This window comes from Plectropomus leopardus, chromosome 5 (genome assembly GCF_026936395.1).
Source record: "Plectropomus leopardus strain MGB_pleo_1.0 chromosome 5, ASM2693639v1, whole genome shotgun sequence".
NCBI classification, from domain to species: domain Eukaryota; kingdom Metazoa; phylum Chordata; class Actinopteri; order Perciformes; family Serranidae; genus Plectropomus; species Plectropomus leopardus.
The window spans coordinates 37356261-37428349 of record NC_142180.1 but is presented as its reverse complement, the minus strand read 5'-3'; the positions used below and the strand labels follow the sequence as shown (position 1 = coordinate 37428349).

At 38.8% G+C, this 72089-nt stretch overlaps 2 protein-coding genes across 2 annotated transcripts; both read left to right on the top strand.

Annotated features, from left to right (window-relative positions):
• The first annotated feature begins 46786 nt into the window (after nt 1-46786).
• LOC121941428 (claudin-18-like) lies at nt 46787-53142 on the top strand. The gene is made up of 5 exons (XM_042484233.2): nt 46787-47099; nt 49705-49869; nt 49949-50087; nt 50165-50278; nt 51759-53142. Exons 1-5 carry the CDS (start codon nt 46880-46882, stop codon nt 51898-51900), a joined length of 780 nt encoding a protein of 259 aa, XP_042340167.1. The 5' UTR covers nt 46787-46879; the 3' UTR covers nt 51901-53142.
• Nucleotides 53143-57026: 3884 nt separating this feature from the next.
• Nucleotides 57027-66996, top strand: hs2st1b (heparan sulfate 2-O-sulfotransferase 1b). Its single transcript, XM_042514292.2, has 7 exons — nt 57027-57551; nt 58902-59140; nt 62324-62409; nt 63284-63422; nt 63506-63603; nt 64372-64529; nt 65352-66996. Exons 1-7 carry the CDS (start codon nt 57428-57430, stop codon nt 65576-65578), a joined length of 1071 nt encoding a protein of 356 aa, XP_042370226.1. The 5' UTR covers nt 57027-57427; the 3' UTR covers nt 65579-66996.
• Nucleotides 66997-72089: the final 5093 nt, after the last annotated feature.

Below are 72089 nucleotides of genomic sequence, written 5' to 3'. Positions count from 1 at the left end.
ATTTGATATCCACTTAAAATTTGGCGAATTTCTCCTTTCAAAGAAAATAAATGCAGCCACCTTTAACTTCCTGTTATTTTTTGGGCATTTTAGCCCAAATTCTGTCTGTGCATCATAATACAGCTTGTGATAAACAAGTTTAAGCCGCGAGCTGAGCCGGTTTGTAACCATGGATGGTCATCCGAGGACGCCGGCTATGAAAGCCACCTGATAGCTCGCCCCCGGAGCCCTTCCTCTTCCGTTTACCCGCTCCCCTAATCCGCCGCTAATGGTTAGCAATGGAGGCCCAGAGGAAGATTCAACCGTTGGTGTGTGGAAATCCCTGCTGGAGTGGGAGTGTCGCGCTTGAGGAAGTGCTCAGCGAAGCGCGCCGGAGACAGCGGCGGGACCCCTCATGCCATGTGCACCAAAATGCTCAAGGTGACCCGGCAACACACGCCACACACTCAGGCGGAGGAGACACACACTCTGATTGCGATCGCTGTGCTGTTAAAGGAGGGATCTTCCTCTCCGAAAACGTTCCAAACCTGGCACATTGTCGAGGATGAATTTGTTGCGTTTTCGTGTATTCTGAAAGGAGGATATCTGAGAGGAGGATCGACTTTAGACCCAGACAGAAACAAAAAAGACCTGAAAGAAACGTTGGGTATCAAACCAAACGGCCCGAGGCGTTTGGGGCGATTGTGGAGAAGTGGTGGCGGAGATGTGATATAGCATGATAGAACATAAACTGCTAATTAAATGTTTCAGGGTTGCAGCCGTGTAATTTCCTCCATCAGCTGATAAGAGACTTAAAGGTTTGTTCTCACCGTCTCCCTCGCAGTGCTTTGGCCTCGGCTTTGTTAGCCGCTGATGGATGCTTTCATGCTTTTATTTCAGAGGGTAACATTATTGTCAGTGTGTGTGTGTGTGTGTGTGTGTGTGTGTGTGTGTGTGTGTGTGTGAGGAGCCTGGCGGACGCTGCGTTGTTCCACCTCGTCGTCTCAGCCTCGGGGTCCGGGGTCACGTTTAGGTGCTGTTTGTTTAAGTGTTTGAGGCGTGAACTTTGACCCCGCTAATGTCTGAGTGGGATGCTGGTGTCAGCGGGGAACAATGACGGAGTGACGGGACATGATGTTGTGGTGCTGTGACGGGACGTTGCCACAGGCCTGGACGTCCGTCCAGGAGACGTCTTTTACTTCACACTTTCATTTTAACCCATTCAGAACCCGGACTATGTTTCAAACACACACACATATATTGTAATGATTGACTTCTACTCTACATGCAGCCATAAATCAGGATACTTAATTCTGTTTTTATTTTCTGTTCCAAAGGACAAAAAATCTGAACACGGATTCACAACAGTGAAAATGACAATAAATGGTCTTAAAGAAGGACACTCGGTTTACTTTGATTGGGGCCACTATTTCAAAATGACAGTGTTTCTAGGATTGTAGGACATTTGTAGGATTTTAGGACGTGTTTAGGATTTTTGGATATATCTAAGAATTAAGGATGATTCCAGGATTTTGGCATGTTTCTGGGTTTTAAGGACATTTCCAGGATTTTAGGATGTTTATAAGATTTTCGGACATTAGGGTCTTAGCTAGGACCTCTGTTGGGGGGTGTGGGGGACTTTTTTTGATCAGCGAGCTCTATTTTGATGCTGTTTCATGCACTCTGAAACCTTATGGATACTAAAAGTACAAAATCAATTTCCAGTGTGAATCACTTTATTTTTATTGTGAATTAGAAAATAGTTGGGGGGCCACATGGCATCCTATCGGGGACCAAATTTGCCTGAAAAAATATGTTATGATTTTTTGACATCTGTAAGAAATGTAAACATGTCATGTTCACTTTTATCTCAATTTAAACACAAATTATGTCCTTTAGCAACATGATTTATAGATTAAAACGCCGCGCTTCCTCCTGTCCTCGCGGTCGGCCATGCTTGTTAAAAAGGGGCGTTGCTCTGATGCCGTCACCTTTAGATGATGTGGAACGCTGTGATTGGCTCACAGACATCCCAGTCTAACAAGTCTGTGTATTTGTGTGGAGTCAGATGTGAGTAATCGTAGATCTAGACGTCCGAGAAAAGTAGTGTCCATCGGAGTGGATGAGGGATCTGAATGGGTTAACTGTTTGGGGCTTCAATTTTCAGCAAAGCTTTTGTTCAGTCGAGCATTTATATTTCCCGACATAATAAACTCTGTCAGCTGAGCGCTACAAGACGTGATGCTGGAAAAGTGCCAGACGTTGGTGTGCTGGTGTGTATGACTGCGCAGCTGATTTGAAATGCATATGTGAGCTTAACTGCTCACAAAAATACCAATTTAGGATTTTATTCTTCTACAGCAAAAGTGTGTTTCACGGTGTTCTCCTTAGACCAGAATGAGTGTCAGAATGGGGGGAAAAGAGAGGTGCTAATCTCAATGAAGAGAAGGGTAAAGAGAAGATTGATATTAATATCAAATCAGGGCATGTGTGGGAGAGGCAGCGTAGCGCGAAATGCTCAATCTAAACCACGGGGACATCTGTCGAGGAAGCACTAAATGTGGACTGACCTCCTTAACCCGTCCACCAGGATCCTTTTTGCTGTAATAAATAATAGAGGATCGGTCGGGTCAAGCAGAGCACCGCCGGGCGCCCTCTCCTCGCACGCAGAGGGTCCGTTTGCCGATCACCCCCGAAGACACAACGCACAATGTGTCCCAGAAGCCTCAATCAATTATTGATGCTTGATGAGAGAAGAGCCAAGACAATCTCTTAACTTCTAACTTCTCTGCGATATGAGAGTGAGATTGAATGGTCCTCGAGCACGCGGCACACCCTCCAGGTTAATTGTGGTTAAGCATCATTTGTGTGCGCGCAGTGTGATTGCTGCCCAGCACAGCTGAGATGAGACTGACCCCGAAATGGGCGCTTTGAAATTGGTTCTGAGCGCAGATTTTGTCTGGAGTCCTATTAAATTGTGAATTTATTTGAGTGTGCATGCTAAAATATTTCAGCTACTTCTCTCACCGTCCTTTTTTTTCCCACTCTACAGCCACCGTGATCACTTCCTCATCCCAAAACCTGCTCATTGGCGTCATTAGGCCTAAACATCTGAGGCTCCAGCCCCAAATGTTTTATAAAAGCCTGTTTCAAAAATAAGAGTAGGGCCAAGGGACTGTTCTTTATTCTTTAATTTATTTTATTTTATTTTATTTATTTATTTACTCTTAGTTTTATTATTTTTTTTATTACACTCCCAAAACTACAGATATTTTCCCCTTGAGCCTCCCTGAGTGACTCTGGATACATGAAGTGTTCGTCCTCACATGATGTGTTCAAGGAACATTTGAAATTTAAAAATCCAATGATAATTTCTGTTTTACGGTTTCTGGCTGTGATAAATTATGTATTTTGGCAACTTATATTTTGGCAGTATGGCAGGTTTGGAAGGAATGTTTATTTTTTTAAAAAAACACCAAAAATTTTACATGAAAAAAAATCACGAAAAAAAAATCAAGAAAAAAATTCCAAAAGAAAAATTCCAAAAATGTTTAAAGAAAAAGAAAAATGTAAATATTTTTACGATCACAAGAAAAAAATCACCCATAAAAATGTTTTAAAGAAAAAAAAATAGTATTTTTGTATCACGAAAAATTTTAAAGGACCAAAAAAAATTAACATTTAAAGGAAAAAAAAGAAACAAAAAACTTAAAAAGAATAAAAAGGCAATTTTTTAAAAAGAAAGTGTCATCAGTAGTTTTTAAAAATCACTAAAAAATAGAAAAAGGGGTGAGAATTGCCCACCTGTGTATAAAAAAAAAAATCACCAAATTTTTCAAAGAAAACATGCCTTCCAAACACATGGGCCCACGGGTTGGAAGGCATATTTTCTTTAAAAATGGGCAGTCCTCATTTTTGTACCACCCCCTTCCCCTTCATAAATAACAAACAGTCCCTAACATTGATTAAAAGCCCTGGATCTAATAATCTGTCATTATATCCTGACTTGTACTTGACTAAATCTATTTAGTTGTGATCAGTTTTTCATTGTTTTTTTGTGGCAGGATACACGTATATATCCCATGCTTTGGGTTTACGATTAAATCAATAGTAAACAGATCAATAAGCATTTTCATATCATGATTCAGCCGCTTTTAACACAAGCGCAAACTGTTTTTCAAACTTAAGTCAAAAATGTTCAATGATAGCAGCTGCAAAGTATTCTGTTTCTGCTCAATACTATTTTATAACTACAAATATTTATAGTATCACAGTTCATAATTAGAGTTTTGTTTTTTATGTTTTTCAGGGTAAATAAGGTACCAGAGTGTATAAAAAAGCATCAAATTAGAGCTTGTTCTTTAAAAAGGACGACCCCCCCCCCGGCCTGAGCCACCGACGTCCTGAAATCCTAGAAACGCCCCTGAACCCGCTTGACACAGACGCTGAACAAACAGATCAAAAACAACTCCCACGCAGTCTCACATTTCAGCCTAAATGCATGTAGTGTCCTAAACAGAGATTATCTGGGCCGCTGATCTTGATTGTCTTCCCCTTTCCGCTCCCAGGTGGCAGCGCGGCGGCCGCGTGTTTGCACAGGCACAGCAGCAGTCCCTTGGGGGCACTGCAGCTAAACTCTCTGATGCTTCTGATCGCACATCACTCTGTGTGTTTATCTTTCTGCGCGTACGACACACGGACACACACTGAAGGTACAGTTGATATCGCTCCCACAAAAAGATGGAGATAGCACCTGGTTGGCACGATGCTAATCTCCTTCGTGGAAAATGCAGTTTTACCTGAAACTCGCCAGATAATCAAACGTGAGGCTTCTTAATCTGGCTGCGTGATATAAACGATATAATATTATGATAAAGTAACGAACAATAAAATTGCATTAGTGGCTTTGTGCTGTGAAAGCTGACTGATTTGCCATCACTTGGATCCATGACAGTTGTTTATTGATGCCTTGGGGCCAGACGACAAAATGATGAATAGAGAGGAAGTAATCAGAAGCACTCTTGAGATGCACCACAGATACGCTGCCTCCACAGGGTCTGCTACACTGCCATATAACAATTAGACTGCCGGATGATTTTATTCATAGCAGACTTCAGACATATTTTTACTAATAAATTTCCACGACTATGGGGCAAATTTTAAAGACCATACATTCTCTGAAATGACCATCGATACTCCTTATCGTTTCTTTTTCTTTGCTATATAATATCTTTTTTAAATGTATAATATTTGAAAAAAATAATGAGTATTAGAACAAAATATTTTAATATATTTTATGGACTTTTTGTATATGTGAGAGGGGAAGGGATTGGTGCAAAACAGAGGGAGGCAAGTCAAAGTATTTTTTTTAAAAACTGGGGAAGGACTTAGGATATTTATTTTGGATTTGGGGGAGGAGCATACAACTATAAATGGTTGTATTTTGTCTTTATTTTTCTGCCTTTTTTTTAAAGAAAAAAATTAGCAATGTTTTCTACATAAGTGTTTTTGGCAATTTTTATTTTTCTTTAAAAAATTTGGGTGATTTTTAAAGAAAACATCTTTATTTGTTTTCTTAAAAAAGGCAGTTTTTCCAAGATTTTTTTTGTATTTTTTTTTTTTCCATTGTACATTTTTTTGCTAATTTTTTAATGGAAAAATGTTGAATTATTCTTCTTTAAAAATATTGCCTTTTTTTTCTTTAAAATCTGTGGTGCTTTGTTTTCTTTATATTTTGTGATCAAAGATTTGTTTGCAATTTATTTTCTTTTTTTAGTTTTTACTTTTTTTCAAATTTATTTTTATTTATTTTTTACTAAAACATTTTTCTTTAGATTTTTTTTTTGGTGACACCTTTTATCACAGCCAGAAACTGTAAAAACAGAAATTATCCTTGAATTTTCAAATTTCCTATGGTACTTAAACACATCATGCGTTATTATACAGGTTTGTGAAACACAATTCCATGACTTTAACAAAACTTTTCCAGGCCTGGAAATCTTTTTTTTTTTTTCAAATTCCATGACTTTTCCAAGTTTTGATGACCATGTGAATCCTGTAATACTATTATTTCTGTTAAAATGCATCCAGTCAGTGAAAAAAATCATTTTGTGCTAAAATTTCATGCTTTAATGTTTCAATCAAATTCAAAATCAATACATTTTGTAAAACAATGCAGAAAAAATAGTTTATTTCTCACTTTGTAAATGACTATTTGTGCTATTTTTTCCGTGGTTTATCCTGAGGTCTCACAGTCGTGGTTTATGTGGGGATATTGGTGCCCAAGGTTAAACACATTACGTTCAGCCAGCAGTTTGCTCGGCTTCACACAATTAAAAAGAATTAAAGTCTGTTTTTTTTTCTTTCTCCAAACATAATTACAGCGTACAGAGTGAGTCATAGCCGAGTGTTAGCGTCTCAACAATGGTGGAGGAAAAACTTGTTCATCCGATTGTGACTGCCAGAACATTGCCCCGTGGAGACGGCAGGGAAACAAACACACACACGCAGCGACAAAAAAAATAAATCCAAATTCATCTCCTTATTCTTTCATTCTTTTATTTGAACACAGATGTATTCACTCCTGTGTCTGTCAGTCTTTTTAAAAACGCTCGCCTTGACTTTTTTACAGTAAAGCTGTATTTGGGGGGTGGGGGGGGGGGTGAATGCCAAAGATTTATTGTGACAAATTTCCTGCTGCTCGGAGACAAACTTTCTACCCCCCAAACTCCTTCTTTCTCGGGTAAATAGAAACACAAGGACACAAAGCGTGAGAGGGGGGAGCAGCGAGAGGTTGCGCGCCCTGTGGGAGGATTTGCCCGTGAAAATATTTTGCAATCAGGAATGAATCAAATAGATAATAAGTGTTTAAGAATCTGCAAACCCTATGGAGCGTGTTCCCTTCCCTTTTATCTGATGCAACTATCGGCTGTCTTGTCTTTATCAGCTTACAGTATGGGATGCCACACAGCAGCAGCAGCACATGTCGGAGGGGAAAATGCTTGGCTGCAGTGCTCTCTTGTGGCGGCTGCAGGCATTTGGGTTGTGGAAACTTGAGGAGAAGTCCTCAAAGAGAGCGTGGTCATGCCTCAAGCTGTGCAGAGCCACCATAACCCTTTAAAGTTTTCACTGAGACACATTTTCCTTGCATTTTGTATTCCCCTGGGGCCATAATACCAAAAATCAGTGTTTATTTTTAAACAAACCCCATAGTTTGTTTCATATAGGACTCTACCAAACGATTAAGATGACTGTTCATCATATTAAACAGAAGGAAAAATCAAAATTACAAATTATTTACTGTTAAAATGTAAAATTGTAATATGTCAGTATACCAACTTATATCAATTTGTTACCATAGAATTAGTAGTATTACCAGTGCTAGTGTCACTTCCACGCATGTATTCGAGATATTTACAATTATAGTACTTAGTACTAAAACATCTCATAAATGGTGAAAAGTCATACTTATATCGTCATTTTCATCAAATATATAATGAAATAGCATTAAATATATGGTATTGAGACCCTAGATTAAAACCACTTTTCTTTTGCTGCATTCAGACACCTTTCACATGTATTTAAACCTTTAAACTCAGAGAAAATTGGTGCGATTTCTCTCAGAAACATGGGAAAAAAGGCAATGAGCAACTTGGTAAAACATTTGAATAATGAGAAGAAATTAGTAGATTTAGAAAACTGCTTTTTTTAAAAAGCTAGGGAAACAGCAGTGCCTTCTTTCAGTGCGTTTGAAAGAAATCCCGCCAATTCACTCAGTTTCCAAAAGGCTAACAACAACATTTATTAATCCTTTAAAATAAAAAAAAATCTTACAAGATATAAATGTATCGCCTTTGCATCACTACTTTAACCATAAAAGGCCAAGAAAGCCATTTGGTAGAGCAAAGCTTTAGACAGTAAAAAAAATCAAACTTAGAAAATTATTTCACAATATATATATGTTGTATACCATTAAATTAAATATTTAATAGAATATTTTTTATTTCTTAGAAAATAATTAGTTTTAATGACATTAGTTTCGCTTCCCTATCTTTCCCCTAAAAGGATAAATGGACTGTTATGTATGTTTTTAATATTTGACCTTTATTAGATTCTTTTTCTATATAAAGTTACATAAATCTGTTTGGTAAGATCTCTGATGTAGAATAAACATGCATACCTTTGAAAATCTCATCACACAGAGCCCTCCGACACGTTCTCATCCCGCGTCCTCACGAAGTCAGTGGACTCTTACGTCAACATATTGCACTCGTAGGCTTTTGGCGTCGCCATCTTATGCCGAGATCACTGACAAATTGACGGTATTTGACGACTTATGAGAAGACGAACAGGCTGGAACTGAAAAGGCGGACTATTTTGAAGAAACAGCGACATCGAGTGGATGTTCTTTGCATAACAGACCTAAACTGAATGGAACAGGTAGCTCAGTCAGATGGCTCAAAAATCAGCACATTTTCATTGACATAAAGTGACTCAAAATGTCCTTAAACGGTTGAGCAGGATGTTAAAGAGATAAAAATGTTATTCTCTTTTGTGCATCACTTCTGGGATATTTTAATAGAGATTCACTGTGAGCGTGCAGGAAGAAGCACCACCGAGAGTCTGCCTGGTGCTCTGGTCAAGTTTAAAGCGTCTCTCTGTGCCAAAACCTTCGTTTGGCTTCTTTTGTCCGCCGCCTGCCCAAATGAGCCCCTCTGCCTGCTTCGGGGATGAGAGGACAGGAGATAGGATTATGCGATGACTTGTGTTGGGCGATGATGAACAAGCCCTCGTTAGCGAGCGCTTTAATGTGCGGACAGATAGCGCGCTCATTAGCTCTAGTAATGACCACTTCACAGTGTATTGCTGCTCTAATTGCATGTTTTGTTCTCGGCGAGGCTGCGGCGCCGCCGAGTGGAGCACATCTCCCCCCCTTTTTTCCAAGAAGTGCTATCGCTGCCTAACTTCCTGCCTTCTCCTCTGCCTCCGCCTCCGCCATCTATCACAGTTTGAGGACGCAGCATATTTGTGGTCACCGTTCTGTCGGCAGATTAGAAGCTTCCCAAAAAATGGTAAAAAAAAGGGAGCAGATGAGTGGATGGTTTTGTCCCTGTTAGCTGGGGCAGCGGAGGTTCCAACTCAATTGTACTTGTGTCGATTAATTCAGTTATGCAGCAGTAATAATTTTTGAAGATATTGAACGGAGAAATATGAAAAACTTAAGATCTCACCTTTTGATGCAGAGCGGGAAAAAAAGCTTCCGGCATCAAAAGCCCTAATCACATCATATTTTCAGAACATAAAAGGCTCTCCGCTTTCCCCATTTTATTTCCTCTGCTGTGCGGATATGTCATGTCAATCGTTATATTATGCACAAGTGCTGTCTTTTTTATTGTGAATTCCAGATCGGGTGGGACATTTGATATGGAGGCTCAGAGGATTCTGATGCCCTTCTATTTTCCTTGATTTCGTTACCAGTGGGACATTTTTGCCTCCATATTCTTTCATGTCCCTCCCTTCTCTGAAAGTAAGTTGTTTATTCTCCGTGATGACTATCTCCGGCTCAAAAAAATATCTTCTGAAAAGACTTCTGAGCAAATCTGTCCAGGCTTGGTCCCTTTTTTAAATCTAAGGCTTGGGTAGAAGCCTACAATGGCTTAGAGTCCTTGGAGGAGGCAGCTTTCTTTTACTCTCTTTCTCCATTCCCCGTCATCTTTGTGATACTTGTGAACACACAGCTTTATGACAAGGAGCTAACTTAAATCAATTTAAAACAGCTTTTGAAATGCCTTTCGATATGCCATTGTGTTTACTTGAAAAAGAATGAAAGGAAAATCTGAATTGTAACATCTGTCATATTGGTTGCCCCCCCCCTCCTCTCCCTTGCAGCTTTCGTCACACGCACAATGAGGTATTGATCGATTCAAGTCCATTTAGCTTTTTTTTTTTTTGAAATAAATATAAAAAAATATAATCTATCCGGGCTAGAAAGCAGAGAAAGCGGGAAGAAAGAATCGGAGGGCCTGCAGGCAAACAAACGCATTAAAGACATCCAGAGCACAGAGGCAGCCAAGCTATGCTAAGCCAGCGGGATGATTCATTTAAGCACATCTCTCGTCTCTGTAAGCGCCACACTCATTGTTGCTCGGCTGTGTACGCGCAGCAGCTTTAAGTGGAGGAGAACTGCGGTGGTCATTCTTTGGAACAGCGGTAAAAACTATCAAAGTTTGCTCCATAAAGAGACGCTCGCTCCGTTAAACGTGCTGTATTTCAGACCGAGTGCTTCTGCTGCCCGGGCGGATCAAGTGCCACTCGAAAATCAGAGGAGGTACTGACCATGAAAAAGACCTTATGTTCCACATTATATCTCGCAGACCATCAGCCTGTGCGCACAATACGACTCAAGACCCTTCAAGTGACATCTTAGTGCGAGGAGAGCGGGAGAATCGCGCCGAAATACCTCTTTGCAGAACCTGAGCTACAAGCAAATCCTTTTAATCCAGTACAGTATACTTAAGGACTGACCATTGGTAAACCCCGGAGAAGAGAGAAGTATTAATAAGCTGTCACAAGGCTTACTCATTCTGTGATTTCCACAGACACTTAACTGCCATGGTGAGAGGCAGGGGAGGGCTCGGGGATGAGTGCTCACCCCTGATCTTTACCCCTCTTAAAGCAGTAGGGAAAAATGGAGGCAGGCAGGGGATTATGGAGTGCAGTAATTGTGGAGAGGTGTTGGAGTCAGGATGCAGCGTTTCTGCTGGATTAAGACAAGAAGACAGGCTAATCTTGGATTGGGAGAGGAGACACAAGGGTCGGAGTTGTTCTGGAGCCCTGAGGCCGTTTGGAAAGCTTAAGTGGCAAAAAAAAGGACTGTTTATCCATACCTCTCTTGTGCTGCGAGACGGCCCTCTTCAAAATCATCTTTTAGCATATTAAACGCTCCCATATGTTGTCATTTAGTGCGATAGAAGCAGACACTGAATTTTCTTGCTTCTCAATGCAAAGGATGAGATCATTAGGCCTGGCTGTCCCAGTGTTTTACAGATAGTCCCCCAATAAAACGTGTCCCCCAATATAAACGTGTGTGTGTGTGTATATATATATATTACTCTTTTTAAAAAAAGAGTAGAGGGACTGTTCGTTATTTGTCTGTCAACGCTCCTCAAAGCTACAACTATACAGTTACAGGCTGTGCCAAATAGTGCACTTTTTGCAATCTTAATTTGTGGCAGGTCCACAGGTTTGGAAGGCATGTTTTCATTAAAAGTCACCAAAAATTTCAAAAGAGAGAAAACAAAAATGTTTAAAGAAAAAGAATTTATAAAAAAAGAAAAAATCCTCAAAGTAAAAACATACCAAAATTTGTTAGAAAAAAAAAACTTTTTTTAAAACAAATCACCAATTTCTTATTAGATTGTTATATTATTATTTTTTATTCAAAATATTTTTAAAATAAAAAAGACATTATTTTTTTAGACAAAAAACCCCCAGAACAAAGTAACAAACAAGTTACTAAAGTAGCTATTTTGTTCTTATTTCTCCAAAAATGTTTAAAGAAAAAAATCACAAAAAGGTCCCTCCCCAGTACTAAGGAATTAAGAAAAAAACTGTCATTCTGTCCAAATGTGTTCTTGACTAAATGGACTTAGTTGGATTCAGACACTTCTAACAAAAAATACCAACAACTTTTCAAACTCTAGTCAGTACATTTTTAATGATAACAGCTGTTGGGTTTTCTGTTTCTGCTCAGTACTAATTACTAACAACTACTAATAAATCCAACACAACAATTCATGAGTAATTTTTTAAGTGGTTTTCAGGGTAAGAGTGCATAAAAAAAATCTCCAAAATAAAGCTTGTTCATAAAAAAAAAAAAAAAAAAGGATCATCCTGGACCCCCCTTAAGGAGGTCTGGGCTGAGCCCCCAGCGTCCTCGGAAATGCTAGAAACGGCCCTGAATGAGAAAACGGCCACTGACATTCAGCAGCCCTTGATGCTTATTAGCAATAATAATAATGACGGAAAACGCTTGCAGATTGCATTTTCCCCTCACACACACTTTATTTCCCCTCCTCTGCCTGCCTCTCGACGCCTTTGTGCCGCCACAGTCCCCGGCTGCTTCCTCACTCCAGTTTTGTTGTTGTGCCTCCATTGTCTCCCTGAGGGGAGGTGACCCCGTGTCTGTTGGTTGTATCAGCAGCCCTGCATTGTACTCGGGGGGGGATTTAGACTCTCAAAGCATCTTCCCGCTGCAGCTTTCCCAGCAAACACCCAAAGTGGTATCTCGCCTTTTCTCTCGCTCAGACATTAATCTTGCTCTACCCTTCTACATCAAAAATGCTTGTATTGTCAGGGAGCGCTAATGTTTGCCTCCTATTCACTATATATACACATATATGTATTTTTGTGTCTGAGGGAATCAGTCGAATGCATTGTTCCCAAATCATTGTAATATCTATTTAGAGTGGCAACAGCACTGGCTGCCGATGCTCAGTATTCATGGAGCATAAACCAGCCTTAAGACTTAGAAAAGCTGAAAGGGCTTATCCCTATATTCTTAAACTCCCCTCTTTTATGTTGGTCTTAGGCATTAAGGATAGGATTGTGAATAGCAATTGTTCAACTGCTGCACTGAGAGTGAGTGTGTATACGTGGGTGGGGGTGTTTTATTCCCTGGCAAAATCCTTTCCCTTTTCTCCCGTTTTTTTTTTTCTTCCAACTGTAAATATTAACTGTGTTCTTAACTCTTAACGGTGTATGGGACAGAGTAATGTGCTTTTAAGGATATATTATGTGAAAGATTTTCCACTGCATACACTGCTGCTTGAAATAAGAAAAGGCTATTTTATGGAGCCTGAAAACAAATTTGCCACGGCGGAAGAAAAAGACAGAAAAAAAAATAGATAGAAGTTTGCAGTATCAAGTCGTCAGCAAACAATGAAGGAGAGATCTCAAGGGGGCTGGGCGAATCTTAAAAAAAAAAAAAGGAAAAAAGATTGCATCCTGCTTTTACTTATTTATTTTTCTCTTTTTTTTGTTTCGTTGCTATGTATCAAATCCGTGCTTGGTCTTTCTTGTGAAAGTGTGTAGTGCTAATGCATTTCAAAAGCCCTTTTTCAAAGCACAATAGAATATCGCCATAGAAGTTTAGTGGTTCCGCTAAAGAAAGTGGCTCAGTCATTGAGAGCTGTACTCCATTGTGCCCGAGCCTAAGACGTTCTCGCTGAAAAGTCACCACCATTTTTTTTTTTTTTTTCAGTTTTCATAGCCACGGCTGGAGTTAAAAGGTTGTCGAAAAAGCTTACATATTCCTGTGTTGTAACCTGTTATAATAATTACCGTTGTGAATCTAATTGTGCGGGAGGAAAAATGAGATCTGCAGGAAAAGATTTCAAGTTGCACACAATGAGTTATTTTTTAAAGTGGACTCAATGCAGGGCCGTTTCTAGGATTTGAGGACATCAGGGGCTCAGGACAGACCTTTAAAGGGGGGGTCTGGGGTGGGGGGGGTCCTCCTTTTTGATGAGCAAGCTCTATTTTGATGCTTTTCTATGCACTCTGGCACCCTGAAAAAACTTTTTTTTAACTTTGATTTTGAATTGTGATGTTAAAAATATCATTAGTGAAAGTAAAACTTTACGGCTGCTATCATTAAAAAAATAATTGACTAGAGTAGGAAAAATAGTCTGTATTTTTGAATCAAACGTAGTTCAAGTATTAACAGAGAAACAGCTCATTAGATCAGGGCTTATTATCATTATTAGGGACTGTTTGTTATTTATGAGAGAGGAGGGCCTCGGAGGAGGGGCCCATGGGTTTGGAACACACGTTTTCTTTGAGAATTTTGGTGATCTTTCTTTTCTTTAGAAATGTTTGGCTTTTTTTTCCTTTCAAAATTTTGGGTAACTTTTTATTTATTTTTGGTGATTTTTTTTTTATTTGTTTTTTTTTTGGGGGGGGGGGGATTTTTAAAAATAAATTGGAATTTTTTTCTTCTTTTAAACCATTTTTGGTAATTTTTTAAAAACATTTATTTTAAATGTGGTGATTTTAAAAAAGATTTAAGTCTTGGACGCTCAGGCCTAATGATGCCACTGACTTCATGTATGTTTGCGTGTCCTGTATAAACATTTCGTCGAAGTGTAGAGAAGGGTCTAGAAGCCATTACTGGTACTGTAAGTGCAGTGGACTGTGTATAATCAAAACGGAGAGTGGCACTTGGGGGATTGTGACAGCTGCAGCCGCTCCTGTTGATATCAAATAAGACCTTCTGAAACCTTAAGGATGAGTTAGCATGAAACAAATTGCTCCTAATTGTCAGGAGGATAAATTGTGACTGTGAGCGTTTGTAATTCTGTCAGCTACCATTCACCCCCTCATCTCCATTCATCGAGGCCCCACCGCTTTAATTGAGAGGGTCTGGACCGGCTGAGTGAATTGGTAATAGAAATAAGGACCCAGTGTGGATATTTTAATCAGCGCTGACTTCTGTACCGGGGCAGAAATGAGCCAGCGCGCCACGGAGCGGCAGGCCATCCATCTCCAGAGCCTCAGGTGGAGATGGAGGAGCGGCGTCTCCATTGGATGTGACAGTCACTCAGGGGGGCTAATGGCTCAGCACTCAGCACTGATGGTTATTGGGATTTATGCTCCCCATCAAAAACAATAAAGTTACCTCTGTGAATCAGCGCAGGCAGCACTCGGAGATTCTCACGGTCACACTCACCAGGTTACTCTGGTTACTACAATACTGTATGTATTATTCTGCAAGTACTGCAGTTAAATGCAATATTGAACTTTTCACTCAACATCATCTCTTTAACACCTACACTTATCAAATTCATATTTCACAATGAAACATGTTATAGATTTAAGCAGAAATGCTCAGCCTTGTTTGGGGGCCACTTTTACAAATTGACAGGAGGCCAGGGGCCAGTCGCAGCGGACGTGTTTCTACGATTTTAGGACATTCCTATGATTTCAGGGCGTTTCGAAGATTTTAGAATGTTGCAAGGATTTTAGGGTGTTTCGAGGATTTTAAGACATTTCAAGGACTTTAGTATGTTTTGGGGATTTAAGTATGTTTTTAGGATTTCTGGACATTTCTAGGATTTTAAGGAGTTTTTTTTAAACACATGTCGAGGATTCAAGGACATTTTTGGGACATTTTTAGGATTTTAGGACACTTCTAGGATTTTAGGATGGTTCTTGGCTTTTAGAATGTTTTAAGGACTTTAGGACATTTCTATGATTTTAGGACCTTTCTTGGATTTAAGGATTTTTCTAGCATTTTAGGACATTTCTCAGATTTTTTGGTTGAGGGGGGGCATAATAATTTTTTTTAAAATTATGATATTCATAGCCTGGTCACCAGAAGACAATGTTGGTATATTACACTTATGCAAACGTTAATATGTGACATATTTAAGTGTCATATGAATCATAATAATATTTCCACAGTGATGTTGAATATGAGCTTACTTTTTCATCAGGAGGTGGAGGAGATGGTCGGTTGTGAGACACTGAGGCGAGATGTGGGCATTTTTTTAGCAATCCGTCGCTGTTTCTCCAGCGGGGTTACTGCCACAACGAGCGAGTGTATCATGCAAACATCACTGCTTTTCCTGCAGAGATTGTGCCCCCAAAACTGGGTATTTTAATCCAAAATAATGTGTTTTCTAACCACGACTAAGTGTTTTTTGTGCCTAAACCTAAGCGTGTTATCTGCCACATTATGGCATACAAATGTGACATAACAGTGGTTTGCAGAAAAGTACATTGCCAACATTTCTGCTGGTGATTTGGTCGTTTTGGTCGTACTCTTACTAATGTAAAGGATCTGAGCTCCTCCTCTGTTGCTAGCTCCGTTTAGCGGTTTCTGACGGCTGGACGTCTCATCATTCACTCCATGTCTGCGGTTATTATCACACATGACAGCTGAAGCCTTTGTCCACATGAAAACACATACTGTCCTAGTTCATAAACAGGCCGACAGCACTATTTATAAAATTGGACATCGGGGACGCGTGTCTATTTATTTAGCTCGGGGATATTTGGCGTGGCCTGCTCATGCTAACTTGTGCATATTCTAATTTGTCCTTGTCATGTTTATCATTAATCTTTGGCCCTGGTTTGCTTCAGACGGGGTGATTTGTTGAGACGTCCCCTGGGAGAACTAAAAACACTCTCCAGTATGATAATGGCATTATGCCCGCCGCAGTGAAAATGTGTCATATAAATTATACATTATCAGCGGCTACATGCATCATATGTTGGTGTGACAGTCCTCATTCTGCGGCCAAACACTCGGATGTGTCGCTGCTAATGCATTTTAGGTCACCTACCAAAGCTCCAGTGTGGTCTTTGATTATAAATCAGGTCGTATTTATTCATCGACGGATGTGAAGAACTCTGACAGTGAAATAATGCACCTCAAGAACGTTTGCTGGATTTTATCAAGGATTTCTTTTACATCACAGCCATACTTTTACTATAATGTGGCGGACACATCGAAGTTTCGGTGGTGACATAAACATGTTTGCGGTGATATTAGTTCCCTCTTCATTAATCATTAATTTGACAGATGCATAAACTGTTTTTCGGCTGTCGACAAAACTCATCAATCAAACGACACAGCGCTGCACGCTGGATATTATTGAGCATTATTCACCATTGTCCCTCAGTGAGAACGCTTTCTGAACATCTCATATATCAATCACGCGTATTGTTTAGTATTGGTTATTTTAACCAGTTGGAATCACAAGATTAAGAAGGAAGGATTAATCATGAGAGTCGGTGTTTCTTCAGTCTGATGCAGATACTTTTTCAGAGGCTGATGACGGGATGAAAGGCAGTGATAGTCACTTAAGGCCCGCAGGCCAAATTTGGCCCCTGATGGGGTGCTGTGTGGCACACTTCACCCTGAGAATTGTTTTTGTACTTCTAATATCAATAAGGTGCCAAAGTGCATAAAACAGCATCAAAATCGAGCTTGTTTCTAAAATAAGTGCCAGTGGAGGATCCCCCACACCCTATAATGTCTAAAATCCCCCAAATATCCTGAAATCTTAGAAATGTCCTAAAATCCCAGTAATGTCCTAAAATCCCAGTAATGTCCTAAAATCTTAGAAATATCCTAAAATCCCAGTAATGTCCTAAAATCCTAAAATGTCCACAAATTGTAGAAATGTCCCAAAATCCAAGACACATGCTAAAATCCCACAAGATCCTGAAATCCAAGAAACGTCCTTAAATCCTAAAAATGTCCTAATATCTGAGAAACACCCTAAAAGCCTAAAAATGTCCTAAAATCCTAAAAATGTCCTAAAATCTGAGAAATGTCCTCAAATCCTAGAAACATCCTTAAATTTAAGAAATGTCCTTAATTCTGAGGAATGTCCTAAAATCAGAGAAAAGTCCTTAAATTTAAGAAATGTCCTAAAACCTGAGAAACGTCCTAAAGTCTCAGAAACACCGATGGGTCTGCTGCGACTGGCCCCTGGTCTCCTGCCATTTTGCAGAAGTGGCCCCTGAGCGAAGCGAGCCGAGCCTTTCTGCTTTACGAGGCCTCATTTTGTTGCGGTGCTGAAGAAAAGAGAAAGTGTGGACGTGCTGCTGGCAGAGATGAATTAGAGCTGTGGAAAAGCACTCTGATAGTAGCAGGTGACATTTGTGGCCCTGCCTCTCTCTGTTCCCTCTCTCTTCCATTTTTCTCTCGGGGAACAGAGGGGGGAAAAGGACTGCTTTGTGCAAAATGGGACAAAGTATAAAACATATTCAAAGAAAGTATGAAATTCCCCAACTTCAGAAAGCCATTTAGATCATCCGTGCGAGTGACGTAAGGGAAAATAATATACTTGACCCTTTTGTCTGCGCACTTTGAGAAGTTTGTTATAATGGCAAGCCCTGTAATAATTCACTGTACCTCATGTATATTAAGTAGAAATTCACTGGCTTTTATGATAAATTGCCAGGGTAACGCCAGGACACCTCTTTTGCATTTCAATGCGAGAGAGTGTCAGATTCTTATTTCATTACCAGGCGACACATTAGCTGATGGATTTTAATTTTCTTTTTTTTTTCTCCTCTTGCAAGCAAGAATCCTCTGAGACCGGGCCGAAACAGAAAGAATATGAGGATAGGTGAAAAATGAAATAAATAAAATCAGTGTCAAGAACATTTATTGCAATTTTGAGGCCATCACTAAAAAAAAAAAAGTCAGTTTACTTTGCATACCTTTGCGAATTGCCTGTCCACAGTGTGAAATGATGTATCCCCAATATCAGTGGTGCAGCTCTCGTGCTGAGTGGACAGAAAATCAAGGTTTAATTCATATTGTGATAAGAATCTGGATGTGGTTGAATCTAAGACATGCTGAGCGGGGCAATGTGGAGCAGACGTGAGAGCGTAGCCTTTTCAGAGCGTCACACAGCGGGGTGCTGAGCTGCTCCTCAGCCCTCGCCGCCGCCACCGCAAAGCTCCAAACTCTGCTCGGGGATTCTTTCTGCTCGGCTGCAGGGAGACGAGCACAAAACACAGGTGCCAAAAGCAATTATCAAATTACCTAAGCCTTTCTTGCTCCTGTTTAATCTGTTTTGTAGCAAATCCAGCTAATAATACATGAGGGTATTAAACGTGGCCCTCAATAGAGGTAATAATTACAGCCGCTTCAGTTTTCAATGGAAGCAAGAGAATGAACTAAACTAGGTCAGCGTGAAAACTCGCCTAAAACACCACTTCTCTTTCAGGTCGCGGCCTTTCAGGTGTTTGGTGGAATTTTGCAGGCTGAGGAAAGAAAATGAGAAATGTTCACAACTATCTCAGTGTGAATGTGCCCTTAAGCAAGGCACATAATCTTCAATAATCCCTTTTTAAACAGGCATGGTGCTATAGAGCTGCTATGAAGTCCAGCATGCTGGCACCGTGGAATCAAAAGTCAAGTCAATTTTATCTATAAAGCCTGTTATCACAAATCGCAGTTTACCTCTGGGGGCTTTACAGTGAATGACATCCCTCTGTCCTTAGACCCTCACATCGGATAAGGAACCCCCCCCCCAAAAAAACCCATAACTGGGAAAAAAATGGTGGAAACCTCAGGAAGAGCGACTGAGGAGGGATCCCTCGTCCAGGATGGACAGACGTGCAATAGATGTCATCAAAAACACTTAAATCACAATAGAAGACAAAATGATACACAGGGGAAAAAAGAGGATATTAGCTTCTGCATCAGCTTACAGTAAAACATCATCCCCGAGGCGCTCTATTAACCTTTTTTTATTTATTTAAAAATTTTATTTAAACTCAAAAGTCATTGAGGACAACCCTTATTTACAATGATGTTGAGCAGATAAAAGTAATGAAATGCAAGATTAACAAAATAATAAAAGATAAAATAGGCATACAGTCAATCAGTAATGTAAACCTCAAAATCAGTTAAAACAGGTGCAATCAGAATTAGAGAACTTAACTGAAGATCTAATGAACCTGATCTGGAGTCAGCTGTTACAAACTACACATATAAATATATTACAGAGTTTATATGTTTGGTCATTTAAGCCAGCGTCACTGCCAGAATGTTTTGTTATATGAAGTGTGTTGTTTTTGTGAAATGAAGCTCTACGTCACTGCAGGACGGTACACCTCCACCGTGCTCACAATTCGATTATTACGATTATTGTGTCAACGATTCGATTCCACGACGCATCGCTATGCTTTGCATCCTTAATTTTACATTAATGCTAATGGCTACCTTCTCACAGTTCAGTGCAGCATCGCTGCCATACAGCGCTGGTTTCTACCAGGAAGTTGTCTTGAACTGTACAACTTTATTGTCCAGCCACATTCAGAAAACCAACAAGCCATGTAACGTGGCTATATTTGATTGTGTGGTGTCACTGCATCGATGCAGAATCGTTCATGTCCACATCACAGTGCATTTTAGATCACTAGAGTCTTTTTTTATGAGGCGTCAGACATGTTAAACATATTACTTACGTCTCAGTCTATACATCTATTATCGCTAAGCTACGGCAGCTACTACATTGATAGTTATGGGATGTCTTTAATAAGTAATCTCTGTGAATCAGCCATAGATGGACAACAGGACAGTCCCCCCAAAGTGAAGCTTTTCGGTGTGTGTCGCCCCCTGGTGTCAGTCTGCAGTATAGGTCATAAAGCCCGCCCCTCCATGTTAGTGAATGGAGACTAAACTAAAAACTCAGAGTACTCGCCAAATAAATGTTTCCCAAAGATGGTTTCTGTCTCTGAAGATAGTTCTCACCACCCTGATGAGAAGTTCGGTTTTAATGAATTATTAAATCATACAAAAAGAGGGAATTTTCTGCCATGATTGACAGCTGTTACAGCCAATCCATGCGCTCACATTCAGTGAGGCTGCTTGTGATTGGTTGGATGGATGTTTTGGCGGGAACTCCTCAACCGCGGACGTCACATCACCAGCACAAAGTAGCAGCGTCGGTATCCAGAAAATTTAGCTTCACTCAAGCATGGTGGGAGCATGTTGTCCATTTTTATATACAGTATATGGCGTAAACTAGTCTGTGTGGTGCAAAAAATTTCAATTTAATGTAAAACTCCACTTTAACAAAGCTAAGTTTGATCGTAAAACCAGCTGTTGCAGTCATGTCTAACTGGAAATGTCTCGTTGGATCGTGGTCTGAACCAGTTTGCTGAATATTTCCACAGTCGTGCTGAGAGAGGAACAGCACTGCAGCCTTTCTGCCTCCCACATCCGACTATATTCACGCTCGGTGACAACAAGAACCTCCCCTCACTTCATCCCCAGTCCTCCGTCTGCGGAGCGTGTTCCTACCCTCCATTGTCACCGCATTAACCGTAGGCTAGCATAAAAGTAATTGGAAACTGATGCAAGCCAAAGCTTCAATTAATGCACCACCAAAGTCCCCGTTCTGTGTAATCGGCAATAATGGTTTCATGTTTGGGAGGGCGTTTGGTCACTCGCATTCAGCACTCACCTCCTGACAGAGACTGTTAAACCCTGCTCAAAATCCCCACTCCACAGTAATCTTCATTTCAGTCATTTTCCTTCTTTTTCCATCTCTGATGACAGCTCCAGTGTCTTCGCATTGCTCGCAGTCAGATCGTGCGCCCGAGTGAACAGGAGGTGTAATTGACTACTGACAACTCAGCGACAGGATTCTTAATTATTACTCTAGGGTATGGTGGCTGGCTGGCCTGGGTTCAGCTCTCTCACTGAGTATGCTAACAGAGTCATTTTCCTCTTCTCTGTGAATATTGAAATGCAGTTTTGTTCGCTGCGTTTCCGCGTCAGACCCCGAGACTTTGAATTTAGGGGATGATTGCAAATGGAAAGCATGTGCTGTTAGTTTAATGCTGCACAGATTTTACACCAGTGCACTGCGGGCTACACAAGTGCTGCCACTACAACCATATCAATTACTGACCCCATCAGTGCTGCTGCAAACAGGGATATATAAGTTTCAAAAACTGGAGTAGGCCTGAGGGACTGTTCTTTATTTATCAGAGGAGGGGGGATGCTGGGTTTTTTTGTTTCTTTTTTACCTTCCCCAAAGCTACAGCTATTTTTCCATGAACCTCCCCATGGGACTTAATGAAAAATGCATGACGCATTTGGAAATTTGCAAATCCAACAATAATTTCAATACATTAAATTTTTGCATTTTCTGGCTGTGATAAATGGTGCATTTTTGGTGATTTTTTTTGGGTGGCCCTGCTGGTTTGGAAAGCATGTTTTCTTTGAAAATCATCAAAATTTTTAAAAAGGGGGAAAAAATAATTTCAGGGAAAATAATCAATAAAAACTTTAAATAACAAAAAAGCAAACAAACGTCGTATTAATGATCAGAAATCATTGAAGAAAATAAAATCACCCAAAATATTCTTTATTTTAAAAAATTCCAAAAACAACCCAGACACACACAATTAAAAAAAAAAAACAACCACAAAACCAACAATGTTAAAAGAAAAAAAAACATCACCATTTAAAAAAATAAAAGAAATGGAATATGCATTCCATGTTTTCTATAAAAAATCAGTCCAAAGTTTTCTGCCGCTCCTTGAAGACCCCCCCAAAAAAAGTCCCACCCCAGTGCCTTTAACAATTATTTGACATGCCTCCCCCTTTTTGTGCCTGCGCCTCCTCTCTCATAAATGACAAACAGTCCCTAAAAATGACTAAAAAGCCCCGGCGCCACTTTTAACAGAAATACAGACTATAGTCCTAACAACTAACAACTACTAATATTTATAAAAGCCCCCAATGTCCTCAAATCCAAGAAAAGCTGCTGGCTATTAACTAAAACTGTCGTTTGTGAGAATTTATCTGATGTACGTGTTTGATTCTCACTTAAAAACATATAATTTTTAGGCTCCAAACATGAGAGTACACAGCGCCTTTTGTTTTCTTTGCCTTTGTGTGTCAATTCTTCATCTGCCCTTCCAGTGATAAGACGTTACACTGACGCTTCTGCTGCTACTAGTGCTGCACAAGAGCATAATTCCTCTGGTCGCCGGCTGTTTGCGGCTGCACTGGGCCTGCTCAGTGTGATAGAGCAGAGTAAAGAGGGTGAGCATCGCTTTGTGCTGCAGTCTGTATCTTTTGTGCGGGTGGATATGGAAGAGGGCGTGAAACAATTGGACAAAATGGCCCTAATGTGCTTAAAGAATCTTCTGTCTTTAATCAAAGCTCACACACATGCACCACAAAGGCAGACAGAGCAAACCCAATTCTCCGCTGCTCCTCGCCGACTGACTGTTCCTCTGCTGGCTTCGCTGCTTCTCCTCTCGGTGCAGAAATCAGGATCAGGTTGGCTTTGTGGTGTGTTTTTGTTTTTTTTACTCAGCTGCCATTCACACACAGATTCATTGCCTCATCTCTTAAAAAAAGGGACAACAGGGATTAGAATTTAAGACCAGACAAAAAAGTGTAACTTTGTGTGTGTGTGTCGTCACGATTACATCGTATCAGATGATTAGATCACCTGATACGAGGGCCGGGCAATATACACGATACACACCGTTACCGTGGTATGAGACCACGTACCGTCTGAGATTTTGGATATCGTCATGTCATGATATGAAGTGTTGTCTTTTCCTGATTTTAAAGGCTGCAGGAAAGTGATGTCATTTTCTAAACTCTCTTCTGGACTAAAAGACTCTTCTGCTTGTTCTAATACTTGCATTTACCCACTTAAGTGATTAAACCCACATTAGTGATGATAAAATACCCCCCCAAAATCCCCAGAAAATTACCTGAAAAAGTGCTTAAACAGTTATAATAATGTTGTTTCATTACCATTTCAAATCTGTAATTATCATGATTATACATTATTTTTTCCCCATAGCTTTTACATAGATTATCCAACTCTACTAATTTCTTGCAGTCTGTTAAACTAACTAAACTATCTAGTAAGTAAGTCCACTGTTTTACCGACCAGCAGCTCCGGTTTGGTCCAAATAAATCCTTAATTCACCGAGTTAGATGTAAAAAAACATGCTGTTATCCCCCACCGTCTCTCTCTAACCGCTGACCGCCGCAGATCGTTTGTTACCAGCCGACTGACATTGTGTCAAACTGATGAGTTCGTATTACGTCACCTTCCAGCGGGAGCTTTTATTGGTCTGGTGCGGCGCAGTGCATTCTGGTAGTTGTAGGTCTTATACTTTTTGAGTGAAAGTGTCCATTTTCTCTGTTTTCTCTGGCTGTGTAGCATCAACTTCAAAAGTATTTGTCTTTCTACTGCAGAGACGAACCTTTTTTTTCTTCTTAATATCAGTGAAATACTTCTTTAAAAGCTTGGAAACACACCAAAGTCAAAAGAACAACTTTCCAACTTTGGTAAAGGAACCATCCAAGGAGCACGAGAATTTTAAAGGTATGATCGGAGGGCAAAACCAAACATGGTGAGACTTATCGGATGTTCAGTTGTGACTTTGAAACATATTCAGGCTTTTTTTTTTTGTTTGTTTGTTTTTTTCTGATCACCTGACATAGCTCATATGGTTACAGTGATTATGGGATGGCACTTATGCTAAATGACAAGAGACTAGAGTTTTTAGGATGTTTGTAGAATTTCAGGACATTTTGGGGATTTTAGACATTTCTTGGATTTGAGGATGTTTTGGGGATTTTAGGGGGGGATTATTTTGATGCTGTTTTATGCATGCTGGCATGTGATGTACACTAAAAGTACAAAAACAATTCCCAGAGTGAATCGCTTGATTTTTTTATTGTGAATTAGAAAATGGTTGGGGGGCCACCAGGCACCCCATCCGGGGCCACATGTGGTGCTCAGGCTGTTAGTTGAGTCACTGATCTACAGTCTTTTTTGCAGTCTCCACGTTGTTTCCACATTACGACCTAAAAGCTCTTTAACGCAATGAAGTCGCAAGAACGATTTTCCAACTCTGGAAACGGGACCGTCGGAGCAGCGACTGTAACCTCATTTATGGCGCTCGTGACCTCAAAGCCTGACAGGCTTAGCAGCCGTAACCAAACGGGGCGACACTTATCGAACGGTCAATTGTGACTTTTAAACGTATTCAGCCTTTGTTTATGATCATCTGGTGCGGTTCATGTGGTTACAGCGATTACGGGATGGCCCCGCTGACATCGAATTTCTTTCTTCGTGGCGCTGCCTATCCGCCACAGTTAAGAGATCAAGAGAGCGATCAGAAATGGCAGCTCATCTCATCTGTAATTTGATGATGAAATAGATGGGAAGAAAGGGGAGCATACCTGGGAGCGTAAAAAGCATGATGGCTGCTTCATGACCGCTCCTCTTGCCCTTAGTGTAACATTCAGGGGAAGAGTGTCCCTTTGTTATCGCCCCCCTCTCCCTGGCAATTATCACAAACTCCACTTCCCCTGCCCTCCGGAGCCCGGAGAACTGAGCGGCCGGAGTGGGAGAATAGCTACATTTATAATTTTTTTCTTCTCTTTCCATAGATTAATTTTCTAGGAAGCCCTGTCACTGCTGTACAGGAAAGCGGAGAGAGCCGAGTGTAGGGGGTTGGGGAGATTGGGGCTACAGGGCACAAGCCTTCTCGCTTTTTCGTTTCCTTTTTTTTTTTTCTTGACAGATCATTTTCCATGCAGGGGTATCAGGGGGTCTGGCCGATAATTGGCATGCAGATTGCAGCTGATGGCGTCCCGCAACAGAAGAAAAGAACTGGCTAGTTAGAATAATGAGCCAGCCGGGCTGATGGATGGGCGAGGGAGGAGGTCATACAAAATGTTTCAGACACAATTCCTAACCCCCCCGTCCTCCTCCTCCCAGCCGCACCCCTACCTGCACCCCCCCTTTTTTATTTTTCTATTTTTCACAAAGCCCTGATATTTCATTATTTCCTCCTCTCTCTACCCTTCTCGGGCAATGAAAGCGTCCCATCTTCCTCTTTCTTCCCTTTTTAAGATTTTTTTTCTTCTTCCTCGTGAACACTTCCTCCGCGCTGCAGCGAGGAACTCTCGGCGTGTACGGTTCGTGTAGCGCACGGTGACAGTACAGTTTTGGGTACACGGAGCTTCGAAAATGTCACAACTCATTAGGAGGCTGACACCCTTAAGAGACTCTGGTGTTTTAATTACAGTAAAGGAGTTAATTACTGGCCTCTCAATGGATTTCTGTTTCTCACCCTCCACTGGCTGCGACAGCCCAAATACAGGAAGTAGGCCGAAATATAACGGACTCTGACACGCTCACAGATGTAAAGCTTTGTGTTGAAAACTTTTAATAGGATTTGAAGATGGGATGGTGCTGAATCTAAAGTGCTTTTACTTGATTGTAATTCCTCTTTATGAGTAAAATTTTGACCCTTAGGGGCAGTATGGCACATTTTACACACTTTTCATTCTTCATTTTTTGATAATTGTGTGTGTGTTGATGCATATGGCATACATTCAGTCCAGATTGTGTATTTGAGTGTAATCAGTGAATTTGCAGCTCAGCTCCTACAATAAGTCTAAAATACACTGTGGAAACTAAATAGTTACATTCAGACTGTTCAGGTCCAAAAATGCTCCATTGAAACCCATTCAAACTGACATTTTTGATCCCACAGCCATCAGAGCAGAAAAACAGGACTTGTATTATTTCTGGGTGTCATTCTGGGCTTTTGACTCTGAATTTGTCATTTTGACTATTTTCCACCTGATGAGGTCATTTTGACCATATTGGGAAAAATATCTCGGGGAAAAAAAAGGAAAACTAGTGAAGAATTATGTCACAAGAATTTTATATTTTTTTAAACACTTTTTCGAATGCACTTTCTTTGTAATTTTTGTGTTTTTTAAACTAATTCTCAGAAAATATTTCTTGCACTTTTTGAACTAATTTCTTGCTTGTTTTTGAGTCATTTCTTCTTTCATTGCTCATTGCCTCCTTCCCATGTTTTTTTGAAGAATTTGCCCAGGTTTCAAAGGGTTAGGACATTTTAATACGAATTAAGACCTTCATTTAGATAGTGGATTCAGTGCCTTTTATGACTTTTTAAGGATCTGCAGGAAGCCTGTAATCGAGTTAAAGTACTGATTCTTTCTTTGCGCGGCTGATTATCAGACTCGAGGTTATGTTGCATGACATGCACACATGCATGCAGACTTTCATACGTGTTACATTAGTTGTAGTTTGACGTAATTATTCTCTAAAACACCACAGAGAGATCAACCGGCAAAACAAAGCAAAACGCACCAGTGACACAAACAAAATGACTTGATCCTCTCATGCACAGCCAGGTGCTTAGTAACACTTACAGGCCTTTATAATTCCTCTGTTTACCTGCTGCTACCTGACCTGGGAGCCAGATGAAAAGCACGCCGATGTGCAGGCTAAAATGACAGTCTGGGTTAATTATCTGTAAAGCTGCATGGATTAGAGGAATTCACAATAAAATGCAACCGCAGAGGGTGGCGGAGAGGTAAAACAGGCTGCTAAAGGGGAAGATCTGCGGTCTCATACCAACAGAGACTCAACCAAAGAAAGAAGCCGCGTTAGAAATCAGCCTGAAATCTAAAACAGCGGTTTACATCAACACATTAAGCAGGTTTCCATTAACCCTCAAATTGCGCAAAATGAAATTGTGGATACAAAATACACCTCGAAAATATCACTTAAGTTTTGCACAAATCTGTGATGAAAAACCCACCTATGGTCATCCCAACTCGTCAGATATCGCTGCGTGGTCAGCGCCCTTCATGATGTGCGAGGTATCCGCCTGCATCTGTTGTTGACATTTCTTGCTGTGTCATTTTACGATTGTTCAACTCATTTTCTTTTCAAAATAAACTCAGTTCTCACAACAAATGTTAACCTTCTGCTTGTTAGTCTTTCTCAAAATAAACTTACGTCGGTAAACCCCCCACTTTTTCCGTTTACTTCAGCCCGTTCTCACGGTGCATGCCACTATACGCGACCACAGACTGTATATAAAGATGGACGACACACCCCCACTTACCCCCGCCACGCTGAAGTAAGGTTACAATATCTGAGATACGGGCGTTGCCATCTTTCGAGGGTGATGTCATTGAGAGCCAGAGCCTGTACAGTACCGATATCTGCGGTTGGGGAGTCGCGGCCAAAACACCCAACAAATCAATTGCTAGTGGCTCCATTGAATGGGAGCTTACGGATTGGCTGTCATGGCTGTCAATCATGGCGGAAAAGCCCCGTTTTGTTTAATTTAATAATTCATTTAAACCAAACTAATCATAAAACCAAACACCTGAACAAACGTCAGGGCGATGAGAACTACCTTCACTGACAGAAACCATCTTTGGGAAAAGTCTATTTGGCGTGTACTGTGAGTTTTTAGTTTGACCTATGAGCATTCACTAACATGGAGGGGCGGGCTTTATGACCTATACTGCAGACAGACACCAGGGGGCGATACAGATTGAATAATCTCACTTTGGGGGAGCTTTCATGTCGTCCATCTTTATATACAGTTTATGCGACCAGTTCGCCTCAATTCACCTCCGTCCTGCCGCACTGGTCACTTGTATCCATCTGAAATCCCCCGTCTCCTCCAGACAAAGTTTTACTTCAGTATTTGCTGTACTTATACACAGATGTTTAGAAAGTCAGTGGCTGTGTTGATGAGATCAGCATTTGAATTTTTGAAAACTGTCACCTCCTCTCGTCGTGCCGCCAGCTTGGTCCACGTCACAGGTATCCCAGCATGCTTTGTGCAGGGAATCTGTTGGATCCAATACAAATTGAATGGTAGCGGATTTATGGATCACGTGTAGTGGCGTAAAGTGGGCATGGACCGACTCTGAACTTATCAAATACGTCCTCTCTGTCGGTGCTCTCGGCGTACCTTCCTGAAGCTGTAGGAACCTGGTAGTACAATACTTAAGTATGCAGCTTTCTCCATACTATAGCAATAATTTTGTTAAAAAGTACAAAAAACTACCCTAAACAAATAACAAAAATATGAAAAAGAAAAAAGTAAAAATATATAAATTTAAAAAATAGCAAGGCAAACACGACTTAAAAAAAAGTAAAAAACAAAAGAAATAATTTTGCACCACAATTTGAATATGTCGTTATGATTGTTATGTTTTCCTCAGCTTTTTAAAAAACAATTTTCTAAATCTACTTATATCTTTCAATTAACAAGTTGCACATTGCCTTAAAAAAAAATGCACCAATTTGCTCAGGGCTGAAATACTTGTGAAAGGTGTCTGAAAGCGGCACAAGAAAAGAAAAGGGATGTTCTAGGTTTCAAAGGGTTAATGCAAATATGGGAAAGTATGTTGATTGATCACCTTCTATAGATAAATAATAACAGGAGAGTTATGAGAATAATAAAAATACTGTCATATGGCAAGTCGGGTCACAAGAGTTTCCTCTCATCAGCATCACTGATGCATTAAATCTGAGAAACTCTGGACAAAAAAAAAAAGTTTGGTGCAAAAAAATGTGGTCAATGTTTGATCAAGTTGTGCGTGTGCTGGTCTCCCAGCAGCTCTGCAAGCTTAATCTCACTTGCACCCTCATCAACACAACACAGAAGAGAACAAATTTACTGTTTCATCCTCATTCTTCGCGGCACGCAGAGGAGCTGTATACAGTACACACCAGATCAAAGCCTTAATTGAAAAATAATTATAGGTACTTAATCATAGAAAGCACTGGGCTAATTGAAGTGAAAACAAGGAGGCAAACGCAGACCCTCAGAATCGTGGCAGAAAGAGGATATTGTAAAAGCTTCTTCTTCAATCCCCATTGTCTTCCAGATTAAATAGGAGAGGGCTATTAGCGGAGTTAATTGGCTCTCTAATTTAGATCTCGCCCCACTGAAAGCATAACGGATGCGAGCCTGTCGACCAGTGATGTGTGCACTCTGTCACACTGTCCTGCTGGACTGTGATTGGTTAATTGCTGAGGGATTTTTGAAGTTTCCTCTCATTCTTCAAATTTGTGTTTGTGTGTGTGTGTGTGTGTGTGTGTGTGTGTGTGTGTGCGTTTGTATCTCTATACTTGTGTGGACCAACCCTTGACAAACAACCTTTGCTGTGAGGACATTTTCCTTGTGAGGACATTTTGGCTGGTCCTCACAAAGAAAATCTTAGATGAGCCCCTTTGGTCCTAATGAATGATCTGTATAAGTTTCAGAATGTCCTCATTGACTCAGTAAACTCAGAAAAGTGTGTGTTCGCCAGTACGCTTGGGCTCCCCTAGTGGACACACTCATGTAGTGCAGTCAAATTTTGATTTAGAGGGTGAAGAAGCAATCCAATTTTCTGATTGGCTAAGGATGGGAAATTTTGTGATTGGCCATCTTGGGTCATGTGAGAACATGACTGTGGGGCTGTGTAGAAGAAAATGAAAACCCTAGGCAGGCAGTACATTTAAATTGGAAAAACTGCAAATAAAGCATTTTGACTGATCTATTTCATTTTATTATAAAGTACACTGAAATATGAAATTTGAATGATAAAGAAAGAAAGAAAGAAAGAAAGCAAAAAAAATCAAAACAAAATTATTAGTACTACCATTGGAGATACTTATGCTTTCTCTGTTACTACTTACTACTGCAAGCACTACAAATACTACTACTACATATTGTAGTATATATATATATATTTTTTTAAAATTTTTTTTTTTATAATAAAAACTTAATACAACAAAACTAAAGCAAACTTGTCTCACACACAGTATCAGGACACAATAACCTTTCGCATAAAGATGGTATTTATTTCAAGGCTATTGTATTAGAGTATATTTTATTATAAAGGGATTTTAATTTAAATAAGAACTGAATATTTAACCAATAAAATTAATATTTGATTATTATGTCTATACCCAAGGTGAGCAAACTTGTAAGGTAGTGTTAAGGAAAACTACAAATGTCACATGATAAAACAACCTGCTGACAGCTTTCTCAAAGAGGCATTCCATACAGTGTATTATTAGTATTACTTTGAATATTTTCAAAATATCTTTATCTTATCTTTATAAATATCTTACTACTTTTTCAACTTCACCGACCAACCAGCACTAAAAAGTAATAATGCAATAACTGTGTTACTGCTGGCTAAACTGATACTTTGAAAATATTTCAACCTATGGGCTCTATGTTTATAAATTTGGATGTGTATGTGAACAGTACTGATACAAACTTTTAGAATTGGTCAGTAGATCACAGGGGCAGCCGCAACTCTGTGGCAGCGGCTACAATGTAATCATATAGGGCAACTAACACTCTTACTACGTTAAACGTCTATTAAAAGTGCTTGACAGATAGCTGTCCATTCGATTCCCCCACAGGTTTAGCTGCCTCTTCTACGTTATTTTGGGCACATGAAAGAAATGTCTCCAGCACAACCCTGTTGATCAGAGGAAATGATCACAGGAATACACCAGTTTCTGGAGCGTTGCATCTTTTCAGCAGCTAGTTCATCCTCCTCTGCCAGTTGCCTCCCCTCCCTCTCGTCCATTCCTCTCTTTAGGAGCTCTTTGTCCATGTACTCCGGCTCAAACAAATAGGGGCATGTAATGTGAGTGTAACTACACTGACTTTCAGTTTTTGTGAGTACTATTCACTTACACACCCAAATTCATAAACATAGAACCCAGGTTGAAAAATCCCAGAACTTCCCTTTAAGTTTATCTTGGTATCTGTGATGTCATAAGAACGGATGTGCACTTTTACACACACTTTTTTATTTAGGGTTGTTACCATATGAAACTGCTGTTACTGTATTGCATTACACTGAGCCAGGACAACTTGGGCCGTTATGTTTTTGGAGCATGGAAGCATATTTGATAGGGACAGATATTAATAAATGTTCTTTTGAGCTGGTTTTGTCTTGCCAGGTTAGTACAACAGTAAGATGTCAGTCATTAACAACTTGACATACATTAATCTATATGTCAATGTATTCTAGGGATAAAGCTGATCTGAAGCAGCAGCAGGAAGTATTCTCTGAAAGGCAAAGAAGAGCAAGTTAACAGGCAGCAGCAGCAGTCTAGGTGCAAGGGGGTGGAGCACCCCTCCCCTTGATGGGCCATTAATTGAGGCTGAGCTGAAGGCAGCAGAGGACCAAACTATATTCTCCACTTCTCAACTTAGACTCAAGTTAAAATAACACACTGATTAAAGGCTAGAATGTTGAAAATAAAGCAAGAATCACATTTATCAATATAAATAATCTGCAATGGTTAAAGTAAAAAACCTTCATTAAAAATTAAACTTAAGTGAGATACAAATGTATAAGCATCAAAATAAATTTAAATGATGTAGAACAATGCAGTGTGATTTTATCATTTATCAGTGGATTATAATTATTAATGTATTACTGTGCTCACAGTACACACATCTGTAAAATGTAATGAAATTCAACACCACTTTCAACTGTATATAGATAAAAGAAAACAAGTTAAATAAAACTTGTCTCACAGTATCAGAAACAATGATTTTTTCTCAAAGGTGGCATTTATTTCTAAGGCTGCTTCACTAGAGTGCATTTCATAATCATTCATCAATATTCACTGAGTAATTTATCTGCTTCTTACTCTCCTTTTCTCATGGTCCAGTCAGTCACGATGCCATCTTAATCTCTGGTAATTTCAGACCCTATTTTTCCCCCCCTTGCCCATCACAATCAGTCTTCTGCCCACTGACTTCCTTCCTACAGACTCCCCAGCCTTCTAGTCAGCTTTTTGAGCAACCTATCTGTGTGCATGACCTCTTGCCTGTTTTGGGGGCTCCCTGCCTTCCATAATCCATTTTTGTATGTATCTGGCTGTATTACTGGTGCAGTTATCCTATGCTGTTATCCATCATGGCCACATCTGTAGAGTGAAAGGTGTACAGAGCTTCAATACTTCTCTTTGTTTTCTATTTCTTTTCCACTGGTTCAGGGGCAGGTCCCAAGAACTAAGTTTACTTATGCATTCCTTTACATTGTATATTCTGGTGTTGTGTCTTTAAACTGGAGTGTCAGGCCACTGGGCCAAATGTCAAGCAGTTTTGCTGTGTCCATTTGGTCAGAATGCTTCTCAATGGAGTCAAGATAAAAGCTTCAAAAGTCAGAAAAATGACTACTTAAAAAATCACCAGGAGGCAGAGTCAAAGGCGGCAGAAACTTAAATGCCGCATAACAAAGTGAGAGCAACTCAAAGTGTACAATTCAGACACCAGAACAGCTCTGAGCTCCATCAGCTCAGGCTCTAACTTTATAAGGCACTTTTCACGCCTATTGTCCATCCTTCTATACATTTTCATTGGTTCAAGATTACACCATTATAGTTTCATTGGTCAAATTCATGATTTCATTACATAAGGCCTAATGTGCAATTTGGGGAAAATCCAGTCCATAGGCACATTATGCTACTCTTATCTTGACTCCAGTAGATTCAGACTGGTCCTGTTGCTTATTTTTAAAAATAATTTCTGAGCAGTTTACACTGTTATTTCTCTGTTCATTCCTGCAGCCTTTTAAAACAAAACAAAAACAATGAGATTTAATACAAGTACTTAGGATTACACAAAGGTTAAATATGGTATAGTGAGGTTAAAAAGAAGACACTCTGGATAACTGTTCTCATATTTGCTTAAACACAACACAACACAAATCACTGTGCTCTTATATCATCAGTGTCAACTCAACACATTATAGCTCTCAATAATTAATTTCTAGCATTCAATCTTGTTATTTTTTTAGCACATCACATTAGCCCTAAGGTAAATTACACTACACTGGAACCTTCAAATTCATGATATGAAAGCTATACCAAGTTTTACTCAAGAAATTTATCTTTATCTGTATTGCAGTTGTCTGTTTGCTTTCTTTTGCTTGGTATTGTGGATAGGAGGGAACTTTGCACAATCCATCTGCACTTCGTTCCTCCTTGCACAGTGTTTAATTGTGCTCAATAAATAAACCAAAACCAAACCAAACCATTCTGAATACTCATATGACATGATTTTGTCTTGCCAGGTTATTACAACAATAATATTTTAATCATTAATAATTCAATATACATGACGCTTCATGTAAATGTATTCTAGGGTTAAGTTGATCTGAAGCAGAAGTATTATCTTCTGAAGGAAGAGCAAGTTAACAGGCAACAACAACAGTCCAAGTGCAAGGGGTGGAGCACCCCTCCCTTGATGGGCCGTGGTGAGGCTGAGCTGAAGGCAGCAGAGGACCAAACTATAGTCTCCACTTCTCAACTTAGACTCAAGTTAAAAATAACACACTGATTAAAAGGCTAGAATATTTGAAAATAAAGCAAGAATCACATTTATCAGTGCAAGTAATAATACTACAGTGGTTAAATTAAAATCCTTAATTAGAAATTAAGCTTTAGTGTTTTTACAAATGTGTTTGCATCAAATAAACTGTAATGATGTAGAACAATGCAGTGTGATTTTTTATAATGATTGATTCATTACTGTGTTCAACAATTAAAATAGTGTAGCGCTGTAAGTTAAATTGCTCTAACTGAATTCATGCCATATTGCTGTGTCCTGTGCCCTGTTCAAAAGTTCACAGGCAGGTCAAAGAGGAAGGGAGGCGATCAAGCACTCGCAGCAAAGCTGCATTCAATGGAAATGGAAATAGCAGCGTTACACCTTATTGACTTTGTTTGTGTATACTAAAATGGAGGACTGTTCAAGTTTCTGATGTTGGGTAATCAAGTATTTCATGACCAAGAGTTAAACAGAAAGTCTTTCTGTGTTACTGAAGAGTTTTGAATTTCATGAGTAGCATTTACAAGTTTTGTAAATCGTCACTACGACATGAAGTGTCAAAGTTCTGATTCTTCCTGTGGAAGTGAATGCATCATCCAGAAACATGCCTCTGCAGAGACAGGTAGAGAGGCTGCGAGGCTCAGAATTAACACCACGACCGCACTTTGGCGATATGAAGAGAAATAACGGAGAAAAACCGAAGAGAACACGACAAAACTTACAACTAATCAAGGTAAGACATATTTCATATTTTGTCAAACTATATTGTAAGTGTTTACTATCTGTCCGTTGCATTTTCCAGCCCGAGTGAAGCTGTTAGCTTAGCTGCTGCTAGCGTTAGCGAACTTTAAGCATAATGGACGGAGTGCAAGCTAGCTTAGTTTGTAAGGGAGTAAACTCAGTAACTGTGTAATTATGTCGGTCTCAGATTTACAGCAATGTTAAGTAATACGTCTTAAATGTGTAAATATAATTTTTCTTGTATTTTAAGTGACTTTTTTTGGAACAAAACACAAAATAAGGAGAATGAAACTCTACAACACACAGAGAAGGCACATTTATTATTGAAACAGTGCTATTTAACAGAATTGTGAGTATTTCTGATATGTAAGGCAGGTAAATAATTTTTTGAAGTTTTAAATGTGTCTGGCACCAACATTTGGATGCTTAAAAAAAGGACAATCATTGTCAGTCCACAGAGATTTAGTATGCCAATAAACCTGAGCATCATGTTTTCTATAAGGATGCATAGCTCTACTTTATTCTTGGTTGTTAATATTTTCTGAAGCATTTAATGTTGGTGTGTGGAACAGTGTGAGCTGGTTGTACAGAACACCATAACACCAATATAGTTAACAAGACCAGATTTAAAGGACAGTGTTTTGTCTGAGTCTTTGCTATTTTCCTGGTAACTCTGAGGTTTGGATGGAATTAGAGCAACTAAATGTAGACCATATTTGACAGGGTTTTCCTTTTCATGTTACTGCAAACTAATGGGTACATAGCATGTGATTTAAAGGTGTGCATTTTCAAGAGAAACCATGCTGACATGTCTGAATACATATCAGCAACCACCTTATCTCCCCCTGACAAATTTCAACAGTAATATGTTTCTCCCCTGTTATAAGTATTTATATCTATCTACATGTAATTACTATCACCTTAATCTACCACATAATCAGAGGATCACAAGCTACTTATTGTCTTATTCTTCCTTGTAATTACTGATTGTAATGAAGAAAAATTTAAAGCCTGTTTCAATCTTTAGTGCTATGTTTAAATGCCCTGCATGTATTCTACTTTGATGACAGCATCATTTTTTAAAAATGGTTTGGGTGCTGCACCCTAGCCTTATAATAGTAAGGCAAATCCTGTTTAGTATAATGCAGTCCAGTGCAACACCACCTTTAACCGTGACTTCAATGTCATTGAATTTACATGTTTCACACAGTCACCAAAACGTTGTAAACTTCATAAAGACCCGATAAAGTGGACATTGAATGTATCTATGCTATAGTTGTATGTGTTTGGTTGATGGTCTGTAAAATTTGCATATTTTTTTTTTTTTTATAATTTTACATGACAGATAATGAAGAGACAAAATGAGGAGGAACAAGAGGAGCAGGTATGTATTCATTTTGACTTGTTTCTCATTTTGTTGTGGGCAGGAATAGCAGCATAATGTGCTGGAACTGGATAAAAATTATTCACTATATTTACTGCACACACCTATCCATGTAGTCTTTCATTTAGTATTCATTCACAAAATTTGCTTTGCGTCAGTTTGTCCGAGGGGTGCAACATGGGCACTTGTCCTTTGCAGGTGGCAAGTGAATACTGCTGTCTGACCAGTGAACTTGTCTTTAGGGCTGTCTGGAATGCCTATTTTTGGGCTCAGGAGCTCCCACAAGATGAATAGCGAGTATTCAAAGCGTCAATTGGGCTTTGTGATGCTTTGCCCTAGGATGTTTCTTTTTATATATATTTCTGTATTTTAATGGTCTAAATAAAAAGCAGTTTTGTTTTGTCTTTGTTTAATACTGACTGATTGGATCTATCTTGGCAAATTTAGGGTCAGTTTACATTTAACCACAGTTGCTGATCAGTGGGACAAACTAACCAATGCCTTTGAATAAAGTTTGTTTTATGATGAGATAATAAGACAGTCAATGCAGTGTTAGTTCAGAGAAACAGAGACACTTGAATTTACAAGGTGTGTAGTTGTATTTTTCTGTTTTTGTTTTGTTTTATTTATTAGAATAAAAACATAGTGAACTCGCTGCTTGCACAGACATACACCATTCCATATTATTTTAACACATTATCCAACCGGAGTTACAACCTCGCATTGCATGTTGTTATAGTGATCAAAGCACCATGTCAGCATTATTTGTGGATTTGTGTCCCATTCTCCCCTATATAGGAAATGAGGCTGTACAGAGTTGACTGAATACTTGCCTGTTATTTAGTGGTTATATTTAGTAATCTAATCACATGTTTTTCAGTCAGTCCTGATATTCAGAAAAAGACTTGATACATGGAAGTTGATTAAAAAACATTTTCGACTTGGTACTGAAAGGCTTAAATAGCATATGTGTTTACATGGCACATTTACTATTGCACAAATCCCAGTTCTAAAGGGAATTAGCCGTAAAATTATACATTTAGGATATCTTTGCCCACTGGTTTAGCATTGAGAAAGTGTAATTTATTTTATGTATAATAGATATTGGATGTTTTGGTAGATTATACTGCTGTTTCATCAGCCTTTCAGCAGTTTTTTATTAGAATTTCATTCAAATTTCAAAAGTTAGATTAGCTTTAGTTAAATTTTTGATCTATTTCTTTCAGAGGACTGTGTCACAGATGGTTCTCTATCTGAATCCAGCAATGATCTGGAAAGTGACTACGTGCCAATGGATTCTTCAGAAGATTCAGTTGCCACAAGGTTAACACAAAGTTGCCTCTAGAAGAAGCAGGTAAACTCAGAAGAGCTGATACAACTACAACACAAGAATCAGAATCAGATGAAAATCAACAAAGCAGATGACAATGACAAAGACGCACTTTTACAAGCGTGACAATGAGGAGGAGGAGATAGAAGAGGGAGGAGGAGGGCCACAAATCACTGTGAAATTTTGCATCACGGAGAAAAATGCAAGTGGAACAAAGACATTACTGTGTATGCAAAAACCACAGAGTAAAATGGTGCGGCATCTAAAGCGGAAACACAGTGATGAAAAGAGAAGTGGCCCAAAGCAATATGCTTTCCACCAACCTCCAAAAAACATCGCCAGATGTTAGAGGGACTCTGCAGGAAAGGTAATTACTATCATAACATTGAAGTATTGCAAAAGGGACATGGTGAGATAGCAACATACAGACAGCCATCAGAACATACAGATCCAGAGGAATACTTGCCATGCAACATATGTTTTGATTTCTTTATAAAAACTGAACTATGGCGACATGAGAAACTATGTCTCAAAAAAATGGGTAAGCTAAGTTCCGTCCAAGAAAAGCGAAGAGTTCAGGCTTCTGCTTCATCTCTTGTTCCATACAAAGGACAGTTATCACAAAGATGCTCAACATTGTTAATACAATGATGATTGATGAGGTGTCTCAGGAGATTAAAAATGATCCACTCATTTGTGAATTTGGTGATAGGCTCCTAGAGAAACAGGAGTGACCCATCAAAAGATGGTTATGTCAGCCAAAGGATGAGAGAGTTAGGAAGATTTGTACTCGCTGCCAATCCATTGATGGCAAAGTGAAGCTGTTACAAGATGTCTTGGTGCCACCTAATTTTCAGTTAGCTGTTGGGGCAGCAATAAAAGCTTCCTGGATTCACCAAATCTAAGTACAGATACAACACACCATCTCTTGCTTTAAAGTTAGGACACTCACTGAAGGCAGTGAGTGACATTGTGATTACACACAACATGTAAAGGCTGAAGATGAAGCTGCTGCAGCCAGAGTAAGACTTCTCTGGCTTGTTTTCTGCAGAGTGGGGCCTCTTTGTGTCAGGCTGTGCATGGACTAACCTGGAAGAGGACAGGTGGAACAAAAAAGAAATGATCCTTCTCACAGAAGATGTGATGAAGCTTAATAAAGTCCTGAAGGCCGCAGAGGAGGCGGCAAAACAGGAACTTTTGGAAGGGCCTAATGTTAGAGCATACAGGACTCTCAGTGAGTGCCATCTTTCTCAGATCATTCTTTTCAACCGAAGATGCCAAGGTGAGGCAGGAGAAAAATGCCTCTGTCAACCTACATGAACAGAGCCACAGAGGACCCCTAATGAAGATATCATGGAGGGCTTCTCAAAACTGGAGCAAGATTTGAGTCATGAGTTTACCAGGTTGGTGATCAGAGGGATGAGGGGTAACAAAGTGCCTGGGCTTCTAACCAGAGAGATGACCAAATCCCTTGATTTTCTCATTGAGCAAAGGAGTGAGGACAATGACAGTTTGGACAGTAACACGAATGTCTTTGCAAGACAGAATTCAGCATCCCATCTCCGAGGTTCAGACTGTCTGAGGAAATATGCAGCTGTATGTGATGCAAGGAGGCCTGAAACACTCACATCAACCCACCTGAGGAAACATGTGGCTACAATGAGTCGGATAGAAGAAGAAAATCAAGAAATCAAAGAAATGAGTTGACCAACGTGCTAAATTCACGGGACATGATATTCGTGTTCATCATGAATATTACCAAGCTGACAGAGAACACACTTCAGCTTGCAAAAGATTAGCAAGCTGCTCATGGCCATAGATCTTGGAACCTGAGGTCTACAAAGGTAAAATCTCTTGATGAGATTGATTTAGGCTTAAGTGAGTATGAAAGTATTCCAGTTTAATTCATATTTATACAGTATGTGGTGATTTTGTTAGTTTTTAGTAATGTGTCTGTGTGTTCTGTCTAAAAAGTGCCTTCATCTCCAACAGTCGGAGCTGGTCAAGAGTCACAATTCAGTGGAAGTGAGGCTCAAGACTCAGATGGTATGAAGTTAGTTTGGCTGCAACTCATTAATTAATGTGCAGATTTTTTATTTTTTATTTTTTTATTTAATGATTGTCTCTGAATGTCACAAAATAACAAAATAGTTGTGTAGCCATTTCTCTGTTTTGTACAAGTGTATCTAGTAGTAGTATCTGCCAGTAGGATGAGCTGCAGTTCATGCTTCCTGTCCCTTTCTTGCAGAAGAACCAGGCGTTCTGACTCAAAAACTTCAACTCCAGGACCATCACACAAGCTGAAAAGGACTGAGAAAGAGGTAAACTCTTCTTCTGTCCCTCCCTGAACTGATAGATGTTTGCTCCAATACTGCTCACATGAAAGACAGTTGCCAAGTATTAACCAGAAAGAATGACTACATAGTTTATCTTCTGTCCTTCCCAAGGTACTGCAGGTATAAAAACGGCATAATTCATTTTAATAATAATGATAATAATACTGTCACAAAAATATTTCAGTAGTTTCTCAGCAGTTCTGTGGCAGTGTGTCTTCATAATCTCCATGAGTATAAATTCAGAGTAGAAAAATAAAGCCCATCAGTCCCATATGCAGGACTGCATGATTTTTTCAGCAGTGAGGATGCTAGTACCTTGTCTAATTTGTGTTTTCAGGTGCGGATCCACCATTTCTCTCCCAAAAGAAATGCGAGTGGAGTTCTGAAGAAAAGGCAGCAGTATTGCAACAGCCAGGACAGTACATCACTCTGAATAGAGTTCCTGGTAATGAACTTTGTCTCAAGGCTCTTAATGCAGAACCGATACTGTGCCATCGCGACTGGAGAGATGTTAAGAACCAAGTCTACAATTCCATCACAACCCGAAAAGGAAACGGGTATAGTTTATTTTCATGTTATTAAGCAGCTGGAGCTGTATCAACCTACTGTTTAAAACTGTTCAGTGTATTGTTATTCCCAGTATTATTCCCAGTACTATTTTTTTTAGAATGGAGACTGGATCTGACAGAGTTAATAGTAGCTGGATCTGTATTATGATACTGTTTAAAAGTGTTCAAGGAAGTCCTTTACTCAGCTGTCCAGTAGTTTTTTCAGGATAAACTGGGACTGACAGATAAACAGCTACTGGATTTGTATTAAGATACTGTTTAAAATTGTTAAAGGAGGTCCTTTGCCCAGCTTTTCAGTATTTTTTTTTTCATAATAAGCTGGAGCTGATCGCTTAACAGTTGCTGAATCTGCTTAAAGATAACTTTCAAGGGAGTCCTTTATCCAGCTTTCTATTCATTGTGGTTTGTGGTAATGTGGACCAAAATCTCTGCCCTCCACTAAAATAAAGCAATTCTGCTATCATCTCGAGTTAAATCTTTAATGAAGTCATTGAAGTCATGAAGTTGGTTTTGGACTCTTGGTAAGACAAAACAGGACATTGAAGATATTACACTGGGCTGTAGGAAATTACAAAGTGCATTTTCACTATTTTCCAACTCTTAATTACGGCGAGATTAGGGCCACATTAAGGGGAAAAAAATTTAATTATTTACGAGATTAAAGTCATTAGTTACGAGAAAAAACTCATTATTAACGAGAAAAAAGTCATTATTAATGAGAAAAAAGTCATTATTTACGAGATTAAACTCATTAACGAGAAAAAACTTATTATTAATGAGAAAAAAGTCATTATTCTGATTAAACTCATTAACGAGAAAAAGTCATTATTAATGAGAAAAAAGTCATTATTTACGAGATTAAACTCATTATTAATTGACTTTTTTCTCAATAATGACTTTTCTAGATGTGGAATTTTCTAGATAATGACGTTTTCTCGTTGAAAAAGTTCAATCTCGTAAATAATGACTTTAATCTGTAAATAATTAAAAAATTTCCCTTAATGTGGCTAATCACTCCTTCATTACTTAATAGACAAAACCAAATCAATTAAAAAAATACTGATTAATTACTAGATTAATCAATAATAAAAGTAACGGAAATTGCATTCCAGATGTCACCTATATTAAAACATACTTACTTGAGTAATTGTGGAAACTTCATTGAACAATTTATTATTTTTATAAAGATCTGTTATATTTAAATGTTTATATTATATTATATTATAATAATATAATAATAACTGTATATATATATATATATATATATATATGTATATATAAATATAATTTAATACTGATTTTAAACTAAAGAAATAAACACCAAAAGCTCAATTTAACAGCACTGTATATTGCTGAGTTGAGTCTGCAAAATGCTAGCAATACAGTGTCTACTATTTGCTTTTAAAGTTTCTTTTAGAGTAGCCAATCAAAAAAAGCATATGTTGTCAAATCTACCTAGCAACAGGGGCCGGTCCTCACAGCTATGGAAAAAAAAGATTTTTTTTACTTTGAGTTTTCTGCAATCTGAAGTGACATTCTAACTCCCTACTCCCATCAGTGTGGTCTGTTTTTGCATCATTCTAGCTACAGTGGAAGTGGTGGTCCTCACAAGAACTCAAACTACGTGGTCCACACAAAGTAATAAATACATGTATGTGTGTGTGTGTGTGTGTGTGTGTTTGTGTGTGTGTGTGTGTGTGTGTGTGTGTGTGTGTGTGTGTGTGTCGTCTCTCAGGCTGCCCAGGTAGTGTCCATTGTTTTGGAGGTTTCAAGTTGGAACTCATGTGACTCATTTAGCACAACAAGCTCTGCCTTCTGGCTCACATTAAACCTGCTTTTTTTTGTTTTTTTACCCAAATGCTGTTGATTTCTACTGATTTCTGTCACACGCACCCTCTTGCACAGAAAGAAATATGCACTGAAATCCTGATTGTCCTCCTCTCGACCTGCTCGTATTTTTGTTAAAGTTCCTGCTGCCCTCAGAGAAATAGCACATTCACTCCGGGCCACGCTGCGTGAGAGGAGTCCTTATCACACTCCCAGCAAGTTTGCTCCCTGCTGCGCCCGCCGCGCACGTTCCCCGCGCTCACCCTGCCCTCTAGTGTCCGCCGGGCCGCAGTGCACTGATCACTGAATCAAAAACCCATTTAGACACCCAAAAGGTGGAAGAAAGTAAATGGGCCATTTTTCTACCATTTTCCGAGACAGCCTTTCATCATTTCAGCACATCTCTTTCTAGTGTTTTCTTATTGTAGCCTGAGTGGTAATGGAGCTCTTGACTGCAGTTCAAAAATAGAAGTTGGTGCGGAAATTTTCTTTCAAGGTCTCTGTCACCCAAACTTTTTTAACAAAGTCGGAGAAAATGACAGCAGATTATGCTGCGCGCCTTCGCTATATGACACACTGTCTGTGGGACTCACTGTCACGTTTTAACCCCTTCATGTACTGCATTTATCTTTTGTTTCTTGACTTAAAGCGACAGTTCACCCTCAAATCAAAAATATATATTCTTCCTCTTTCTGTGGTACTATTTCTCAGTCTGGATCAGAAAAACTCATCTTGCTTTACTTTGGGGGCCACTTTTGCAAACTGACAGGAGGCCAGGGGCCAGTCGCAGCAACATTTCTCTGATTTTAGGACATTTCTTGGATTTTAGCATGTTTCTAGGGTTGTAGTACTTAGTACTTTGTACCTTTTTTTCAGGATTTAAGAACATTTCTCAGATTTAAGGGTGTTTCTAGGATTTTAGGACATGTAGGGTTTTAGCACAGTTCTTGGACTTTCAGGACATTTCTCGTAATTTAGGACATTTCTTAATGACATTTCTTCTTTGTCTTTAAGACAGTTCGAAGATCTTATAAAATGTCCAGCATTTTAGGGCATTTCTAGGATTTTTGCACATTTCTCAGATTGTCAGACATTTCTCGGATTTTAGCAAAATTTCTCGGATTTTAACACACTTAACACACAATTTTTGAACATTTCTAGGATTTTAGGACATTAAATGCATTAACATCATATTGTTAGTAACTTAATGTTAACACATCCGCCAGATCTTAACAAACAAATGTAATGTATACATTGTTTGTAAAAATGTAAAATTGCCGATTGTTATGAATCTAACACATCTTCCTTCTATAAAACGAAATGACGTACGGGTACGTAACACGTCGTCCGACTTGTTGTGAAATGGTAAAGTTATGAAACATTGACGCACCGTCAACAAAACAACCACAGTGACCTGTACTGTTGATGTATTTTCTTTTTAAAAGCTCATCCGTGGAAATATGTGAGTATCACAGACTTTTGTGATCTAAAAATCTAAAATCCAACGGAAAAATCCCATAGGCTTTTTGACGAGGTAACCAGGGTAACGCTAGCTTGTGACTCTTTTTTTCTGACTATTTCATATTTAGTTTCACTTGTTCCGACCTTCATACTGTATGATGAGTGACATATTTAGATCTCTGACTCTTTTTTTTGGTATTTTTTTATGGCTGCACTGTCAGAGGAAATATTCCAGATGACATGTACATCAGTTTTTTTCATTGTCTCCAAATTCAGCGCGACATTTTCATTTGGATCTTCAAAATACAGTCCTGTAGGTTCAAACAATATCTGGGCTCACGAGCTGATCCACCGGCTGGCTGCTGCGCTTTAAGGTTTACGAGTAAAACACCTCTCAGCACTGAATTACTGCTTCTTACAGAACTTGAGAAAACATCTTATTCACGGCAACATCTTAAAAGTGAGTAAATCTTGTGATCTTCGCTGCTTAGCAAACACGTGTGTGCAGTAGCTTCTCTTTTCATGTATGTTTGTAAAGGCAGCTCATGATAAGTAAACTGAAGCTGGAAAAGTTGTTTGCTGAAGGCTCAGCCTGCTGGGGGACAAATGGCTTTGCACAGCAGACAGAAACAGTCATTAGCGCCGCGTGCTGCCTTTATTTCTGTTGACCGTGATCAAATCCAGACGGCTGAGTGAGTGTGTGCTGCGCTGGGCGGGTCTTTCCCTACTTTCTTCAGTGATTAACTGTGCAAGGAGTGAGTGAAGGCCTTTGAAAATATTTATTTAGCCTCATTCTACACTCGTCATTAGCTGAAGCCTTATTTGTTCAGTGCTCACATTGAAAGTCTGTGCTGATATTCTGTGTTTTTTAAATGAATAAAATAGAAATAAGGATTTGTTACTTTAAAGCTGGGACGACAACAACAGGGGGCCAGGAGCCAACAGCAGCCCCAACAAGCTCTATTTTGATGCTGTTTTATGCACTCTGACACCTTATAGATACTAAAAGCACAGAAACATTTCCCGGTGTGAATCACTTTATTTTTTATTGTGAATCAGAAAATGGTTGGGGGCCACCAGCACCCTTCTGGGGGCCAGATTTGGTCAGCAGGCTGCACATTTCACGTTATATTATTGTAAAAATTACTGAAGTATTTGGCAATTGCTTCTTTTAATACTGAAGTTCCAAATTTAACATTAAACATGGTCTAACTTCATTAGCATGGTAAAAAAAGTTAATAATGATTAAAAGTCAAATATTTCTTATCGTTCCATTTGAAAAAGCAAGAGCACTAAACAAAGTTTAAAAAAAAGTCCATAAACCAACTTTTTGACACTGACTTTAGTTTAGCAAACTTCTGTATGTTGAAAAAAATGAAAAAATATGCAAATATTATAATAATTGAGGCTCTGTGTTTCTCGAAACAAAGCCCCGGCCCGGTTTCAGTTCCGTCCTGGTGTCTCGTATGTTCTCCTCCATCATATCAGCAGCAGGCAAACTGCTTTCAGTTCACAACAATCATATCAGTATTTACTTTTGCCTGACCGGCCGCTGCAGAGCTCCCACCCCGACAAACTGTCGTCCAGTATCGCTCAGCGCGGCCACACGCTGTACAACAGTATTCATCCTAAAACTTAATAACACTAAAATAAACGTATAACTTATGCTTTGATTTCTAAATAAACTTTACGACCTGAACAAAGCAACTGAGTTAATACAAGCACTTTTTTTGCATTGTAAAGCTCATATGACTTCCTTATTTCAGGGTGTTTCTATAATTTTTTTAATTTATTTTTTTTAATTCTGGATCAAAACAGCGTAATTCTCAATGTTATTGTGTAATTTTGCAAAGTAGACATAAAACACAATACTGCTTTAAACTGGAGAAAATGTTGACATGTCTAAGTATCCTGACTGGTATCGCCACGTCCCAGCCCATCCCATAATATTCAAGTTTCCCATCATTAGGATGTGACTCAGCCGAGACGCTGTAAACAGGCTGCTGTGAGCTGGATGTTCATGCTTTTCAAATATGAAACTGAATGTCAGGTGATAAAGAAACATGAACGACAGCTTAAAGTTTATTATTCAGGGAAGAAGAGCTCTTTTTAAAACCCCTGAATATCTGAAGAATTTCTAAAAAATATGACATATTTAGTTACAAACAACCAAAGCAATGACGAAAAAAACATCCTTAGATATTATTTTCTATAATTCAACACTTAGGAGAAAATGCTCTCGTATCTGTCCATTAAGGGCTACAGCTAACAGCTGGTTTATTTTTATTTTTATATATTATTTTTAAAAAATATATATTTTAAATATATACTTTTCCTGGCACTATGACTTCACATGAACTTGGGCCTTTTTACCTGAAAATACTTGACGCCTTACCTTCCCCCAAGGCCAAAGATTTAGCACGTGAAAAAAAAGAAAGAAGGAAATGAAAATAAATAAATCAGAATAAATTTATTTATTAGCTATTACATATATATATATATATATATATATATATATATATATATATATATATATATATATATAAATATATATATATTTATACATTTTTATATTTAATCTAGGTCACTACCTGGACAGCAGTTAACATTAATGAAATATTACACTTTACATGTGATCAAAGATTAATATTTAAGTTTTAACACCTAAAAAAAATCAGCTGTTGATGGGCTTTATGAGGACTGTGTGGATGCAGTCTGATCTGATCTGATTGGACAAACAGCAGCGAGGCAACATAAACAAACACAACTGTTATCACATTTTGATTCAGATAGTGCTGAATCCTGATTGGTGTACAGTGACCTAATTTCTCCCAACTGATTTTAAACTATGATAACGCAAACAATAAAGCAAATACATCGATTTTTCATGTAAAACTAACAAAAACTGTTGTAACTTTTGAAAAAAAATGCTTGTTTATGATTTTTGGGCCTTTATGTCTGATGGTTTGAATTCAAAACAGCTTACAGTTTCAAATTTAAAGTAGTATAAAGTAAGTAGTGAGGGACATTTTTATAATAATCAAAAACTTTATTTATATAGCACTTTTCTTAACAAGGTTGCAACATTAAAAACAAGGCAGCAATAAAACAACAAACATGAAGTCGCATATTAGTTATTCATAAATGCTTTCCTCTAAAAGAAAGTCTTAATAAGGGATTTAAACGAAGCCAAAGTTACATTTTTGTGTAAAGCTGCGCAGAGAAACATTACCCGCAGCTGTGCAGGCTTTCGACAAACGATATTTGCATTAAAACGTTATAGTTCATGTTCAGAGTGAGTCACCTGTTACTGACCAGAGTTACTCAGCAACATTAATCATATTTTACTAATACGCTCCACCCAGATTCTGCTGCACCTGAACGGGCCGTGTGCAAACAAACAGGGTCACTGCTGGAGTCCTTTTTGACTCCAGGTCTGCAGATATCACATTCAAACACGCCGCCGCCGCGCTGAGGAGAGGCCGCTTTAGCTGTTTAATCCAACGTGTGAAAGACAGGCGGCATCATGGCAGCCACTCTCTGTCAGGTGCTGGGCTTCGTTCTGAGTTTGATCGGTTTGGCGGGAATCATTGCGGCGACGGGGATGGACCAGTGGGCGATACAAGACCGCCTGGACGACATCGTGACCTCCGTGTACGTGTCCTCGGGCCTGTGGAAGTCGTGCATGCAGCAGAGCTCCGGCTTCACAGAGTGCCGACCGTATTTCACCATCCTGGGACTGCCAGGTGAGCTCTCATTTGTCTTAAGCGTAAATAAAACAGATGAATATATTTAAAAAAAGATTAAGATGATTTGTTGATGAACACAGAAAATGATGTAACTTTACAGTTTGATGCTGTATAAACAGCTGATTGTTGGCATTACGCTGAAATGTTGGTAAAATTTTTAAATTTGAGCAGATTGGCTTGATTGCTTTCAAAAACATGTGAGGTAGCTTCTGCGCAACGACAGCAAGAAATTAGTAATAAAAAACAACAAAAACAAAACCATAGACTTTTTTTTTCTTACAGTTTGGGAAACATTTCTAACCAAGTTGCATATTGCTGGTTTTTCCCATATTTTTGACATAAGTTGCACAAAAACAGTGATGTCGCTTCAGGTTTCAAAGGGTCAAAAAGTTACTTATTGGTGTTATACTAAAATATTGTTTTTTTTTTCATTGGGGGAAAAATTTGTTGTCATTGATAAAAAAAAAAAAAAGAACACACTGGGAGTAAAAAATATCGAACTATTTCAGTTGTGTTTCCTCATATTGATGGAAAATAACGATGAAAGGTCAAACCACTCCCTCTGTCACCAAGGGCAGGAAATTCTCATCGCCACCGTTTCCCGAAACTGGCACAAAGAAAAAAATGAGGTAAACATCTGATAAGAGCTGTTCCCATTGAAGCGTACATAAAGATAAGCGGCGGCTGCGACTCTGCCATTTCATGACTCCACCGCGGCGTTGGCGGTAACTTTGACTTCTAAAATGGCTGCCTCGATGATCCAGTTGATCGGCTTCATGTTGTCGGCGTTGGGGCAATTCTTAATATGCGCCGCAACGGCGATGGACATGTGGAGCCTGCAGGACCGATCGTTTACAGTGGTCACCAATATTTACACCTACTCTGGGCTGTGGAACACGTGCGTGGGGACGGCGTACGGCACGACGCAGTGCAGGCCTTATTTTACCATCCTGGGCCTGCCAGGTGAGAGAATCACAAAACCTTTCTCCACATGTTGGATTAAGGGGAACATTTTTCCAAAGGTACTTTAGAATATTTGGGAGGTTTTAGGGCAGATTTTCTCCATTTCCCTCCTGCATGAAAAATGCAGCGCGCTGCAGAAAAAGATGGTGTCTCTCCGGAGTCAAATGGAAATTTGATGAGACATCCGAAGCTTAGCTGAGCAAGCACAAGCTTTAGCCGAGTGTCACACAATGTAAAGTACATTTCCACACTCTGCGCTTAACAGCTGAATGTAGTGTCGAGCATATTGTACATAAGGTCTTAAAGGCTTAAGTGGAAAAGAATACAGGTACAATATCTCAGGCCGCTGAAAGACGGCATTTAGGTCAATATGTTTTACTACAAGCTGCCTCCATTTATGCGTTTTTATACTGCAGTTTGGGTTTTCTTACTCTTTAGTTTTTTACTTTAATTGTAAACAAATGCCAGAAGATTTGAGCTCTCGAAGCCTTTTTAAAAGTATATTCCTAATGTTCATGTGCAGAAGTTGTATGTTATTATTCGTCATTGCTGAAAAAAAAAAGAGATTTTGAACCGATACTTAAACAGTTATTTCACTTAAGAGTAACTTAAGAACATTTTAGCACCCCTCTTAAGTAATTAACTAGATAGACCTATGTCTTTGTGCTTTATTGATGTATTATTCTTTAACCCTTTGAAACCTAAGGCGACGTCACTTTTCTTGTGCTGCTCTCAGACGCCTTTCACAAATATTTAAACCTAACTGTCAGCAAATTGATGCATTTTCTTTCAGAGACACGAGAAAGAAGCAATGAGCAACCTGAAGAGAAATGTTCCACAAACTGCAAGAAATTATTACACTTAATGTAGTTTTTATTTGCACTTTATCAATCAACGCAGGGCGACGAGTCTTTGCAGATAAGACTCCTTTTCAGATATTTTACATGAATATTGATTAAAAGAAAATTTAGAGAGAATTTCAAAATTTATTTTTAAAAAGCCAAGGAAAAAAAAATTACAAAAGCAAGGGAAAAACTATACATTTATAACTAAAGCTCATAATATTTTTTAAATTATGTTATACTTTGAAATTTGAAGCATTGTTTCCAGGCCATTTCCTTTTTCTGTTTTTGAGTAATTTTCTTGTACTTTTACTAATTTCGTTTCTTGTTTCTTATTGCCTTCTTACCTTGTTTTTGAAAGAAATTAAGCCAATTTGCTGATGTTTCAGAGAATGAAAGCACCCTGAGCTACTTTTATTTAAAACTGTGCTGAACAGATGGAATCTGAAATTCATTTTATGAGATTAAGAACTCACTTATGACTTTGACATCAGAGATATGTGAGACAAACAAATGTGGTTTTTGACATGCAGCCAGAAATGTTTTGTGATCTTTAAGTTAAGCTGCACTTAAACAGAGTACAGTACAAAGTAGAATAAAGAATATTGAAGTACACAGTACTTTACTTGAGTAAATATACATATGTGTGTGTGTGTGTGTGTGTGTGTGTGTGTGTGTGTGTGTGTCTGTTTGTTTGTTTTTCGCCTCATTGACTTCTTGCAGATCAATTTATGAGAATTAGAAAATAGTAAAAACATGATGAGAAATGTTCTGACTGCTGTAACTTTGGCTTTCAGCTCTGCTCCAGGCCGTGCGCGCCCTGATGATTGTCGGCATCGTTCTCGGCGCCATCGGCTGCCTGATTGCCATTTTTTCGCTGAAGTGCTTGAAAATGGGGAACATGGAGGACAACATGAAAGCCACGATGACTCTGACGTCTGGGATCATGTTTGTTCTTGCAGGTGCGATGATGTTTATGACGCGTAGTCGTGTTCTCGCAGATGAATTGTTCTACATTAATCTCATCGTTTGCTTCTGTAGGCGTCTGCGGCATCGCGGGGGTGTCGGCCTTCGCAAACTTGATTGTGCAAAGTTTTCGCTTCACGACATTTGCAGACGGCGGGTTCAGTATGTTTGGAGGAGGCGGGATTGGCGGACTCTCAGGGAATCTCACTCCGAGGTAAAGTCAGATTCTGATGGTGTTTTGCGTGCTCTGGTTCTCTGTGATGTTTTACCGTAACCGCCGTCCTCTTTCAGGTACACTTTTGGCCCCGCTCTCTTCGTGGGCTGGATTGGCGCCGCTATCTTGGTCATTGGAGGCATCATGATGTGTTTGGCGTGCCGTGGGATGTCTCAAGATAGGAACCAGCGGTGAGTTTCATCGTTGAAGGAAGCAAAAACTAATTTGTGACTTTTTATGACCTTTAACAGAGCTGGCGGCAACTCTGACAGCGGCTATCTCCTCCCGCAGTGAAGTAACAGCAAGTCAGCTGCTAAACACAACAGAGCTCCAACAGAAATGTCTAGTAAGCACATGCAAAATATTTGTGCAGATAGATGAAGTTTCGCTTCAGACAAAGCTGAACAATATAAAGCAGCAGGGGCGTAACTTACAGGGGGACACAGGGGACATGTCCTCTGTACTTAAACCTTTGCACTTTTTACAGTCCAAAAACTAACGTTATCTTTAAAAAAGGAACAGCAGTTAGCTGGCTGATAAAATGATCAGTAGCGATATCGATTGAAATATGAGACGTAGTCGATCGAATGTCGATAGATGTCGATAAAACGCATCCCAGCCGCGTTTTGACAGACAACACTTTGCCTCTCAGGACAAAGAAAAGCTTGGTGAAAGGGTTAAACATATACCGGACGCCGAATATATCAAGTTTATTCATAAACATAAATGAAAACACACTCACATGTAGGGCTGGGTAATAAACACGGAACGTACCGTTACCGTGATATGAGACCACGTGCCGTCTGAGATTCTGGATGTCGTCGTATCACGATATGAAACAAGTGTGTTTTCCTGATTTTAAAGGCTGCAGTAAAGTGATGTAATTTTCTAAACTTATCAGACTCTTCTACTCGTTCTAATACTTGCGTTCACCTACTTAAGTCATCAAATCCACATTACTGATAACAATCAAAACTCTAAAAAATGAAGAAAGACATAATCCAGTTTTTCTCTATATCAGGTATCTAAAAAACGAAATCCCTTTTGAGGATTTGAACCCCAATAAACTTGTGTTTTTCTCCCTCCCTCGCTGTTTTTCCAGCAGGAACTGTTTCATGAAACCAGCTATTATAAACCAAAATATGATCTTATAGCCAAGTGGCTTTTGTGCCTAACCACATTAACCACTGCCGCATAATTAAAGTGCAGACGTCACATATCTGTGCTTTGCAGAAACATATGATAACAACATTTTTCTGGCGATTTGGTTGCCTCCCAAACCTCTGAAATCACAACCCCACCCCTGCACAGCGCGCTGATATATTCTGTTACACTGAGGGTAAAAATCTTAAGGACACAAACTCAGCAAAATGTAAATGCAGTCATTTGATGTGAGCATGTTTTTTTCTCTGCATATACATAATGCAGAGTTGCAAATGCTTCTATGAGGCTGGTGCAGAACAATAAGCAGAGACCCTCATATTCTCTTTTCCTCTTCATATGTTTTCACTTCTTTGTTTTTTTGCTATTTTAATATGAAGAATAAATATTCAGACTGAGGAGGATCAAGAGTGAGTCTGGATGTTCTGATCCATCCAGCAGCTTAATGCTTCAAACTCTTTATGCTTGTCTGTATTTCAGTTAAAGTTGCTTGTTTTTGGTGTTTTTTAGGTATGATGGGACGGCCTACAAAGCCCCCTCTCACCACTCTATCTACAAGTCTGAGGTCAGACCCCGTCCAGCCTACAACGACTCCTACAAGGCCCAGAGCATGGAGGGGCACCAGACCAACCAGAGATTCGACTACGTGTAAAATAATCTCACTATTTAGATACCTCTCTTTTATATTTTGCTACTCTGTGATGACTTTTTTCTCTTGTTTTGGTCTGAATTCGAATTCTTCTCTCTACTTTAATTTGGCTGAACTACAAAACATTTGAGGTGTTTTTTCTTTTGTTTTTACAAACATCATATAATCCTAATTATTGAAAAACATTTTTTGATTTGTGTTGTTACTTTTGTGTCATAAAAAAAATAAAGTGTGATTCATATTTTTTTTAATTCAATATTTGACACTTGAACATGTGAACAATGTTGTCTAATTCTTTACTTCGACGTTTCTTTAGTGTCACGGTGCAGCCAAGTTTACTAAACTTTGAATTAGTGGCTGTCTATGAATTTAATGTGGTTTTCCGCAGTAACTCAACCCAAACCTGACGTGAGCGGAGACGTTGCTGCTGCCGGCTTGTGTTAGTTATTAACCAGGTAGTTTTTGTGCCTAAACGTCACCACACTTCACCTCAGAGCTGTTCAGATGTGGAGTTTCAGCGTCGCCGCTGTTTGACTACATAATAACGTAAAAATGTGTCTGTGGTTTGCAGAAATGTTTAATGCCAACATTTTCCTTGGGCGACTGGACTAAGAGATTATTAAATATTTGAACCCCACTAACTTTCAGATGTATCTGTTGTGTCGGCGAGCTAACGGCACCAACAGCAAAAGTAGCTTGTTGACACAACGTTCATTTAAACTGTAGAAGAAGAGAGACGATAATACGGTCAATATATCGTTCTGACTCGATCAAAATGCTATTATTATTATTATTATTATTATTATTATCATTATTATTATTAATGATGTGCTCTCGACCACTCGTAAAATTTTCTCTGACCTCAAAGAAAAGCAAAAATAAAAAAACGTTGGTGAATCCCAAAAATCAATGGGTACTAACAACATAAGAGCAAATCCTTGATAAGAGTAAAAATAAGACATAATAGTTTGTTTTGAGGCCCAGCGTGCACAATTTAAATAAGTCAAAGGTTTAAAGGTTAAAGAAATGCAGCAGGAAACGTTGATTTAATTTGTGTGCATCCTGACAAACAAGAAATCATCGAAGCAAATATTGATTGTTGTGTTGTTGTTTATCCTATTAGTCTTATCAACAGGAAGTGGTCATCAGTTTAATCGTGGTAGTTAACCTGTTATCTGCAGCCCTCCGGCCACTTATGATAAATAAAATAATTGTCACGTTGTTTCGGGGTAACTGAATAAAATAAACGGCTGCGTGTTTGATGTAGACAGACGCTGTGTGTGTGTGTGTGTGTGTGTGTGTGTGTGTGTGTGTGTGTGTGTGTGTGTGTGTGTGTGTGTGTGTGTGTGTGTGTGTGTGTGTGTGCGTGCGTGCGTGCGTGCACACACACACACACGCTGTTTAAAGCAGAATACTTCTTTATTTCTCAGGATACAGACAGAAAATTGTTTAGATGATGTGAAATCACATTTCGTCATGATGCTGGAGGTTAAATGTGATCACACTTAAAGTGAGTTATTTATTGTTTTAATGAGACTGTAACAAAGTAACAGCTCTCCATCAAAACAATTAACAAACAATTAACCATTAAGCTCCGTTTTTGTGCTTAGTTGAGCGTCAGAGGTGCAGCTCGGCCTGCGAGGATCACACATTAATGTCTCCAGTTTGGTTCATGTGAGAGATCACGTTAATAATGAGCCAATAATAATGTTTCTCATTGTTTGCAGGTTTATTTTTGAAAGTTTCTCATTATTTTCAGATAAAGTCATTTTTAAGACTTTTTTTATTTATTTTTTTTTATTTTGGAAATGCTTCTCATTTTTTGTTTTTTAGAAAGTTTCCCATAATCTGGAGATGCTAAGTCATTATTTTCAGATAGCGGAGTCATTATTTTGAGATACTTAGTAAACATTTTTTCAGATTTCTCCTTATTTTTTAGATACCTACTTACTTATTTGAGTGAGAATGTTTCTCGTGTTTTGAGATACTAATTCATTACTTTCAGATAAATAAGTTTTTATTTTGAAAGTTTGTCATTATTTTGAGATACTACATCATTAAATAAGACAGTTTGAAAGAGTTTTTAAATACTAACACGTTATTTTGAAAAAGCTGCTCATTATTTTGAGGTAACAACTCTTTTTTTTTTTTAAGAAATTTTCCCATAATTTGGAGATAACTAAGTTATTCATTTTAAAGTTTCTCATTATTTTGAGATATTAGATTTTTTTTAGGTAGGCAAAATTCATTATTTTGAGAGTTTCTCATTACTTTGAAAAATGATTTTGTGATACTAAGTCATAATTAATGTCATTAGTTTAAAAAAAAACATTTTTTGAGATACAAAGTCATTAATTTCAAATAGTTAAGTGTTGTTTTGAGAGTTTGTCATTATTAATTATTTTCATTATTTTAATAAACTAATTCTTTATTTCGAGATAGTTAATTTTTTTCTTATATTTTCAGATATTATATATATATACATACTTTGGATGAATGTTTTAAAAGGAGCAGCCCTTGTAAAGTCCAAACTTAAATTTAGTTTACAATATGGTTTTAATGGTGACTTGCTGGTTAAATGTCTTCATCATATTTGCATGAAAATCCCAACAACATATCCTCATTTTTGAAACTGTGGCGCCACCTTCTGGCTGAGAAATGCATCACTGCTCTGCTGGTGAGCTAACTCATGAAAACGCTGCTCTCTGCTTTACCTCCTCTGCTCTTGTGTATATTGTTACTGATGAGATTAATGTGGTAAAGCTTGACGCGGCGTGGCCTCCACCCACAGCCGCTCAGCTGCTTTGTTTCACCGCTTAAAGCTTCAGGGTCTGTGCTGGATCTGAGTCTGAGTCATTTTCCACAGACGGCTGCAGCTTTAACTGCAGCTCTGCTTCACTTTAAATACTTTAACGGACGCTGCTGACACCTGACGCTGTGAGAACATAGACACACCGAGGCAAACAAATGACAAATTACAGGCTCATTCCTAATTCAGTGCAGATTCCTGCACATTTTCTAGTAATATATAACATATTTGAAGTAATTACAGTATAATATATAGCGGATTTGTGACTTATAATTTACAGCTTTAACAACATTTGTCTTTAAAGTTTACAACATCATCTTTGTCGACTTTGCAATCTTCTTGTGACGAATCTGACTCTAAGTTTTGGGGCCGTGGTGATTGTCAAGCTCCCAAGTTAAGGTGAAAAAAATACACCAAATATATTTGATTGGAGTACAAAAATGTGTTTTTACTTTGTGCTCACATCAAAGTCACAACAGCGTCGAACTGCCAGGCCAGAAAAAAAAAGAAAAGAAAAAATGGCAAATAAAAAAAAAGATTTTCATGTTATAACAAGCAGCTTTTCGTGTAATAACAATAAATGTTTTATTTTGTTATAATGTGAAAGGTTTCATGTTATTGTATGATCCATAATCAGATACTTTTATTCATTTTATTGTATTTTCTTTGGGGTTTTTTTTTAATCTTTTATATCTCTATTTCTCATTTCTCTACAAATCTCTATTTCAGTATTTCTCTCGATTTCTCATCTGTCTTTTTACCAATACCTGTTTGTGTCATGACTCGTATTATTCTGCCTTAATTCCTGTTTGGCCTTTTAGGTCGGCATTAATATCTTGCTTTTTTTGTGATATTGCCTTTGGGGTTTCATGCTTTGCTTTGTCTTGTTTGCACTTTTTTGAAAGCGGTATATAAATCAATCAGTTATTATTATTGTTGTTGGGGATTAATCAAATTTCATTGGAAATTTCTGCTTCCATAACCATTATATCACACTCACTGACCTCCTTTGACCCCTTTTTATTTTTTATTTTTTATTAATGTATCAGGAACCTATCATTACCTGATACATCCCCAATTTTCTGGTAACATTGTTTGATATCTCCGCACACTTCCCTCCTCTCAGTGGATGAGGAAGCACACGTATTTGATATATATTGATATATTTGATTTGTAGATGTGGAGTTCAGACGGTCTTTCCTTTGATTGGACAGTTCGGGTTTGGTCAGCTGCTCTAACATGAAATCCCTCACGATGTTATCAGCGAATCACAGTTATGTCAATAATTTTAGGTTCCTTTGACTTCATTGTCTACAAAGCCTGGTGACCTTAGAGCATGTGTCATCGAAAAAGGCCTGAATGCAGAGGCGATGTTTCTCTTTGTAAAGCTCTCACAGATATTTAGCATAGATTGAGATAAATGGACAACCTGGCTGTCATCAAAATACAGTTATCTCTGTGATTCTCTGTCACTGATGACCGCCAGAGACTGCTTTTTAACCCCAAATACTCAGTGATGTCCTAGCTAAACCCTAATGTCTCAAAATCTGAGAAATGTCCTGAAATCTTCAAAACATCTTGAAATCTGAGAAATGTCCTTAAATCCTGGAAATGCCTTAAAATCAGAGAAATGTCCTAAAATCCAGAAATGTCCTAAAGTCCTAGAAATGTCCTAAAATGTTTTAATTTTCGTCCTTAGTCTGCCCCTGCTGAGTGAGTTTGTGGACTCCAAACTCCATTTTATGTTTTGTTTTTTTGTGTTTTATTTTATTTTGTTTTGCTTTGTTTTGTTATTTTATTTTATGTTAAGTTATTTTACTTTTAATTCATTTTTTATATTTTATAATATTTCAGGTTTTATTACTTTATTTTATTCAATTTTATTTTGCTCTATGTTATGTTATTTTTATTGTATTTATGTAATTTAATTTAATTTAATTTTGTTTTTTGTTGTTTTTTTATTTCATTTATTTTATTTATCTAATTTAATTTAATTTTGTCAATTCATTTTATTTTGTATTCTGTCTTGTTGTACTTTATGTTATGTTATTTAATGTTATTTTATTTTAATTTATGTTGTTTTATTTAATGTTATTTTATTTTAATTTATGTTGTTTTATTTAATGTTTTTATTTCTTTTTATTTTATTGCGTTTTATGTTATGCATTTCATTTATTTCATTTATTTATTTTTATTAAAGTAACCATACCGTGCATTAACAGGGGGAGGCGCTGTTTGACAGCGGTGACCGCAGTGCAGCGCGCCTCTGGTCCGGCAGGTGGCGGTGTGTACACTTCACGTTTCTTTGTGATGCTGCTTTTGAACACACAGAAGAAGAAGCAGCTGCTCTGAAGTGATGCTAGCTGCTAACGGTCTCTGCTCACTGCTGCTCAAAACTCTGCAGTTTGACGTTTAATCTCCTCTAATCTTATTTTAAATGGAGCCTCGCGACCTCCGCGCGCTGTCGGTGAGAGCCCCGGAATCAAAACGCTTCTCCCGCGCTGTTTTGTGAAGATGACGTTAGCGTTAGCTCGTTTTGTTGGCGCGGCGGTTAGCGGCGGAGCTAACGTTGAGCTCCGGTCTTAACGGTGTTCAGGTCGAGTCTCCGCCGATGGCCGTTAACGAGATCCAGTGAATAAAGCCGGATTATCTGGAGCTCCTCTGCTGGATCAGCCGTCAGCATCAGAGACGTTCACCGTGTGATGATCCAGCGGGGCTTTGATGGGGCTCCTCAGGATCATGATGCCGCCCAAGTTCCAGCTTTTGGCTGTTTTGGCTTTCGGAGTGTCGATGCTTTTTATTGAGAACCAGATCCAGAAACTGGAGGAGTCCAGAGCCAGACTCGGTGAGACCCAGACGGACGTGGTGCTCTGTGGAAACAGGTGTTATTGTGCCGTTATTGTGGTGTTTGACTTCAGTAAAATTATGTTTTAAATGAAACTGTTGGTGTCAAAAGAGCTGAGTTACATTAAACCGAAGAGAAGAATTTATTAATCCCCAAGAACTTATTGAAGCTCAACAGTTAAAGAAGAAAAAAATCAACCTTTAAAAATCACCAAAAACGGCAATATTAAATAAAAAATAAAAATCGTCCAAAATGTGTTATCCAGAAATATCAAAAAAAAAAAAAAAAAAAATTCAAAGAAAAAAAATTAACCTTTTTTAAAAGGAAAGTAATCTTTAAAAATAATCGGTAAAATCAATACAAAGTACAGCCATTTATAGTTGCATACTCCTCTACAATCAAATTAAAATAGTCCCTCCCCAGTGTGTAATTTTTTGTTGTTGACATGCCTCCTTCTTTTTGCACCATCCATAAATGACAAACAGTCCCTAAGTCACATTTCAATAATCAGTTCTAATCCTGTTCTGATTTCAGTATATTTTTCAATAATATAGATTTTAAAAAACTATTATATAGTTATGTAAAGGGACCAATAAGGACCATTGATGGCTGTTTCAGAGAATATGTGGTCTTTAAAATTTTCCTCAAAGACCTGGAAAAGTCCTGGAAATGAATTCATAAAAATGTGTTCATGTGTGACATGATCACTTATGAGACTGCACATCTATCTCCCTCAAATACTTAAAGTTTCATCAAACGCCACAGAAAACATGTAGAAAAAAGTCAGAATCTGCATCTTAACACTGACGTTGTTGCTCTTGAGTAAAGCTGAACTTTGAGGGTAATGAGAGTAACTAACCTGACCGTGTACTGTATTATAGCATCTTTAAGGAGAGGGGAATCACAGGGTTAAAGTGCACAAACATCCTGCCGACACTCGGCTGATCCAAGAGACACTCACAAGGCCACTTCTGTAATTGGCTTTAATTAACATTGTAGTGGAGAAATACTTTAATTATGCTTCGTGTCAACGTTAAAAAAAAAAGTTAATTACGCGTTGTGATGTTATTGTATGTGAAGGACTATGTTGTTTTCTTTCATAAAGACACGCTAACAAGCCTCGCTGGCTAATTTAAAACTAGTTTTTCATGAATACTACAGATGCATCTTTGTATTTATTGTTGTGTTGGTGGCCTCACACCTGCTGTGTGTGTGTGTGTGTGTGTGTGTGTGTGTGTGTGTGTGTGTGTGTGCTTCTAAATCAATTAATTTTTGTCTCATTAAATTTCAGACAGTAGTGAATTTCCAAAGCGTGATCATTGATGTTAAATATATTTTGTGCCCGTGCAGAGCGCACCATCGCCCGACACGAGGTGGCTGAGGTCGAGCAGCGTCACAGTGACGACACCGGGAGGGAGTCGTCGCCGCTGTCAGAAAAAGACGACATGGTCATCATCTACAACAGAGTCCCCAAGACGGCCAGCACATCCTTCACTAACATCGCCTACGACCTGTGCGGGAAGAACCGCTTCCACGTCCTGCACATCAACACGACCAAAAACAATCCTGTCATGTCTCTGCAGGACCAGGTGAGACCATCATGGCTGTTCCTGTGAGTCTGGAAGGAAAGTTTTTCTTTAAGATCACCAAATGTTTTCAAACAAAAATAAGTGCCAATTTTTTTTCTTTAAAAAGATTTTTTTTTCTCCATACATTAAAAGAATTATGAAAGGGCAAAATTATTTTTAAAGGGAAAAAAATGCCCAAAAATTCTAGAGAAAGAAATTCGACAAAATTATTTTTCTTTAAAAATGACCCCAAAAATTTCAATGATGAAGAAAACAAAGGCATATTTTTCATTAAAAAGTGCCCAAATTTTGTTTTTAACAATTGTCAAAAAAATTAAAGATAAAAAAAATCACAATTTTCCCTTGAAAAATTACAAAAACATTTTAAAGAAAAAAAATTGAAAATAAAAAAGAAAAGTTTATATTGGGAAAAAAAAATCGCCCAGTTTTTTTTCTTTAAAAATCACCCAACAAAACTCTAAATGTCTTCAAAACTCACAGTCCCTGCAGAAAGCATGTTCAAAAAACAGTAAAGAAATAATAAAATAATTATAATACAACCATTTAAAGTTGTATGCCTCTGCCCTAAAGCCAAAAACAAAAACACAAGTCCCTCCTCAGTGCTTACAAAAAGTATTTGACTTGCTGCGCCTTTTGTGCACCACCCCTCCCCTTTCATAAATAACAAACAGTCTTTAAGTCATATTTAAATATGCATTTCTAACCCTGTTCTGAATTCCACATTTTTTTAAACAATATATCTAAAAAAGCTATCATGGTTATGAAAAAGAACCAATAAGGAATATTGATAGTCGTTTCAGAGAGTTTTTGGTCTTGAATTTTGCCACTAAGTCAGTGAAAAGTCCTGGAAATGTATTGATAAAATGTGTATGAACTTTGATTGCAGCATTTAAATATTTTAATTAAAGTGCAAATACTTTATTTTTAAAACAGCTGCTGGACAGAAACTCGCTCCCACCGCTCACATGAGCATTTCTCCCATAATACTACTGACACTGTTGTTAATACAGCAGACAGAAGAGTCCTTTGTTGGCAAACAGACGCTCCGCTTGTGACCGAGTTGTGGGCACTTTGATCATCACAACAGAAAATCTGGAATTAAAAATAGCCCATTTTTGTGGCCCGTGTTGTCCATGAAACCTCTTTCATGAATGTGCTTTTAATACTTGAAGAATATACAGAGCCTTTGAGCTCATATTAACAGCCGTACGTCACATGTTTGCAATGCAGAACTTCAGCAGCAGTGTTTAACCGTCTGACTGCAGCATTTCTATCTGTTCTGAAGAGCATCTGCTCAGAGCTCAAATCTGTCAGTGATTTCTGCAGAAGAACACGCAGCATAAAATGATGGCAGTTAAACAGCGCTGCATTTTCATTTCTATCACATGCTACCATGTTTTAAAGGTTACATGGTCGGCATGCAAACCAAAAATATTTGGTGCTCAAGAGGTTTTGCAGACAGGAAGCTGTCGGTCACTGAAGGTCTTTACTTGAAGCAGTCTCAGTTGACGGTGGCGTCTGCATTAAGATACGTTCAGACTGATCTGTTGGTGGATGGAGATGAAGAACGATGAGGATTTGGTTTCTTACTCAATCAAAGCTGTCTGAGCTCAGTTTGATCGATCAGATAAAGTATTTCAGCTTCAGGAGAGACCGAGTTTCGGGGGAACATTGTTGGAGCCGAGGTTAGTCGGTAGTTTGTGACCTTCTCTTGTAAGATACAAAGCTCTGGAGAATATTCGTGGCATCAGCACATATATTACGGCCTGTTACTCCGGGCGCATTTATATCGCTGTCAGTGCAGCTCAGGACACAAAGTGTAAATGCCTCAAAGCTACGCTCGTGTTATTTTTGGCTGCTGGTGCCAAGGTAATATCCTGTCTGCTGCCTCCCTCCATCTCACCAACAGTCTGTTTCCTGTGAGCACGATAAACCAGACGAGGAGAGAGAATCAGTCTGCTGGCGGCGCGGAGCTCGACTCCTTTTACAGCGCTCAGATTTGTGTCCGGTGATAGCGTTTAGCTTGGCCCAAACTGGTCAGTGTGTTTGACTCAGTCGTATTTTGACTTTCTCAGACCGCAGAGTGTGTGTCGGAGATAACAGTAATAAATGGAGGCAGTTTAAAGCTGTTCAGGACCAAAAGGAAATTGGTGCTTTTTGATGTTAACTAATGAAATTTGTACTTCCATTCACATATATGTGATGTAAAAATAACAGCATTAAAACAGTTTTTGTATTAAAGTTGTGTGATTTCGGTTTAACTGAGGCTGAAACTACAACTGAAGACAAGAACAGTAGCTCCCAAACCATGGGACGTAATCCCCACTAGATGTCGCCAAAGCTTGACGAGGGGTTGCGAGGCCGTCTTGATTTTAAGGGATGTGAGAAAACTTTAAAAATAAATAAAATATACAGTAAGCCAGTGATAATACACTTACAGTCGTGGGCCGAATCTGGCCCCTGACAGGGTGGCAGGTGGCCCCCAAACCATTTTCTAATTTATAGTAAAAATGAAGTGATTCACACTGAGAATTGATTTTGTACTTTTAGTATTTTGTACTTTTAGTATTCAGGATGCCTGAGCGCATAAAACAGCATCAAAATAGAGCTTCTTTATCAAAAAGACACTCCAATCCTTGAAATGTCCTAAAGTGTTAGAAACGTTCTCATTCTCCGCTGGTGTCTCCGAATGTCCGCTCGCTCTCATTCGCTGCCGGTGTCCCCGCCAGTGTCTCCGAATTTCCGCTCCGCTCTCATGGTCCTTCAGGTGATTCCAGTCTCTCGATGCGGCCCCGACACTGTCCTTTATCAGCATTCTCGCTGCTTACAGTAACCGCTGAACACCGCTGTAATGTTGTAAATCCCAAAAACCTCCTAAAATCCTTAAAACATCCTGAAATCCAAGAAATGTCCTTAAATCCTATAAATGTCCTTCAATCTGAGAAATGTCCTAAAATCCTCGAGACATGTATGGCGCTGCTGTGAGTGGCCCCTGGCCTCCTGTCATTATTGGCCCCAGATTCAGTAAAATCCAAACGTGTGAGTCTTCAGCAGAGCCGGACGTTTTCTCTCCTCGGTCTCGTCTGTTTTCTGTAGTTTCTGTGTCTCCTCTGTGTCTCCTCTGTGTCTCCTCTGTGTCTCCTCTGCTGTCCCATAATGACTTTCCATTATCTTTGGCTACAGGTGCGCTTTGTCAGGAACGTCACCTCGTGGAGGGAGATGAAGCCCGGCTTCTACCACGGCCACGTCGCTTACCTGGACTTTTCAAAGTAAAGCCCTTCATTTCCTGTCGTGGCATTAATATCCAGATTAGTCACAAACAGTCAGCGGAGCAGATGGAGGCGGGTCGTGTCGTGTGTTGATTGCTGACGTGAGCTTTAGCGTTGATTAATAGCATTGTTGTGCGTATCTCCCCCGACATCGTTTCAGCGATCGCAGGTAATTATCCTGACGGTGTTCTTCAGCCGGAGACGCTGATAACTTACAGACTCTCCCTGACGCAGAACTCAGTCAGATCACTGAAGGAAAACCTGTTTCTGTTCGCCAGTAAATGCCGTTAACCCTTTAGGGTGTGCTTCAATATGACGCACACTCATATCGCTCTGCGCACAAAATTCACGCTGCGCAGTGTCAGATATTCACATTTATATGATTTCTACTTTCATTGAGTTTATTTTTAATTATGAAAATCAAATATTCATCAGTTTTCAGAATTTTAACCCTTTCAATGCCAGGTTTTGTAAAGATGCCACTATGTTTTAGATGAACACAAACACAAAAATGTAATTATTTTCATTATACTACATGCTGAGTGTGTTATTATTATTATTATTATTATTATATTATTATTATTATCACAGCCTGGGATATGTCAATAATTAGCAGCAACATTCATTTTTCTACATTATTGTTTTTTTGTGTAGAGTTAAAATACTCACACTTGTACCGCTTTGCACACAAACTGCACTTTCATTAATATCATCATCATAAATATCAAATATGCCAAGTTTTTGTCATGTTTTGTCATGTTTTTAGATGAAAAAAACCCATAAAACAATTACAATACATTACAATGATTAGGTTTTTTTAAGTGTCTGTTCAATGCAAGTAAAATCTTCAATCCTTTTTTTTTTTTTTTTTTAGATACGGGGCAAAGAGTAAACCCATGTACATAAACGTGGTGAGGGACCCCATCGAGCGCCTGGTGTCGTACTACTACTTCTTACGTTTTGGGGACGACTACAGACCCGGTCTCCGACGCAGAAAACAAGGAGACAAAAAGGTCTTCATGTAGAGTCCTGTTTGTCTTATTATTGTTTGTCTGCACATTAATGCTCGATAGCAACGGTTTCTGTTGTCTTTCAGACATTTGACGAGTGCGTGTCATCGGGGGGGTCGGACTGTGCCCCCGAAAAACTCTGGCTGCAGATCCCCTTCTTCTGCGGACACCACTCAGAGTGCTGGTGAGTGAGCTGCTCGTCAGGAGAGAGAGACGAAACCAGCAATAATGGTTACAATAACATAACATTTACCAACACTAATAAACATAAAAGTAATAAATTATATTTATGATAGCATATAATGTTACATGCAGATATTGTAGTTTATGTATGTGGCAACAGCAGTCACATTAAGCACATTTCAAGGTTGAAATTTGTATATATTGCCTTTAAAAAAAAAATCCGATATCAAACCACCTGTGATATGTCTTGAACTTTATCTAGAATAGAATAAAATAGAATAGAATAGAAATACTTCATTAATTTTGTGTAGGAGGTTGTTTTGTTCAAGCAGCAAATAAGAGAGCAGCAACTGAATAAAATATTTGTTAGAAAGGCAAAATAATACAAATATATATATATATATAAAGAAAGGCACTTAACAGAATAAAATAAAATAAAACACCAATAATGATGATAAAGTTATGTACAGTATGTACAGAGAATAAAAAAAGCCAAAAAGACGTGAAGATCTCATAATGACTGTTAGACCTGTTTTATTAAATATGAACATTTGATCGTGATTGTGACTTCAGTCACCTAGTTGTGAAAGTTGTAAGACGATGTTCAATTTCTGTCCGCACTACGTGTTCAGGGAGATGCTCCACTCTTTAGTTTTTTTTTTTTTTATAAAATAAAAATAAAGATTTGTGTCCTCTTCAACATCAGAAGTGAATCATTCGGTTTTTCCTACATTAGGGATTTATTGATCATATCTGATTTTGCGTGCAGGAATGCGGGCAGCCGATGGGCTCTGGAAAAGGCCAAATACAACCTGGTGAACGAGTACCTGCTGGTCGGAGTCACCGAGGAGCTGGAGGACTTCATCATGATCCTGGAGGCAGCGCTGCCACGCTTCTTCAAGGGAGCCACGGACCTCTACAGGACAGGTACACACACACACACACACACACACACACACACACACACACACACACACACACACACACACACACACACACACACACACACACACATTACTCAACATCGTGGACTTTGCAAATAGCAATTTCCAGGCCTGGAAAAATGTTGGAGAACTAAATATACCCTGAAAGTCTTGAAAAAGTCATGGAATTTTGTTTCACACATGAGGTGTTCAAGGACCGTCCATCTGTCTCTGTCTACATATCTATTTATATATCTATATATCTATCTATCTGTACACTCAAATACATACAGATAGATAGATAGTTATGTAGATATATAAATAGATATGTGTATAGATAGATATCATTCATAACGAAATATTTCCTACAAATTGGAATAATACGTTTAATTTATAAGCAATTTCTCATATATACTGTAACTTATATAATATTTATTTCATTTGTCTTCTATAAAAATATATATGTACATCCATATACACACATACTCATGTATATACACAAGTACACTCACACATGCACATATACAATCATATACATACACAAAGTCCCGGAAATGTTTTTGTAATTTGTTATTTATGGTAAAAATGTGTATGAACTCTGCGAACTGGTGACACTAATTTTGGGTGTCAGAGTGTGTGAAATATCCGTGTTTTCACGGACGTGGATGTAAACTGTAACAGTGACCTGACGGGTTTTCGGAGGCGTGCGCTGGCGTGGTGATGTTCTAGTTTTTCTGCTGGTCGTGAAATCATCAAGTGAAGCTTTTTTTACGCTCACTGATCCGAGTTTTTTAGACTGACAATAAACCCTCTCGTGTGCTTCCAGGAAAGAAGTCCCATCTGCGAAAGACCACCGAAAAGAAACCCCCCACCAAAGAGACGATAGCCAAGCTGCAGCAGTCCGACATCTGGAAAATCGAGAACGAGTTTTACGAGTTTGCACTCGAACAGTTTCAGTTCGTGCGCGCTCACGCCGTCAGGGAAAAAGACGGAGAGCTTTTTGTCCTGGCTCAGAGCTTCTTCTACGAAAAGATCTACCCCAAAGTGAACTAAGAGTGGGACTTTCCAGGACTTTCCAGGACTCCATTAGAAGTCATTTACACTGGGAGGAAAAGACCATCAGCGAGTGGTGCTGGTGAAAGCTTTTTTTGACCGTGTTCGAGAGCAGAGAATCCGTCAGACTGCACAGAGGAATTTCTCTGTCTTTTTTAACGCCGGTGCAGCTGTTGAACTTAACGTGGACAGAAAGCGTCGGTGTGAGCCGATACATCTCAAAAGCCCCCAGACGCAAGCGGCCGTCGATTATGAATTTCTGCGTTTGGTTTTTAGTTGGAGAGCCGAGATAAAAGCAGCAAACCTCAACAAATTTAAAACCACTTTAACCCTTTGAAACCGGGATCCACATCACTTTTTTGTGCTGCGTTCAGACGCCTTTCACACGTCTTTAAACCTCTGATCCCTGAGCAAAACGGATCCGTTTCTTTCAAAAAACATGGGAAAAAAGGCAATGAGCATTTTGGTTACAAATGTCTGAAAAAAAAGTAAATTGGAAAGTTTGAGAAATTAGAAAATAGAAGTTTAAAAAATATATTTTAAAAGATGTCCAGATAACTGTGTTTAAAAATGTTATTATTATTATTATTATTATACTAATACTTATTACTATGATTATGATAATTGCTGTTGTTATTATTATTATGTCCTTTTTTGTTTGTTTGTTCTTTTGTTTTATTATTTAATAAATTTCCCTTTCTTTTTATGTTTGGTTGATTTGGTCTTTTTTCTGCTTTTCAGGTTGTTTTCTTGTAATTTTTACTCATTTCTGGCTAATTTTGGGGTCTCTTCCTCTCAAGTTGCTCTTGCCTTTTCCCTGTGTTTCTAAAAGAAATACAATTTTCCAGGTTTCGAGGGGTTACATGTGTTTTTCTGACTGATTTTTAAAGCTCCATGTTATATTAATTTTTTCCTCACATTTCAGATGCACAAAGTCTTGTTTACAAGTTACGGATGAAACTGTAATAAAATCAGCATTTGTATATAGCGTATTAACATGCAGGGAACATGTTTTTGGACCAAACGGTAGCAACAGAGAACAGATTGGACCATTGCATCCTTCGGTGCGTGACTTTTTTTTTTTTTTTATTCCACGGAGATGTTCTCAATGTGTGGGCATGTTTAACACGTCGTCTCAGTATTTTATCACAGAGACGGTGCTGCTGCGTCTCTGATCGAGCAGCAGCTGGAGCGGGACGGAGGTACGAGTGAGCGGGATGTGAGTACAGGGTTTCCCAGAGCTTTCACAGGGTGACGGGGGAGAGGTGATAGTGCCTTTATTATAACATTTAGGACTTTTTTTTTTCTCATTTTGATCCCACTTTCATAAACTCTTTTTTGTGAGTGTATGATCGACAGTTTCTGTTTTTCTTGTTTCACACATTAACAACCTAAAGATAAATTCTGTCTGCACATGTCTTGACTTGTTTTTATTCCCTTCTAAGAGTTGTTGGTTGTGTTCATAGACCAGAGGTATTCAACTTACGGCCCGCGGGCCAAATCTGGTCCCCGATTGGGTGCAGGGTGTTCCCCAAACCATTTTCTAACTCACAATAAAAATAAAGGGATTCACACTGGGAACAGTTTTTGTACTCTTAGTCTCCATAAGGTGTCAGAGTTCATAAAACAGCATCAAAATAGAGCTTGTTTATCAAAAAAAGTGCCAGTGGAGGATCCCCCACACCCCCGACAGAGGTCCTGGATAAGACCCTTATGTCCTGAAATCCTGGAAATGTATTAAAATTCTACAAACGTCCTAAAATTCAAGAAACGTGATAAAATCCCAAAAGTGTTCTAAAAGCCTAGAAACTACCTGAAATCCTCCAACTGTCCTAAAATCCAAGAAACGTCCTAAGACATGCCCTTAAAACCCGCAGGCCTGCGGGTCTGGAAGGCATGTTTTCCTTAAAAATCAACTATCAATCATTATAGTATTGAAGTATAGAAGTATTGAAAGGCATATTTGACAGAAAAACCTTAAAGAATAAATGTCATTTGTTTTTCTTTCAAATTTGCCAAAATTTTAAATGACAAAGAAAGGACAAACCCGCAGGCCTGCGAGTCCGGAAGACATTTTTCTCCAAAAGTATATATAATATATATACAAAACCATTTAAAGTTGTACGTCCGACCCGTGAAGCCCAAATACAAAACATAAGTCCGTCCTTCGTGCTTGAAGAATGATTTGACCCGGACCCAAGTGGGATTATGAGCACCGGTGGTGGTCTTCTGACATAAACAAACCCAACACGGCGGCGGCCCTCTGACCCAAGCTTCAGTCATGATTGTGGACACTGAGAGCTGCTCGGCCAGCAGCACCTCGCGGTGTTTTGATGATCTGGGGAATCGGTCCCTCCCCGTTTCTGTTCTCGCTCCCTTTTGTTTCTCTTCTTTTTTCTTTCTTCTCTTTCCTTGTCCTTTGCATGTCTTTGTCCACTGAGGCGTTCATGCCGTCCTAAGAGGGACGGTGTTGGTTGCATGCGCACACTCACAAAAGAACAAACTGCATTCATATTTCAGTTTGTGACAAGTGTGACACAAACCAGAAATATATACGTGCAGACAAACAAAAATAGGGAAAAAAAGACATAAATGTGAAACAAATTATAATAAACAAAAAAAATAATGATTTGACACGACTTCTCCTCCCCCAAAAATAACCAACAGTCCCTAAGTGACACTGAAACATTCAGTTGAAATCGTGTTCTAAATTCGTTACCAGTATATATTTTAAAAAGCTGTTTTATAGTGATGAAAAAGTACAGATACAAAGTATTGATGGTCATTTCAGAGAACGTTTCGTTTTCAAAATTTGCCTCAAAGTTTTGTAAACTAGTAAAAATGCGTATGAGCTCTGAACTCTGAACTAACTAAAGTCGCCGTCGACAGCCAGTCCAAAAAACTGCAGATATACAAATGATGCAGTATTTTCGTCAGTGGACCAAAGTCTCAGTCACCTTTGTGTTAATAATTTGTGGACAGATGGAGTTAAGAAACATTTATTTAAGTGAAAATATTTAAAATGATTATTTTAAGTGGGATCAGCTTGTCAAAAGTTAGTGTTTGTCCAATGTCTCCTCTGCATGTGGACAGTCGGGTTTGTGTTTTTGCTCTTTTCGGGAGTCTCGCAGTGATTTAAACGAGCCCACTAACTCTCGACTCCATTTTTTCGTCTTTTGGCTCCATAATTACAGAATAATTGCCTCGCTATATCTTACTCAACGGGGAGTGCTTAACCACTGAAACCGTGAAATAACAGACTGGGGACGGGATGATCTGCTGAAGTCAGCGGTATCACCAGCGACTCTGCTGGGAGGAGAGACGGGAGGGAGGGAGGGAGGCTGTCTGCAGGGACAGACACTCGCACGCTCCACCAGTCCACAGCCTGTTCTTGTGTCGACACAGAGACGAGCACAAAGGCCCCAACCCATATTTGACGCTTTGTGGCCATGGACACAAGGAGAGGCCGCCCGTCTCAGAAAATAGAACTCAATTAACAGTTTAGCTGCAGGCATATTGGAACATTGTTTCATTAACGAGATGAATACAGTCTGATAATTACTTCATCTCAATTAGGAAAAAAAAAAGGCCACACTCTGTATTGATTGTGGCTGATGAGCTTGAAGGTTAATTAGGAACACAATATTTCTGCTTTGTTGTTGTTTGACAGTAGTGGGAACTGTTTGTTTTTTAAGGACTCAAAAAAAAGGTGATTTTTATCTATTCAACAAAAGCTTTTGTTGCAGCAGAATAACTCTGCTAACCTTGACTCCAGCTTGTGTTTGCACAGTTTTGGCAGCAGTTTGTGTCTTGTTGTTCCGCTGTGAGCCACTAGAGAGAGCCGTGGTCCTTCCGAAAACCTCGGACTGACGGAAACGCTTCAGCAGGCCCCCATTAATGCACCTGTGCAAAGCCGAATGGAACAAACTAATAGTGCATTACCATTAACAATACAAATTACACCATTAGGCACACTTGGCTCTCAGGCCTTGTGATCGCTATAAATAGTTTCACTTGGTCTTGGACAATTTGTGCTGTACTTGCATAATGACAGCACTCAAATTAATTCTGGTGTGCAGATGGAGTATTGCTGTGTTTTGTGAAAGGGGACTTTTTTTATGATGTTCCTCCTGCAGAACCACCTTTTGCAAGAGATCAGAAACCCAAAAATCAGTAAAATGTCTCTGTTACAGCCCATTCAGAGCATTTGATCCTGTTACGGGGCTCATACGGTCAGGAAAAACCTGGAAACGTCATGGAATTTGCAAATAGTAATTTCAAGGCCTGAAAAGTTTTGGAAAAATAAATATAATCCGGATGTTTTGGAAAAGACATGGAAATCTATTTCATAATCCTGTGTAATATAACATGATGTGTTGAAGAACCGAATTCAGAATCAAAAACTGCCAAATGAAAAAAAAAACCCCAAAACATCCTCAAGAAAATGGCCCGAATGCTCATCTTAAAAATTGCCCAAAAATTTTAAAGAAAACGAAAACTGTCAAATGTTTTCTTCAAAAATTGCTGTACTTTTAAAATTTAAAGGCCTTTTTAAATACAAACAAACAAACAAAAAGCTTTTCTTTTAAAATGAATACAAAATATAGCCATTTAAAATTGTATGCCTCTCCCCTAAAGCCAAAATAAACTAAAACTAAAAAAAGTGCTTAAAAAAATATTTGGCGTGCTTTTTTGCTCCACCCCGTCCCCTCTGATCAGTAACAGTCTCTGAGTTATATTTAAATGTTCTGAATTAATCATTTTTCTTGAGTTTATTATTTTTTAACATATTATACGTTCAAAAAAACCATTTTATGGTGACGTAAAAGAACCCGCAGAGAGTACCGATAGTCGTTTCAGAGAATGAATGGTCTTTAAAATTTGCCTCAAAGTCCTGGAAACGTCCTGGAAATGCATTGGTAAAAATGACCCCTGCTGTTATTGCAGAAGCTGTGCGCAGAGCAGTGACCTCTTTTTGTCAATGAAAGCTGGCCGGATTAGTAGAAATGGCCCTCTGGATCGGTTCTGGAGCCGTTTCCAGCGGACCATAGGAGACCCAGCACAGTTTTTGCAGCGAGCTGACCTCAAAGTGGCTTCACTCCTGCTCCATAAAACAAACAGAGCAGAGCAGAGGCAGCTTGACTGCCCCTCACTGGGACTGTGGACAGGACCTTAAAGCGCTTAGCCAAAGGGGACCATTATGTGGACTACTTTTTCTCCTCTATGTAAATGCGCCACACTGAAAGGGGAGGTAAAATTGAGCCAGCATGTCGGAGGCAGCGGGCCAAGAAAACTTGCTGATATTCCTGCTTGATGCAGATGATGGAGGAGAGAAAATGATGGCAACAATCACCGTCATAAAGCTTCGCCAGATTCATCCGATAATGGTTTTTAATCGTCTCCCAGTTACACATCGACATCGGATGACGTGCAAAGAAAGTTAACCAAAACTGAAGGTCCAGTGCAGGAAGACTCAGCCGGCTTTGACTGAGGGCCGCTTTTAAAAAATGACAGGAGGTCAGGACCAGTCGCAGCAGCCCAAACGTGTTTCCAGGATTTTACAACGTTTCTAGAATTTTAATAATTTTCTATGATTCTGGATGTTTGTAGGATTTTAGGATGTTTCTAGAAATTTAGGATGTTTCTCAGATATTAGCATGTTTTTAGGATTTTAGAACATTTCAGGATTTCAGGATGTTTCTAGAATTTTTGGATGTTTCTGGGATTTTAGAAAATATTTAGGACTTAAAGAAATTTCTCGGATTTTAGGGAATGTTTAGAATTTTGTTGTGTTTGTTGGATTTTCGGATGTTTAAGACTTAAGGACGGTTGTAAGATTTTAGGACATTTCCAGGACTTTAGGACAATTCTCAGAATTTGGAACATTTCTAAGATTTTATGACTTTTTTAGATTTCATGTCATTTCTAGGATTTTAGGACAGTTCTTGGATTTTATGAACTTTCTGGGATTTTAGGACATTAGGGTCTTAGCTAGGGCCTCTGTTGGGGGGTGTGGGCGATCCCTCATGTGCAGCGTAATCCCACCATGTGCTGAGTAGCCTCAGAAGGATACCTAGAGCGTAATATGTGGACTTGAAAGTTCACTAACAAAGCAGCGATGTGTGACTGATCGGATGAGAACGTGTTGTCGACTCGCTGTTGGAGCCTCAAGTGGACTTTTGATGAACTGCAGTTTTTGGCACCTTCAATTTGGCTTCACTTTTACTTTCTTGATTGAAGGCTGAGGCCAACAAACAACAATGCAGTGGTGATTTACCAACACATTGCTGTGTTTCAGGCTCCCAGTGTTCGTGTTTTGTAGTGACCCAACGCTGTTCCTCCAGCTGGGATTGTGCCACAAAAGCAGTTGTTTTTACCGAGACATTTCTACATTTCGGGTGGGGATTGTGCTCCCATATTTTAGGCCAAGACGTAATCTTTTCCCAACTATAACCAGCAGGTTTTGTGCCTCACCACACTTTAACCACAGCACATATTGGTCACATAATAA

Coding starts and splice junctions, on each gene's coding strand:
- hs2st1b (XM_042514292.2), top strand. CDS start 57,428: ATGGGGCTCCTCAGGATCATGATGCCGCCCAAGTTCCAGCTTTTGGCT. Junction 63,423..63,505: donor GAAAACAAGGAGACAAAAAG/GTCTTCATGTAG, acceptor GTTGTCTTTCAG/ACATTTGACGAGTGCGTGTC. Junction 63,604..64,371: donor GGACACCACTCAGAGTGCTG/GTGAGTGAGCTG, acceptor TTTTGCGTGCAG/GAATGCGGGCAGCCGATGGG.
- LOC121941428 (XM_042484233.2), top strand. CDS start 46,880: ATGGCAGCCACTCTCTGTCAGGTGCTGGGCTTCGTTCTGAGTTTGATC. Junction 47,100..49,704: donor CACCATCCTGGGACTGCCAG/GTGAGCTCTCAT, acceptor TTTGGCTTTCAG/CTCTGCTCCAGGCCGTGCGC. Junction 49,870..49,948: donor GATCATGTTTGTTCTTGCAG/GTGCGATGATGT, acceptor TTGCTTCTGTAG/GCGTCTGCGGCATCGCGGGG.